Source organism: Bos grunniens, chromosome 12, assembly GCF_055505025.1.
Source record: "Bos grunniens cultivar Pamir isolate PY7600 chromosome 12, Bosgru_T2T1.0, whole genome shotgun sequence".
In the NCBI taxonomy this organism is placed as follows: Eukaryota; Metazoa; Chordata; class Mammalia; order Artiodactyla; family Bovidae; genus Bos; species Bos grunniens.
In genome coordinates this window covers 30,888,294-30,960,149 of record NC_141176.1, presented here as the reverse complement: position 1 = coordinate 30,960,149, position 71,856 = coordinate 30,888,294, and the positions used below count along the sequence as shown (strand labels likewise).

The following is a 71,856-nucleotide window of genomic DNA, read 5'->3' as shown; positions in this document are numbered from 1 at the left end:
CCCTCCTCACCAGCCCCCTCTCAGAAACCCCAGTGCCATGAGGGCAAAGATGCTGGATCCAGGGCCTAGGATGAAGCCCAAGCACAGAAGAGCTCTGCCGATATTAGCTGGAAGAATGACTAAGTCAGGCATTCTTCTCTTAGTTTCTTTCACTTTCATGGGCCCTCGAGGCCTCCCAGTCTACTCCAGCTCCTCCCCTGCTCACCGTGGTTCTCTCTTCTTAGCATTATTGCTCCTTTTCTGTCCAGATTTTAATTAATTATTGGTCTCCAGCCAACAGGATTAGCCCTTTCCTACCGTGCTCAAGGCAAACCCACTAACAAGGTCAAACTTTGCTCAAATGAAATAGAGAAGTGTAGCTTTTCTTCTCTTTTCTCTGCCCTCCCCACCATTTAAAAACTATTATCTGGGAAATTTTCAAACAAACAGGAAACTAGAAAGACTAGAGTAATGACACCCGCCTGCCCAACCCCCACCATCCTTAACTCAACCTTCATCAACATTTTGCCAATCTTGTTTCACCTCTTCTCTGCCCTTTTGGTTTGGGGAAATATTTAATCCTCTTTTTTTTGTTTAATGTCTTCTTCCTGGAAACTGTTTTATTTTATTTTTATCTGCATTTCTTTTTTTTGGCCACACCACGAAGCTTGTGGGATCTTAGTTCCTGGACCAAGGGTCGAATGTGTTGCCCCCTGCAATGGAAGTGCAGAATCTTAACCATTGCACCACCAGGAAAGCCTCATGCCTCTAACTCTCTGCGAGCATTTGGAGAGGTTCCCTTACCTTCATGCCACTGTTAACAAGTCAGCTCCGTCACAGTGGGGCACATACTTGCTCCATTATGTTCGTGTCACGTATCACTCAGTCCTATTTCTGTGTTGAGAGCTGTTTGAATTATGCAGCATTTACAGCATTAAGTGCTGTTATTTAGAATCCAATTTGGCTCACTTTAGATGAGCAGTAGGGTCTATATTTTTTCTCCTTTCCCGTTTTCCTTCTTAAGCTGAAAATTGGATCTGCCCAGCACCACCCCCTACCCTCATCCCATAGGGCGTTGCTTTTTCTTCCATTCCTTTTGTCTAACTGTATCCTGAAGCATTTTACCAGCACGCTTTATTATTTAACCACATGTCACCTGCCCAGGAGACATTCTGAATATTGACAGCGGTAATGAAAAAGCCCAGGTCCCGACCAGCCCTTTTCTGTGGGATGTTCATGTGCTGAGACAGACCTACTAGGCTCTGCCAGCACCGTTCTCTGTCTCCTTCATGGCCAGAGGGGCAGAGGCAGATGGAAAGACAGCTGGGGATAAAGGACACCCTGGCAACATCTAGGTCTGACTACACTGGGACTTGACAATTATTCCTGTTACACACACACATACACACACACACACACACATACACACACACACATATATATACACACATGTATATATACACACATGTATATACATAGATACAGTATATACACATACACAGATGCAGTCTGTTTATCTATGAATTTGTTGGTGTTGCTGCTAAGTCGCTTCAGTCATGTCTGACTTTGTGACCCCGTGGACTGTAGCCCACCAGACTCCTTTGTCCGTGGAATGTTCCAGGTAAGAATGCTGGAGTGGGTTGCCATTCCCTCCCCCAGGGAATCTTCCCGACCCAGGGATCAAACCTGTGGCTCCTGCATTGCAGGCAGATTCTTTACCGCTGAGCCACCGGGGAAGCCCATGATTCTAGCTACATTTTATTTCTAACATTGTATATAAGCTCAGTCCTGGGATTTTTTTTTTTTCCAAATGTACTGTTATTTATTTTATTATTATTATTATTTTTGGAGTATAGCTGATTGACAGTGTTGTGTCTGGGAAGCCTTTGTTGGCCTTTTGCTCGCAGGCAGAGAGCAAGGTTGATCCCCTCCTCACCAGCGCACAGCAAGTGCATGCGGCATTACCTGTGGGTTCCATGTGCACCTTTCCCTACAGCTCACCAGATCCAAGAGCAGACGGGGTGCGGGGTGGCGCCCAGGGGGTCCTCCTCCTTCTTAATCAGAACCACATCACCTTGTCAGTCCTCAGCCCGGATGCCCTGTGTTCCATGAATTCGGATCAGCACAAAAACCACATCAGCGGGCGGGTTCCAGCATCCATTTTTCCTCTAATTAGCCAGCCCAGCGCAGCCAGGGAATGTTTCCCGACTTCCTCCTGGCTATGCCCAGACCTTCGCCACCGTCCCGAATCCCTGTAAATGTGGATAACACTAGGATCAGTAGCTAGTTGCCAGGGCCAGTGGACACAAAGGCACCAAGGGGCTGAGCCGGGCCTGTCCTCCCTGGGTCCTGTCTTCGGTGGCCCTACTTCCTTGAGTTTCCCTTCCCTCTAGCTGGTGGGGGTTTATGGAGACACCCTAGTTGGGCCCAAACCTCAGCCCGCCCCCCCTCCCTGTGTCTCAGCTCCTCCCCAGGGCCTCCTCACCTGTGCTAGGTGTTTAGATCCCCAAGTCATAAACACAGGGCTGTGCTGATGCAGTGGTTTCCATGACAACACAAGCTGACATTCATCAGTCAGCTCTCCCCAGGTATCCTGCTTTTCCTCATCATAATAGCTGACATTTTTTTTCTGCATGCTTGTGTGCGTGCATGCTCAGCCGCTCAGTGCTTTGATTGAACTCGAGTCTCCTGCATCTCTTGCTTTGGCAGGCAGATTCTTTACCACTGCGCCACCTGGGAATCCCCGTGTCAGGTACTTTATCTGTATTAACTCACAACTCTATGAGGTAGGTATTACTGTTGTCCCCATTTTACAGATGAGGAAACTGAGGCATAAAGAGGTTCAGCCATTCGCCCAAAGGCATACAGCTAATAATTGACAGAAGTGAAGTCGTTCAGTCGTGTCCAACTCTTTGCAACTCCATGGACTGTAGCCTACCAGGCTCCTCCATCCCTGGGATTTTCCAGGCAAAAGTACTGGAGTGGGTTTCCATTTCCTTCTCCAGGAGATCTTCCCAACCCAGGGATCAAAGCTAGGTCTCCCGCATTGCAGGCAGATACTTTACCGTCTGAGCCACCAGGGAAGCCTCTTATAATTGGCTTAATAATTGACAGAGAGGGGATTCAAATCTGAGATTCAAGTCTGACTCAAGAACACAAATTTGCTTAAGAGTAAACCTGAGACTAAGTAGAATTATATATGACATGGAAATAATTGAATAAGGTTCTTGGCTCAGGAGATGGCATGTTGATGTTTTCCTTCTCTCCCTTTTCTTTTTCTGTTTCTTTTTTTTTTTATTATTACAGGATTGTTCACACCGTGACCATGTCGAGAGTAAATAGATGCTGAATCTTCAGATAACATGGAAATGGAGGTGACAGCTTAGTTAGGCTTGTTTGCTGTGACCTACTTATGTCAGGGATGCAGGCATAGGTTGATAATCTTGCTGTAAATAAAGACCAGAACTGCTGAAATCATCCAGCGTTTTTGTAACTGTTGTAGAAATACTATGTGCAAGTTTCCAGAAAGAGAGGACCTATCTTTAGGGATTTGACGATCAATTAAAATCATCAGGGAAAGTAACTAAGAGGGAAATAGATCTGTGACTATGAGTTGAGTGGACAAAAAAAAAAAAAAGAAAATATCTACAAACTCCCCACAACAGAGGAGGCATTGTGAGTGGAAAGGGGCCTCCTTCCTACCTTTTCAGTAGCTGAGAGGATGTTGCATTGCAGGAGAAATTCATTAAAGACGAAATTGCAGAGGGATGTCTGATACAGAGCCTTGTGCTCTGGGAGTTTTCAGGGAGTGTCCAGTAAATCAGTGACGGATGAGGCAGAGATGAAGGCGGGGGCTTTGAGGGAGGATCAGGATGGGAGAGCTAGGTCACTGGGTGAGACTTCACCCAGACACACATGGCCACTGCCTCCACTGTTCTTCCAAGATGCTCTGGGCATAAAATGAGGCCAGAGACCATGTCCACCCCCTTTGGTACTGTCTAGCTATAGTACCTAGCGCATAGGTGATGCTCAATGAATAAATAATGAAGGTGGTGACTGAATTCTCTGGTTAAGTCAGTCGGGTGTAGGAAACTTGAAGAGCCACCTACCCCTCTCCCATCTAATTCCCCTAAATGTCTGGCCAACATCTCCATCTTCCTTCATTGCATTACTCAGGTCTCCTGGCATGGCCTTCTTCATGGTGTCACCAACAGAGACACCCTTCAGGCATCACCCGTGGGGTTATTCAGTGTGTGGCCAGATGCCTCGGCAGGAGAGAAGACGTGGCCTCCAAAGAGTGGTTACCCTCACTTGTAAGCATTGCAGTGTCTCTGTTGCATCCTCTTGAGGCCTGTGGGCTCCGTCTGGATCCTCCTGAAAAAACCTTTGGTGGGGCTGGGGGAGGTGGGACAGTTTGGATCACGGCATTGAGCCCAGGAGGTACTGGCAAGAAGATGGGCACAGGGGCTTCCCTGACAGTCCAGTGGTTCAGACTCCAAGCTTCCAGTGCAGGGGGCACAGGTTCAATCCCTGGTCAGGGAACGAAGATCCCACTTGGTGGGGGGTGGGGGGCACAGCATGGCCAAAAATCTAAAAATAAATAAATAAATAAAATAAAAGGAATAAGAGTTGAGGGTGCCAGACAGTGAGCCCCCAAGAATAGTAAAAAGAAGATGGGCACAGGGTCATTTCTGGTTCTGCTGTTACCTCACTCTGGGCTCTGGGACAAGCTCCCTGGGTCCTGCCCCCTGCACCATAGGACAGGGGTGGCCACACCAGGCCACTTGCCAGGGTCCCCATGGGAGAGACAGAAGGAGAAGCTCTTTGACAGGTTTAGTGTTCTCCTTAAAAGTGCTCTCTAGCCAGTGAAATTTTCCTAGAGACAAGTCTCTTAGTGTTCCTGTAACTCTGTCCTTCTTAAAGCATTTATTATTACTTTTTTTAATGTGAGGGGAAAAAAAAACAAAACTGTGTACTATTTCCACCTCCACCATTTCCTAGTTAGGTTTTTTTTTTTTTAAGCAGCATCTTCCTCTGAATTTGTCAGCAACTGTACTTTATACCCTGTAGGTCGTTCTCAATTCAGAGGTAAAATTCATAAGCAAATCGATTTTTCTGAACCTCATGGCTGCTCACACATTCAAAAAAGCTCCGTGTGTCTGTCTTTGTGTCACTGTTAACTCTCTGCTTCCTTTGTTTGCTCATCAATCTCTGAACAAATCTCTCAGCAACTCCTCCCCACAATGAGCACTTCCAAATCAATGTGAAACTCTTAATTTAATTAACACCATCACAGTTTCCCAACAAGGGTAAATGAGATCAACTACACTTACTCCAGGAAGGAAGGAAATTAATTTTCCTCCATTTGAGAAAAAAAAAGAGAGAGAGAGAAGGCCTTGCAAACTCAGCAAATTCACTGTTGTTTTAGTGGGGATCACAGAAGATCCTGAATCCAGGGGTCAGGAGGTCACACATCCTGGGTGGGTTTCAAAATAACTCCAGAAATACTGACAGCAACAATTGAAAAGAGACCCCAGGGGTAAGATATTCCTTAAGTAAGGAAAAAGGATGGGGTTGTGAAAAAAGGGAATTAACATCGTTATCAGAAATGAGGTTTGATGCTGTAACTTGCATATAAGTAAAGCATACATACTCAGAGCTCCTCTCTCACCAGTTCAAAGACTTCTGGTCAATGTGTTGTTTAAATCATGATCAGGAGGAGATACCCATCATTTTCTATATTTTTTCTATTTTCTAGAACCAGATTTTTAGGGGGTAGAAGGGAAGGGATCCAGCACTTAGGAGAGGTTTAATGTAAACTATAAAATAAGATGATTAAAACAAAATGGATCATGTCTAGTAACCCTCAGGATGCTCTAGGACCAAAATGGGCCAATTCATGTGAAGGCTGGCTGGAGACGAGCAGGTAAAAAATCTGGGTGAAAGAGGCGTAGGATCCATACCTGACCCAAGCTGGGAAATACGCCAACTGCATCGTGTTTCCGTGGGAGAAACACCCTGCTGTGATGCTAGAATGTGGTAGGAAACAGCTGTGTTTGAGAGGAGAAACAGTCATCTTGTTATGCTTCCCTGTTAGACTCTCAGGCAGCCACATGCCATCTCGTTTATCTTTTCAAAAGATATGGAAAAGCTTGAGACAACCCAGGAAGAGTGACCCAGGGGAAAACACCCTGTGATGGAAAAGAGGTCCTAGAAGGGAAGGTGAAAGGATCAGGACCATCAACCTAAAGAGGAAAGAGGAAGTCGTGAGGAACCAATGTTTTCAAACATGACAGATGTTTGGCAGAAGGATACTGATCCTATGTTACCTGAGTATGTGGAGGCCAGGACCAAAAAATGCAGATGGAAATCAGAGCAGCAGATAAATCGTCCGATGGCTTTCTGGCTTCTGCAGACCAAGGCCAAGCTCCCTCACAGTGATGCAGCGTCCCTTCTGCTGTCCCTGCTGCCAGTCACTGCGAACCCACGCCGGACGTGGCGTCTGGCCCTGCTTTGAATGTCTTTCACACGTTTTCACTAGTAGCGGCAACTGGGAATCTCTTCTAGGTGGTACCCTCTCCTCTATCTGGCTCCCAGGAGCTCTCAGCACAGCACTGGACCAGAGTTTGAACACAATTAAAGGTTGTTAGATCATGAAGAATTGAAGGAGGGAATTCTTAATGTCAAGGACAAAAACTAGGAGAGAGATGTCTAATAAGGAATTTTTTTTTTTAATGCGGACCATTTCTTTAAGTCTCTATCAAAGTCGTTACTCTATTGTTTTATGTTTGGTTTCTTTTTTTTTTTTTTTGGCCACAACGTATGTGGGATCTTAGTTCCCTAACCAGGAATTGAACCCATACTCCCCTGCATTAGAAGGTGACACCCTAACCACTGTGCAATCAGGGAAGGCCCTAAGAAGGAATTCTAAAGTGAGATGCTGTGTGTTGTGTTCTAGAAATTCCCCTTCATCCCCCCGAACACAGTCTTCAGTAAAATCTACAGTGCTCACTACTACTTTGTCAAGTGGGTTTTCATTTTGGGGACACAGTTCAGGGCCTAATCCTGCTTTAGGGTGGATCGAGAGTCAGAACTTCTAGAAATTCAGTGTCTGGGTAACACTGGAAAACCCAGAGTCAGAACTTCTAGAAATTCAGTGTCTGGGTAACACTGGAAAACCCATTACGCCTTCTCTGAGGAAATCTTGCTGTTTATGTCTAGATTCTAACCCCTCAACAGGAAATTTTGAATCTCATGTTCCTGCTGATACAAAAAAGTGTTGAGCAGAAAATTAAATTCTACCTAGTATAGCTCTTTTGCTGTAGTAGGTTAACAATATATTCTTGAGATCTTATGGTAATTAAACAGCATGCCTGTTCTAGAGCAGTAGGAACTTAATCGGCTTCCCAAGTGGCTCAGTGGTGAAGAATCTGCCTGTCAATGAGGAGACAGACGACTTGGGCTCGATCCCTGGGTGGGAAGATCCCCTGGAAGAGGAAATGGCAACCCACTCCAGTATTTTTTCCCAGGAAATTCTATGGACAGAGGAGCCTGGTGGGCTATATCACAAAGACTTAGACATGACTAAGTGACTGAGTATTCACGCAAGAACTCAGTTACAGTGAACCTTCTGTATCTTTGGGTTCCACATGCATAAATTCAAGCACCAGCAGATAGAAAATATTTTTTAAAATTCCAGAAAGCTCCAAGAAACAAAGTTTGAATTTGCTGTGCGCTGGCAACTATTTACACAGCATCTACAATGCATGAGGTATTGCAAGTCACCTAGGGATAATTAAAGTCTGTGGAAGGACACAGATACTATGTCATTTTACGTAAAGATCTTGAGCATCTGTGGATTTGGGTATCCCCAGGGGTCCTGGAACCAATCCCCTGAGGAAGCAGAGGGACAACTGCATTCTGTTACACTGACCACCCATGTGTTGGCCCACCTCCGGTCACCTGTCTGGACTTTTCATTTAGGATATATTGTCCTGGGGGGCATACAGCTTCCTTGGAAGGGGAGGAAGGAGCATCTCCTAGAGCTATTCAGCACCTCCACTTGAACTTCACAAAGACCTGTAGGGAAGACAGTGCCAGCAACTGGCCCCTCTGCCACTGGCCAACTCTTTCGGGTCAACTCCATTATTTTCTGGAACTATGATGTATTCTGTGAGGCTGGGAAGGATTGTGTGGGAAATTACCCAGTTCGTGCTTCTCCGTCTGGGCAGAATGGAACTCAGCCTTTGCAAACAGCTGGGTGGTTCTCTCTAAATCTCCACGTGCTCCTTCTACATCTTGCCTTTTTGTTTCCAAACCATGTTCCTCCCCAAAGCAAGCTTTCACTGTTTACTTGAAGACACATTAGAGCACATGGTTTCCCAGTGCCTCTTACCGCTTTATGAAAATTATGCAAATTAAGAATAACCCCAATCTGGGTGGAGTTGCTTGGGATTGAGAAGTAATTAGATTGTAATGTGCTAATCTGTATGCTAATATTTGTCCCCAAAGATAAAGAGACCTGAAAATGCTAATGTGAGATCCTTTCAGGAAAAGAAGATTACGGGCTGGGAGGTCAGAGGTCAGGGGAGGAGAAGTGGGGAGGGGAGCCCAAAGGGCCAGGGAAACCATTTGAGGGTTTGGGTTTGTTTGCTTCTTTTTTAAAAAAAATTTTTTTTGTTTAAATTGAAGTCTAGTTAATTTACAATATTATGTTAGTTTCAAGTGTACAGCAAAATGATTTGGGTTATATATATTCTATATATATATATATATATATATGTCTTCAGATTCTTTTTCATTAGTTTATTACAAGATATTGAGTAGAATTCCCTGTGCTATACAGTAAGTCCTTGTTGCTTACCTATTTTATATATATGGTAGTGTGCATGTTAATCCCAGACTCCCAATTTATATTTGTTTGCTTCTTTATGTTTTATTTTCCAAATCATGACTACGTGTTATAGTTATGAGCAGAAAAAATGAAAAGGATGACGGAAAGAAACGTGATGAGGGACTGAGAGAGCAGATATGGGAAAGGTGAAGAGGGCCCCAGGTGGTGCTAGTGGTAAAGAACCTGCCTGCCAATTTAGGAGACGCAAGAGATTCTTGTTCAAGCCCTGGGTTGGGAAGATGCCCTGGAGGAGGAAATGCCAACCCACTCCAGTATTCTTGCCCGGAAAATTCCACGGACACAGGAGCCTGGCGGGCTACAGTCCATGGGATCACAGAGTCGGACATGACTGAAGTGACTTAGTGCTCTCACACACACACACACACACACACACACATGTTAGTGTTAGTCACCCAGTCGTGTCTGACTCTTTGTGACTCCATGGACTGTAGCCCACCAGGCTCCTCTGTCCATGGGATTCTCCAGGCAAGAATACTGGAGTGAGTTGTCATGCCCTTCTCCAGGAGATCTTCCCAACCCAGGGATCGAACCCAGGTCTCCCACGTTGCAGGCAGATTCTTCACCATTTGAGCTAATGGGGAAGCCCAGAAGTACTTTAAGTCTGGTGCATTTAATTGCACTGATGTATTGAAAAGGAGGCAGAAATGTTGGAAAAGCTCTGAAGTCCTGCTAATTGGATTGCAACTAGCACCCTGCTTCCTCCTCTGAAATTGGGTCTAAAACCAGTAAAGTAAAATTGCCAGCAATCACAGATAATGTGCCACGTGGGTGCCGGTGATCAATGCTCAGCGTCCTCCCCTGGGGCGAGGTTTCCAGATGCCTTTCAACAAAGGGAACCGGCTGTTCCCAGGTTGTTGGTCACACGTCTTTTTAATCAGCTGTGGACACAGATGTTTCCCCAATTTTGTTCTGACATGGACTTACTTCTCTAATCAGAGGTGCTCAGTATATGAATTCAGGGGACAGATTTCCTTACCCAGTAGTGTTTTCCCCCTACTTTCTGTATCATCGGTTCAGTGTCAATCACCCTGAAAAAGACCACCTCCAAAGCTCTGAATGTTCTCCTTAAATCATTTCAACCTGACAGTTTTTCTTGGTTGCAAACAAACACGATCCCCAGGGAGGTTAACTGCAAGTGTTAAGCCAGCCCTGCGTTAGTGCACATCCATCCGGTTCAAACCAGCGTTAGCGTAGCTCCATGCTACTTTCCGTCAACAGTAAACCATCTGTCCTCAAGAAACCCGTTGCCCTTCCCTGGCTTCAGCTGGCTTGTCATGAAAGGATGGCTGAGCTCAGTGTGTTCTGAGGTCCCCTCTGGTTTGAGCTCCCAGGTTAAAGATGTGTACTTGGCATCTGGGAAGTAACAGAAAGGCCGCCCCTTTCCTGCCTGAAAACCCCTCAGGGTTCTCTTGGCTTCAGAGTTTGTTGTTTCTCTCTCCTCTCCTCTCTTCTTTTCCTTTCTTTTGGCTTCGCCAGGTCTTCATTGCAGCTCGTGGGCTCCACTAGCTGCAGTGCATGGGCTTAGTTGCCCTCTGGCATGTGGGATCTTAATTCCCCAACCAGGGATCCAACCTGCGTCCCCTGCATTAGAAGGCAGGTTCTTAACCACTGGACCACCAGGGAAGTCCCTCTTCTCTCTTTTCTGCCTGGTAAAACCCCACTCCTGCTTCAAGGTCCAGCAAGTCACAGGAAGCTGCTGAGGGAAAGTGACCTTCCTGTTCTTACCTTTCAGTTCTCCATCAGGAGGCCAGCTCAGAGGGGTGCTACACACACAGGCAGGAGACAGAAACACAGAGGTGGTGATGCACAGAAATTCCCAACGCCTCCAGGGACTGGATTGGGAGCTAAGGAAAGTCTGGAGGCTGGGAGAAAATGACGGCGGCTATTTCCCGCTGCTGGGTTAAGTATCTAGTGTTCTCTGCTCGGTTGTTACCCTGAGCTCTGTAGTTACAGCCTTTCTCTCACGATGCTGTCTCTGCCCACCTGACCATGTGCGGGAGCCCTTGACTTTGAATACCCCAAATAGTCCTGTGGATTTCTCCATGTGACGATACACGTAGGACTGGCCATTGGCATGTGTCCATCCCACCTGGCCCTACAAGCCTCAGGATTGGTGGTTTATGACCAAGGAGATGGGGGTGTTTATAATGCAAGATGAACCTATTTCAATGGATCCTAGATATAGAGAAATAGGCTCTAACTATTAGATAAAGGGAGATGCTGGATCCCACACCCCAGCTCTCCCCCTGTTCCTGTAATTGGCTTTGATCTTATGTCCTAAAGGGAGCAGATCTGGGTTCCTCGGAGGGAAAACCTTCTGTGTCTCTGTCTTTCTTTCTTTCTTTCTCCCTCTCTTATACTCTGTATGGATGCACCTCGCCACTCCTCCCTACATAATCCAGTCTCATGCATAATATTTTTATTCTCAGTTCCTCTTAAAGATGTACTCAGTGACTGAAAATAAGCACCTACAATTTGCTGCAAGTTTTCAGACTTCTTTAGCTCCCAAGCAGACACGAGAGCTTTCGGGAATCTGCACGTGGCTGCCCTGCTGGTTCTCACAGCCTCACTCTCTCCACCTGCCGCCCCCAGAGGTGAACACTCTGTGGTGTGTTGAATATTTGGGTCTCTCCTTCCCGTGTTACACACTGCTGCCCTGCAGTGTGTCATCTAGCTGGACGGCTTAGTATCTATCTGCCCAGAAAGTGGACAAGATCAAGGAGAAAAGGGAGCCCTCAAGGCCAGGGCCTTCCTACCCCAACTCATAAAAACGCGTCCCTGCTGGAGGATTTTGAAAGTAATAACACAAATATGATATTGTGGGCTCATTTTTTAATTTCAATAACCCGTATAAAAGTGTTTCATGGTAGTCCAGAAAAAGAGCATCTGTTCATATGTTCTATTTCCTAAAGAAAAGAGCCTTGTGAATAAAGAAAACCAGGGGAACTCTGTTGATATGTGAATGCCTCCTCCCTTTGTATATGGCATGATCCTCAGTGCAGGGTTGAGCACAGAGCAGCAGTTCACTAAACACCTCCTATGTTTTTGGGAAGAGCGTCTGTCTCATCAAAAGTATATTTTTATCTCATCACTTATATGTGGAATCTTAAATATGACACAAATGAACGTATTTACAAAACAGAAACAGACGCACAGACGTAGAAAACAAACTTATGGTTATCAAAGGGGAAAGTGGATGTCGTGCCCGACTCATTGCAATCCTGTGGCTCCTCTGTCCATGGGATTCTCCAGGCAAGGATACTGGAATGGGTTGCCATTTTCTTCTCCAGAGAGGGGATGGAGGAGGGATAAATTAGGAACCTGGGATTAGCAGATACAAACTACTATATATAAAATAGATAAACAACACTATCCTATTGTATTGCACAGGGAAATACATTCAACATCCTATAATAAACCATAATGGAAAAAGAAAAAAAAAAAGGGATATGGCATATAAAGTGCATAGAATTTCGCATATAATAATATGTGAACTATAATGAGAAGAATATTCTTGGCCCCAGTTTTTCTTATTAAATGGAAAAATGAAAATAAAATAATAATTAACGTTTTGAAAAATGTATTTTATCTCAGCTCCTACTCTGACAATGACAGCTCTTTTCTTCTCTTTTTTAAAAAGCACTTTAAACGTGCTTTTTAACACACCTGTGTGTCAAACTCTGTAGTAAGCACAGAACAGGCAAGAATTGGTTTATTTTTCACAGCAGACTTGGGAGACATCACCATTTTACAGGAAGAAAAACCAAGGCCCAGAGGGCGTAAGTGGGTGATCACCACGTCATAGCTAGTAAGTGGCTCGGCTGGGATTTGAACTCAAGTCTTATTGACTGGAAGTGTGTACCTTTAACCACTAAACACTGTCTTGCCAGAGCATGAGATGCCTGGGGTTCACAGAGTGGGCGATGAGCTGTTTTGAAACACACGGGAGTCCAAACACCCTTCCTTGGCTTGCCTTCCTGGCATCTTTGGTCAGCATGCCTTAATCATTCCCACGGCATCTCAGGGGCACTGAAGGGGAGGAGGCTGTGTTACATTTTTACTAAACTCATTGCTTTCTTATTAGTAAGAGATATTGAGCCACACCCAGAGTGAGCCTTGCTCCAAGTTCATGATTCACTGTTTCCTGATCTCACAACTGTCTTCTGGACTCTCAGGTTCAGGAAAATTTCATAGAAGAGGAAATTAAGCTCACTTCGTCCATCCCAAGTGGTCAAGATGTCGAGAATTCCCATTCGAGGGTTTGGAAGCGCCTGGACAGCTACAGTAAGATGAAAACTCATTTCCTGTTTGCCATTTTGGTTCCTTCTGAGAGCTAAACATATCCATTTTCTTACTCTCTGGAAGTTTCCTCTCCTGTTTATTTAGGAGACTACCCCATTGCCTTTTCACCACCAAGTGAGGCAGAGCCCTTGCAGATTTCTAAAGACAAGTGGCCTCACTGTCGTGACCATCGTGTTAGTTTTCGACATCTAAGGGAAATAACTTGGTCAGCCCAGTACGACCCCCCAGCCAAGGGACCAAATTAGCACAAAAATCACCCCACCCACTAATTACCAGCTCTTCCCTGAATATTTTTTGGGTTCAGAGTCACCAGAGGCTGGAGTAGACTCCAGGACTCGCTAAAATATCAGTACTACCAGCTCACTCAACGGTGTGGACCTTGGGGTGGGGGTTGGTGTTAGAAATTGCATGGCCATCAAAAAAGAAGTGCTTTAACAATTACGGATATAGCGATGGACAATAAAATCTGTTCACCTTCCTGCTCTCAGAGCAAATATTTGCTGGTTTATATAACTTGCAAGTATTTTTCCCAAAGCCTGGTTTGTCTTAGGCAAGATAGACACATCCCTGGAAATGACTCTGTCCATCACCCATTCCCATTGCTGGTGCCACAGGCTACCATTAAGTTCAGTGGGCTTCTCTCTACATCTGCTTTTTGGGTCAACATATTGGAATGATAATATTCTCACCCTGGGGCTTAGAGAGTAGTGCTATGTACCAGATTACAATGATAAGCATGGTCGCCTGTCCCTTTCTTTGAAGAGAAGGGGTTGGGGGTTGGGGGGAATGGATACATGTATGTGTATTGCTGAGTCTCTTCGCTGTTCATCTGAAACGACCACAACATTGTTAATCAGCTATACCCCAGTGCAAAATGTTTTTGGTGTTAAAAAATAATAATTGTTTAAAAGTAGAAAAGTCCTCAGAGTCCTCTGGAAAGTGTAGGAGTTTTCCATGGCTGGAACGAATTCACGGTCACCTAAAGAAATAGGAAATAAAACGTCCGAGGAGTTTACTCATCAAATGACAAGCTTGACCTGTCCTGGGAAGAAATTCACAAAATTGTTCTGCCATTCAACAGACAGGAACTCGACCTCTCCCACAGTCTGTGTTTGGTACTTGGTAGAATTTTAAAAAGCAAAGATGTCTCAGCCCAGGTGGGACCACTGAGGCTTGAGACCTCACATTTCAGGGGACAAGTAGGTAGGGGGAGAGTGGAGGGGCTGATGTTAGAGGAAGAAACCAGAAGGAACTTGGGACACATTTGAAGAAAACAACTCCTTTACGTGGATGTAGCTGGTGCTGTGGTCCAGAAAGAAACACCACATTAGCATAATGAGGAGACCCGGTTTAATTGCAATTCTTTAAAAAAAAATAACTGGGAATTTTCCTTTGTTTAAAAGCTTAATGGGATACAGTGGAGTGATGTGGTGGCTTTAAAAAGCTAAAATAGTTGTAGGCTCCATTAAATAGAAAAACAGTGTCCAGATAATAAGTAATAGTAACAATATATGTGGGGCAAATGACAATTGGAAGGTACTTTCCACTCAAGGCGTGGCAAATTAACATAAATCATCGGGTATAATTGTGCATCTAGAGAAGAAAGGTATAGATGCTGGGCTCTGGAAATGGCAGGCATAAAGTCAGGGGAGGCTCTGAGTGTTTAGTTAGGAAGGGAGAAAATCAAGAAACAACTTCGTTCAGCCGCTGAGCTATGTCCAGCTCTTTGTGATCCCATGGACTACAGCACGCCAGACTCCACTGTCCTCCGCTATCTCCCGGAGCTTGCTCAAATTCACGTCCATTGAGTCGGTGATGCTATCCAACCATCTCATCCTATAACTGTCTCCAAATATTGGAGGGGTTGCTGTGAGGAAGAAGCAATGGGTTTTATTTTGGTAAAAGACAGAATTGGAGCAAAGAGTGAGTCAATGTCAAGGGAAGGGCTGAGGAAGTCATTAAGGAAGGAAGTGGCCAGGAGGTGATTTTAGCTCAGTATAAGAAATCTACTTTCTAAAAAAGAAAAATTTCTCCCAAACCAAAGTTTTGGGTGGGGAAACATCATTTTCCAGAGGTAGAGAGCTTTTTGTTGTTCACCAGAACATAAACTAGATGGCTGTCAGGATTCGATGAGAAGAGTTCCAGGATCAGGTAAGCTGTCAGCTGTCTAAGGTCTTATTCATCTCCAGGATGCTAGGTTTCCACGATGGGCCAGACCTGAAGTGGTTCTGCTAAGAGCCACTGGAAACCAGGGGCATGGGGAGTTCAAGTCCATGAGCTCATGGACCAACGTGCTTTTAAGCACATGGATCACTCTAGATGCATTAAATATCCAGCCTGTTTCTCAGAGAAGGTTCTAGAGAAGGGACCTTTCTCTAAAGTAACAACAGGAGAGTAAGACTAGCAAGTTCTTCAAGAGATGCCTGCTCCTTCTGTGACAAATATGAATGAGAAGCGTTGCTAGGTTACCGGTGACAGCTCCCATCAACAATTCTAGGTGAGCTGAGGAGAAATGATGCTGATCTATGCAAAGGATGAAGAGAGAACAAAGAGAAGAAGGAAATATGGACTCCATCCAAATAGAGGGTTTCCTCGGGGTGCTGTCTATGAAAATAAGCTGTCGTTCCTGTGCTAATCCAGTGCAAAGATTGAGAAGACAGACACACACAGGATGGTAATTCAAACAGACTAGTTCATCAGATTTTTTTGGATAAATATAAAACGTTGATTCATTTCAGTACAAAATTTAATATGTGGGAATATAACATTTTAAAAACCTGATTCATTGTCTTGTTACACCAAGAACACTTTGAGGCTAGGAACCATGTCCTATTTATTTCGGTGCACTTGGAGTTTAGCACAACGTCTGGCACAGAGTAGAAGATACTATAAATGTTTATGTACTACACAGAAATGTGTTTTTTTTTTTTCCTTTTCTGGATAGTAGATAAGTTTGTGTGTCTGGACAAGATCACCATGATTTCTGCTTTCTCTGGTCTTCTCCTGTTGCCCTAACCAAACCTTCTTCTGCTCTAAGTGGAGAATTGGGCTCTAAAGCACTTGATTCCAGCCTCTTCCATGGCAACCTCAGTTGACGTGTTCACTAATTCACTCATCAAATGTTTATCACACTCTTACTTTGTGTGAGTCATTATGCCGGGGCTGGGGTACAGACAAGGCCAGGAAGACCCTTTTAAAAGAGCTTTGTTCAAAAACCCCTGTGATTTGTTTTTCCTGTGATTCAAAATTATGTTAACAAGTTTGGGTTGACCCTTGAACAACATGGGGGTAATCCATGTATAATTTACAGTCAGCCCTATCTACGGTTCCTTCTGCAGCCGAAGATTCAACCAACCATGGACCGTGTAACCAGCCATGGACCGTGTAACCAACTATGGACTATGCAACCAACCATGGACCATGGATTGCCGTAGCATTTACTATTGAAAACAATCCATGTAGAAGTGGACCCTTGCAGTTCAAACCTGTGTTGTTCAAGAGTCATCTGTATAAACATAAAAAACACCCTGCCAAGGAAAATTACCCACCCTGAGTAAATCTGAGAAGATTCGATCCAAGCTTTAGCCACTTTTTCATGTCAAAAAAGTAAAAATGATTACAATCAAATACTATTCATACTCGACTTCACCGAATCCATTGTTATATAAAGAGAAATGGTTCTGACTATCAGACATCCAGAGGCGGACTCATACTCTCTGTACCTGCCACCTGCTCGCTCGTCAGCAGTTTTGAACAGATCAGCAAATAAGGAGAGATTTGAAAGGATTGCTGCAGCCATGCTGTCAAAAATCTGAATGTAAATTGGGTCGTCTTCTTGAAGAATTCTGTTCTTCGCTCATATCCTTGGACAAGAATGGCAACGAGATGATTAGAGAGACAGAAAGGAGTTGAGAAGAAAGCGAAGAAAAGAGAAAATCCAGCAGAACTTGAAGGTCAATTAAAATAAGAAAAGGCTGGAAGAAAGGGCACCATGGATAAGAAAGGAGGGGAGAAAGTGAGAAACTAAAAAAAGAAAAAAAAAAGGAACTAGAATTTTTCAGAATCACTAGACTCTGGCTTAAATCTGATGGAATATAGGCATTTCCTTGTTGCTGACCTGCAGGGACCTCTGATGTTGGCGGCCAGTGATGGAGTGAATGGCACTAGCTGGATGCTGCCTGGCGTCAATGCTGGAGTCTGAGTGCAAAGGAGACCTAAATACAGGAGCCGACAGCTGAAATGCATTTGGTATCTATGACATAGTCAATCCCTCTGAGATGCAATCCCGGGAAATTTTATTTCCTCTTTCTGGGGTAAAGCAAGGCATTTTAATATTACCTAATTATCCTCACCCTCACAATGTACTTTTTATAAAGGCAGCAACTGGGCAAGGGTTAGCCCAAGGGCCGCAGAGGCAGGAGGGTTCTTCAGCAGCCCACCACCCCTATGCAGCGGAGCTGGAGGAGTTCACAGAGAGGAGAGGTGCCAGAGCCCCCTGCCTGCCGTCCATAAACATTATAAAGATGGATAGGATCATGTTGGCAAACCATCCTGTGCTCCTGAGGGGGAGTTACAAGGGGAGTTACAAGGCTGTGATTTTATTATGCACAACACGCCATGTGCTTACTGCTGGAGAACTGAGATGCAAACTGTCTGCGGGTTATAATTGCACTCTGCTCCTTCTGGGTTGGGGACCAGCAGCTTAAGTTTCCATGTTGGAAAAGTCAGTTTCTTCATTGCTAACCACTCCAGTATATCACAGGAGAATGACGGAGTGGAGAAAGTTCGAGAACAGTGGATCTATTGTCCTGGTGAGATTTGCCCAAAAGGGGTGTTTCAGCCAGTGAGAAGCAAACCAGACAGACAAAGAACCTAGTCTTCACTGAGTTGGGATTCTCTCTGAGCAAGACACTGCTGAGCAAAAAAAGAAAAAAAAATCAATAGCAGGAAAAGCAAGATCAAACCAGGCTCAGGTTTCAGCACCGTGGGGAAATAACTGGAGAAGGAAATTTTATTAAGACTATTCCTCCAACCATGCCCATTCCTTTGAAGCATCTCTGCCTCAGCCATTCCAGTCCATTGTGGTGAGCGGAGGCCATCACCGGGCAGATTGATCTTGCACTAAACAGACATTTAGTTAGATATTAGATGTGTAACAACAGATGCATCTTCTTGGAGAAGCATGTGAGAGGGTTACCCTCCACCCTCCAGACAGGTCCAAGAAGTACCGGGCTGCTTCCAAGAATTGAGTCTAGACTATTAGCCACGGCAGAAGAAGGACCCTCCAGAAGAAAGGAAGCACAGTCACAAGAGACTTGGAGCAATGATGCAACATGGGGATTTTTTCCCAATAGATGGTGCTTAAGTCAACCACAAACCAATGACTGCAGCTACTCAAGGCTAATCCCAGAGCAAGAAAAAAAAAATGTTTTCTTGTCTTTCTCCTCTGTCCTACTCTTGGCAAGCCAAGGTGGTTATGAGTCCCTACCTCTTGCTCTGACACTTGACTGCAAAGCTCTACAAAGGATAAAAGAGGTATCGTATTCAAGGTGATGCAATCCAGCAAATTATTATTTTCTACTTATTTTATTGAGTGGTTGTTATAGGCCCAATGCTTTTCTGAGCACTGTAAGGTTAGAAAAGAAAAATGCTCTTTGCCGCTGTCCTGATGGAGCTTCAGACTCGCCGGCACGCCTGGAGGTAGTAGACACCACATCACAAGGTAGGTGTGACCCAGCGCCGAAAGGCATGGGACATAAAATAGTCCTCATAAAATAGTTTCTCAGTCTTGAGAGATGACCCTGAGACTGACAAGGCTCCCCTGGTGCCTCCCCCACCCTTATCACGTCCCAGGAACCCCACTGGGTGCATTGCTCACCCAGTTGAAGGGACGGTCCCACCTCCGTCCTTAACACCAGGACTTGAGGCAGGGAGTATGTACACAGCCTGCTTTTGAGTGGAGCCTGACGGAGAGTGAAAAAGGTCACTTGGTAACCACAAAAGCCCCAAACCTGTTAAAAGTTTATTACCTTTGCAGGTCATTTTTAACTTTTTTATGTAAAAAGGCAAAAGCCCTTAAATGCTCTGCCTGTCTACCAGCTGTCCATGTCACCTGTAAAGAAACTGGGATCAGGGTACTTCCCTGGTGGTCCAGTGGTTAAGACTTTGGCTTCCGATGCAGTGGGTACAGGTTCGATCCCTGGTCAGGAGCTAAGATCCACATGCCTCCTGGCAGAAAAAAACAAACAGGAGCAATACTGTAACAGATTTAATAAAGACTTTAAAAATGGTCCACATTAAAAAAAAAGTCTTAAAAAGAAGAAACTGCAAACAAGGCTTAGCACTCACCTCCAGCAAAGTTGCACACATGTGAGGAAGACTGAGATGAACTGACCATTAAACCCTCACACTGGGCTGGGTTAAACCCACATCTAGAACTTTGGAGCAGTTACCGAGGACAGGGTACCCTACTCCACCTCCTGCCATTCAGACCCTTTTATTCTAGCTTTGCTGAGTCCCCGCTGTGCCCCTCCGCCTCTAGGAACCTATCTGCTCCAGGTTACAGAGCAGGATTATTCAGCCCTATAAAAATACGGCCTCTGAGCCCACGGAAGCACAAAAATCAAATCACAGAAACACGGCATTGAGAAGGTGAGAAGGACACAGTGCCAGAGATCTGGCAGTTCTGAGTGGACCACACACAGCACGGGCATCGGCTCAGCTGTGCCATGATTTTAAGAGGAGTTAATGAGCTCCAGGTGAGCTGCCTCTAAGGGCTTCTGTGGCCGCAAGGAAGACTCTGGTTAGGCATTCCCAGACCCTGCCCTTCTCACCTCACAGAGGCATGACCCTGCTCTCCAGGGACAGGTGATGGAAAGTGACAGACAGATGGGAGGAGGCTGCATTTCTGATCATTGAAAGTGGCGAGAGGGACCCTTCACTGTCAACTAAAGCGTGCAGTTGGAGCTCGGTTCCCCCGGGTCTTCTTCTCAAGTCGCCACCTGAGCTCTGCCCCCAGCTCAAGATATGAAGTCCAGGAGAACAAAAGCCTGTCCCTTCAAGCCCTGTCCCCTCCCGTCCCCCAGCCTGCAGGCCCCACCCCAGCAGCCTTCCAAGTGATAAGTAATCACCGAGCCCCCCGGTGACCTCTGATAAGGGCTCTCTAGCAAACGGGTCACTTCTGGTGAAAGCAGCCCAAACAGCTGAGTCATTGAAAGTGACAGCAGGCACCAAGGATTTGTCAAGCCTGCAGGAAGTGGGAAGGAGATAAATATTCAGCAGCTGCACTGCCCACTGTCCATGCACCCCCATCTCTAAAGAGGATGCTTGCTGCTAAACAAGTCCTTCTGTTGACCGGCACCCAGCAGCCCTGAGCTGAGATGCTGGGCAGCTCCGGTTAAGAAAGGTTCAAAGCAGCACTGAGCCCCAGAGCCTGGAAAGCGAGGGGTGGGCGCCTGGGAGCCTGGCGTCCTGCAGACTCACTGGGACTATGAAAACTCCAGATCAATGAAACCAGAACATCTTGGGCGGGGGCAGTGAAGCCGGGGATTTAGAATCAAGATTCTTTTAAACTTTTATTTGGAAATAATTTCAAACTTACTGAAAAGTTTCAAGACTAACACATACTAAAAGGAATCCCATGTGTCCTTTATACTTGTGAACATTTTAACCTTTTTGCTTCGCTATTTCTCTCCTCCCCCCACCCCGACTCTCTCCCCCCACCCACATACACATATAATATTAAGTTTTTTTTTTTTTCTGAACCATTTGAAAATGAGCTACATCCTGTCCCTTTTTCCCTAAACACCTCAGTGCGTAGTTCCTACAAATAGGGCCATTCTTCCATGTAACCACAGTACTGTTTCAACAGCAATAAATAGAACATTGACAGAATACTTTTGGAATCAGTCTGCTTTTTACTCTCAGGTGAGTTCCCTGTGCAGCCAAGTGAGACTCCCGAAGGCTATTACAACTCACCCCAGGATCCTGGTTCCCGGAACAGGAAGCAGACGAGAGGTTGATGACCCAGATTAGGGGTTTCCACTCGATTGAATTTATTAATTTTTTACTTTTTGAAGGGCATTTAGTTAGCAGGGAAAGACTACAACGTAAATATTCCTCATTAGTTGGAGGGCTAAATAATTTACTTTTTTTTCTTTTCCTAGCCCCATATCTTTATTCTCCCTCCAGAATCCCAGATTTATTAACAAAGCAAAGTTGTTCTTCAGTCGCTAAGTCGTGTCTGACTCTTTGTGACCCCATGGACTGCAGCACGCCAGGCTTGCCTGTCCTTCACCATCTCCGGGAGCTTGCTCAAACTCACATCCATTGAGTCAGTGAAGCCATCCAACCACCCCGTCTCTGTTGCCCACGTCTCCTCCTGCCCTCAGTCTTTCCTAGCATCAGGGTCTGCACAGCTGGGATTCAGAGGACACCTGGGTCTGGGGATTGCTCTGGAAATCTCCAACGATCCCTTTTTTTCTTTTGTGTTACCCGTCCCTCCATTTCCTCCTGGGAGACTTCTCTAGTGACCTGACTTGTTTCCTAACTAGCAGGGGATTTATTAACAGTCTGATATGGCACAGTGACCTCTTGAGAATGTACCCTGAACTTTGTGCAGACCGCTTTAGACTTGTACAGCTAAAGCGATCTCTCTCTTTTCTGGTAATTCATACACGCAGCCTTTGAAGAGGCCTGTGGTGGTTGATGTTCTGTGTCTACTTGACTGGGTCCTGGGGTACCTAGGTGTTTGGTTAAATATTATTTTGGGTGTGTCTATGAGGGAGTGTCTGGATGAAGTAAGTAAGTAAGTGAAAGTTGCTCAGTCACGTCCAACTCGTTGTGACCCCATGGAGTGTAGCTCTCCAGGCTTGTCTGTCCATGAGATTCTCCAGGCAAGAATACTGGAGTGGGTTTCCATTCCCTTCTCCAGAGTATCTTCCCAGAGATTCAACTCGGGTCTCCAGCATTGCAGGCGGATTCTTTACCATCTGAGCCACCAGGGAAGCCCAGGACATTTAAATCAATAGTAAGAGTAAGGCGGGGTCATCCACCCAAATCTGGCCTGAGCAAAATCAAAGGCTGGGTAAGGGAGAATTCATTCTCTCTGCTGCACTGCCCTTCAGCTAGGACAGTGGTCTTCTCCTGCCTTTGGACTTGGACTGCAACTACACACGGGCTCTCCTGGGCCTCCAGCTGGCAGACCTTGGGGCTCAGCCTCTCCTGCCGCTGGAACCAGTTCCTTATAATAAATCAGATACATCGATTTCTCTGCAGAAGGGAAGGGAATGGGACAGAGGAAGTTGAAGAGGGAATTTCCAACCTGGAAGGAGACAATTGGATATTCAGGGATGGGGGAAGGGGATGGTGGGCTTCAGGTTCTCCAGGGACCCGACCCTTCAAGGTATCCCTCTGAGGGGGGCACATCCTTAGGTGGGTCAGCTGTAAAAGATCCAGGTGAGGCTCCCCTAGGTCTGAGTCTGTTTCAGTGTGGGTGGAGCTGCCAGGCAGGCAGACAGCCTTTGAAGAATCTCTCTAACCAGACTGGATGCTGGGCAGGTGAGTACCAACCCTCCCCACCTGAGGACCAGCTTCCAGGGCAGCCTAGGTGCCATCCAAGAGACATGGCAGGACTAAGAACACCATGGAAACCCCGGGAATCCTATATGCCCTTGGGAAGGCCAGAGAATAACTGATGATAGGTTTCCAGCTGTGCTAGTCCTAGGAAACCCTCCTTCCTGTAAGTGTCTCAGGGCAATTAACACTTCTCATGGGTGCACGCGTGTGTGCATGCTCAGTCGTGTCCAACTCTTTGTGACCCCATGGACTGCAGCCCACGAGGCTCCTCTGTCAATGGGATTCTCCAGGCAAGAATACTGGCATGGGTTTTCCATTTCCTTCTCCAGGGATCTTTCTGACCCAGGGATTGAGTTCCTGTCTCCTGCATTGCAGGCAGATTCTTTACCACTGTACCTCCTGGGAAGCCCAACTGATACCTGGAACATGCATATAAAGCCAAAATCCATCTCCTGTCCCAGTATTTCCCTTGGGGGAATCATATAGAAAGGTCTGTCTTCCTTACAACACGCCTTTAGCTATCTGATGATTAATAGGAGGGTTTCATGGATTGTTCCCTGGGGGAGGTGGGAGGGAGGCTCTAAATCCTCTAAAATTGTTTGCATTTGCAAATCTGCATTTTTCTGGGGAGGGGAACCCATACCCTTAATCAGATTCTCAAAAGAGGGTGGACCTAAAAAAAAAAATGCACACCACTGTTGTAGACTGAAAAGATCCTTTTGGTCAAATTGCCTGCTTCCTGGTCCACCTGCCCTAAACTGGTCGTTCGGTCATTCATAGTGAATGAGTATTTTTGGAAGCCCTCCCGTTCCTCAGGTTCTATGGCTCCAAGTGGAATAGTCTGCACAGAGCGGCTGGCTCTCATCTCCTGTCTTGGCTCCTCTGGTTGTGGGTTGGGCTGTACTTTTTAATCACAGTTCATTTCATTGCTCTCTTTCCACCTTAAAGCCTCAAATGGTTCTCATTGCCAACCCATCATCAGAGCAGTCAAGCAACACAGGCTCCGGGAAATTGAAATTTTCTGCTTTCTCTCATCCTGGCTCCACCTCCACCCTAAGAACGCCCTGAGGCCTCTTCTGGAAAAGTTGTGGTCAGGTATTAGCAGAGTTCCCTCCTACAAGGACTGTTTGCAGTTTTACTGGATTCTCGGGAAGAATGGAAAATCTTTACCAAAGGACAAATGCGTCTCTATCGGTGACACAGAAACCAGGTGAAATGGGATTGATCTCGGGTGGGAATCAGGCCTCCCCAGGGGGCTTCCCAGGTGGCTCAGTGGTGAAGAATCTGTCTGCCAACGCAAGAGACATAGGTTGGATCCCTGGGCCAGGAAGATCCCCTGGAGGAGGAAATGGCAACCCGCTCCAGTAATCTTGCCTGGAGAGTCCCATGGACAGAGGAACCTAGCGGGCTACAGACCACAGGGTCAGACACGACTGAGCGACTGAACACCACCACCAACAGGCCTCCCCAGAGCCAGGTGCCCCCAGAAGGGCAAGTTCCTTCTCAGTTGGTTGGCCCTGCCCACGCGGCCCCTGCATCTCATTTGCCAGCTCAAGCAGCTGTTTCACAGCCCCATACCATCCACCCACCACTCTTCTTTCTGGGCCTGTGTCCATGCCGTTAACCCTGCTGGGGTGCCTTCCTTCCATTCTGAGCCCACAACAAGCTTCTCATCCTTTGTTCAAATCCTCACTGAAGTTTCACCTCCTTTGGGGGTCCTTATGAAGCTGCAAGGCCTCTGGCCACTTCCACAGCATCCTGTACCTCTCGCTTTCATAGCATCTATTTTGTGCTCAGTTACTCCTTTTTTTCTTGAATTCTCTAATTGCTTTAAGCAGGAAGGTCTTCCCTCCCCTAAAGAAACAATTCACTCTGGGAGCTACCTTTTTTCTTTCTTAATTGCAATTTCACTGTTTCCTGGTTTGATGATCACTATAGGAAAGAAAAGCAGAGACATTACTTTGCCAACAAAGGTTCGTCTAGTCAAGGCTATGGTTTTTCCTGTGGTCATGTATGGATGTGAGAGTTGGACTGTGAAGAAGGCTGAGCACTGAAGAATTGATGCTTTTGAACTGTGGTGTTGGAGAAGACTCTTGAGAGTCCCTTGGACTGCAAGGAGATCCAACCAGTCCATTCTGAAGAAGATCAGCCCTGGGATTTCTTTGGAGGGAATGATGCTAAAGCTGAAAGTCCAGTACTTTGGCCACCTCATGCGAAGAGTTGACTCATTGGAAAAGACTCTGATGCTGGGAGGGATTGAGGGCAGGAGAAGAAGGGGACAACAGAGGATGAGATGGCTGGATGGCATCACTGACTCGATGGACGTGAGTCTGAGTGAACTCCGGGAGTTGGTGATGGACAGGGAGGCCTGGCGTGCTGCAATTCATGAGGTAGCAAAGAGTCAGACATGACTGAGCTGAAGTGAACTGATAGAGATATTGTGAAGAAAATACACATATTAATATGTGAACAGCTGACTCCCTGGAAAAGTTCCTGATGCTGGGAAGGACTGAAGGCAGAAGGAAAAGAGGGCATCAGAGGATGAGATGGCTGGATGGCATCACCAATGCAATGGACATGAATTTGGTCAAACTTCAGGAGATGGTGAGGGACAGGGAGGACTGGTGTGCTGCAGTCCATGGGGTTGCAAAGAGTTGGACATGACTGGGTGACTGAACAGCAACAGTAGAGATATTGTGAACAAAACACGTGTATTAATAATTCATACTGCAAGTAATAAACCAAGAAGCCACATAGTTATAATATTTTTCCAAGTAATTGTCCCACTTTCTAGTTTAACTTTGAAGAACATTTTTCCTTAAAAAGAGCTATTAACCACCAGCATTTTCAAATGTTGACAAGTTGTTTGCCCTAAAGTCCCACTAATTCATGACTTAATGTCATGCATATCACATACTGACAAGTCCCCAATTTGTCACAGAAACTAATACAGTTATTAGAGAGAAAATTAGGCTACCTCTACAAAAAGAGATTGCAGATGGCACCCCATTCTGAACGGGGGCAGTTTTCTTCAAAAAGCAATTGTACTAAAAAATAGCTTGGATGTAGACAATAAATAATTTAAAATGCTTGAGATGTAGTACATGCAAGAGTGGGATTCCAAATTATCATTCAGTTATGCCTCATATTATAGGCTTTACAAACGGCCATCACCCTGATGGTTTATGGAATGTTGGGTTGATACATGGGACTGTCAAAACCTCCTGCAATTCAATAGCCTGCTACATTTCAGTTAATCAGAGAAACAACCACCCAGGATTCGACTTCACCTCTTAAAAAGCTTTCACACTTAGCTAAATAGGGGAAAAAAAGAGATGAAGTATGTGACAGTTAGCTTTTTGTGTCAATTGGCTAGGCTGTGTGACAGGGACTCGCAAATACAGAGAGAAGGAATGTCAGAAAGAACCTTGGGGTGCTGGATGAAAATTCAAGGTGTTGGTATGAATGCATTTAAAATAGACATCCGTGGATGTGTGTGTATGTGTGAACACTTGTGTGTGTGTGTGTGTTTTAATTTCGAACACTACGAGAGCCTGGGAGGAATGAGACTTTAGTCATGGTGAGTACAGTGAGCACCCAGAGGTCAGTTTCTTAATACTTCTCTCTGCTTTTGAAAAGAACCCGAGATGCCTGGAGAAATGATTGATCCCAAGGTTGGAATTATTTCATGGTGAATTTAAAAACATCAGTGCCCAGGCCCTGTCTCAGACCAGTTCATTCAAGATCTGCCAGGGCTTGGCATTCTTTAATTTTTTAAGAAAAATAGTCATTTATTTATTTGGCCATGTCGCGTTTTAGTTGTCGTATGTATGTGGCATCTCTGTTGTGGCACACGGATTCTCTAGTTTGGCAGACTTAGTAGCTCTGTGGCATGTGGGATCTTAGTTCCCTGACCAGGGATCGAACTCATGTCCCCTGCGTTGCAAGACGAATCCCTAACCACCGGACCCCTGGGGTTGAGGGGGCCTTTCCCAGGTGGTTGTGAAACAGAACCTCACCATCTCGGCCACCATCTGCACAGAGGTGATTTTGCTCTCTATCCTCAGTCTCAGGCAGGCCCAGGCTCTACAGCCAATTCAGTCTGTGCCAGGAATGGTTTCAGGAGCCCCAGGCTCAGTGTGAAAGCAGCCCCACTCCTATCAGCCATGCTTGGCCATTGTCCTTTGATTCTGGGCTCTGGCTTGGCCTTACCATGTCCTCCTGCCATGTATCCCAGTAACCAGAGCTTTACTCTGGTTATCTCAGCCCCATTTCCTGATTCTCCAAGAGTCCCCTCTCCTGCTCTCACTGGAGGGAGCGGGGCTGTGTCACCAGCTGTCAAGACCCTTGGATGCCAGCTCTTTTCCGGCCTGTCCACTCCTGTGTGCAGCTGCTGGTCTCCCCGAGCGGTCCTCCACCCTGTTTGGGGCACCACATTACTCTCCCCTGCAGACCCTCTGCATGCCACCTTTCTGTCTGGAACCCCCACCACCACCTGTCACAGCTTTCCCGGACAGGCTCTCTGCCCGCCCTGGCACTGAGATCCCCCCAGAACATCTGCCTTCCCTCCCACCCCCGAAGCATCTCGATGTTCATTGCCAGAACACACCTCACATGTTAGCCTTCAGTGGTCTGCTTTGTGTGCTAGATTAGATTCCACAAGGGTAAGAGCCATGTCCTGTTCATTGCTGGATGCCCAGTACCTATTAGCAGAGTCCCAAGGCTGTAGTTGGTACCTGGCATGCAACTGTGGAATGAATGAATGAATGTCCATATGCATGCAGATCCTGCTTGGCCGTCCTTAACAAGGTCAATTCCATCACCAAGTAAATAGCATTATTTGCACAGGCCTGGACACAAAGCATGATGGAACTATAGCAAGGCCATCCCTTTGGGGAGCCCAGTGTTCTGTCCCCAAAAGACAAACAGCATATTGACTTCTCAGACAGTCATGGTGGGCCTGTCTTTCAGGAAGAGCAGGGCAGGAGACTTTCAAAACTCTCTTCTTGAAACTGAGAAGAATAAACATCCAGAATAAATGTCTCTTGGGACTTCCCTGGTGATCCAGTGGCTTAGACTCAGTGCTCCCAATACAAAGGGCCCAGGTTTGATCCCTGGTCAGTGAACTAGGGCCCTCCTAGGTGGTGCTAGTTGTAAAAGAATCCTTCTGCCAATGCTAGAGACCCAGGAGACTTGGGTTTGATCCCTGGATTGGGAAGATTCCCTGGAGTAGGAAATGGCAACCCACTCCAGTATTCTTGCCTCTGTCCCATGGGACAGAGGAGCCTGGTGGGCTACAGTCCATGGGGTTGCAAAGAGTCAGACACGACTGAGCGACTAACACACACACAGAGTCAATTTCTAGGCTCATTAGTAAACCCTAGGTATTTTCTCTACCTTCAAATATGTGCTTGTGTATTCAGAACAGTCTCACAAAATAAAAGTTTTATGAGGTCAGAAGTGAGGCTACCCCAGCCCAGGCTCAGAGCTGGCTTCGTGGGGACTACAACTCCGTATCCAGCAGGGGTCCGGCATGGTCAAGCAATGAGGTCCAGGGAGCCCTGCCTGAAACTTCCAGCCTGGCATACCTCAACTCTCACCCCACACTCTAAATCCCTTAAGCTGAAGACTGCTGCTTCAGGAGAACAACCCTGATCCTCTGCAAGGACAATAACCAAATATCCTTGCGTGGGAAGGAGAGGGGTTCAATTCAAAGGGAGAAAAAGAAAAATATGAAATACAAATGTAAAGATTTTTAAAATGTTCAGCATAAGAGCCAAGCTAACCTATCTTTGATTTACCTAACTTAAAAACACATGCTCTGAAAAGCACTCAAACAGGCTTCTGGCCAAGATGGAACAATGGAGACCAGATTTATTTTACCACCTGAAATAATGAAAACCATATGACAAAGGCATGGCACTCAATTTGCCCAAGAGAAATGAAATCACATCCATGCACATTCTGGAGCATGGATGTTTAGATTAGCTTTATGAGTAATAGCCAAAAAGCGGAATACTCACTGGAAGGACTGATGCTGAAGCTGAAGCTCCAATAATTTGGCCACCTGATGCAAAGAACTGATTCATTGGAAAAAACCCTGATGTTGGGAGGAGAAGGGGATGACAGAGGAGGAGATGATTGGATGGCATCACCGACTCCACAGACTTGAGTTTGAGCAAACTCTGGAGGATAGTGAAGGACAGGGAAGCCTGGTGTGTTGCAGTCTATGGGGTTGCACAGTTGGACACTTAACAACTGAACAACAATAAGAACAACACAATGAAAACAGATTTAATGTCCATCAGGAGATGAGTGGATAAATAAACTGTGGTTCATCCATATGGTGGAAACCTCTGGAGGAAAAAAATGCTATTAAAATTTAATTAATGGGAAAGATAGGACATAAATAAAAAAAGATTCTGGAGAGAATTCAATGCATGGGAATGATAGCCCCGTTCATTGTCACTTAATTTGATGGGCAAGATGGAGAATCGAGAAGAGTTCCCGGCTCTCTCAGCTCCGTGGCAGGAGCCTTTGCAAATGAATGGGCTTTCTGTGCTATCATCCTCCTGTCTGGATGCAGCCAGGGGACCAGGAGATGAATGTGTTTCTGTGTGTGTGGGGTTGGGGGGGAGTGCTTGGAAGGGAGTATTATATAAGACCAGGATTCAGGACATCTCTCTGCTTTCTGTCTGGGGGGAGGCAGAGTGGGTCTTGGGGACCAGCCCATAGACAGAGCACAGAACCTATTTGAGGGTTAGCAACAGTAGCATCAGCATCCTGGGTCAGCAAGCAGAGGCTAGAACAATTACAGAGGAGAACTGATAATTACGGAAGGAGATAAGAGGACCTAGCTCTTTCTGTCTGAACTTCCATTAGAACCTTGTTATCAGACAGTGAATCAAAAGCAGAGCTGTGGTCTGACTGCTAAAAAATAAAATAATATAAAATTAGAACAAAATACACAAATAAAATATAATAAAATACAAAAGAGCATAAAATAGCAACCTTTTCAAAAACTAGAATTTCTGCCCATGGCAAAATAGTAGCAAAGATGTGGGTCCATGGTATTTTCAGTTTTGCTGGTAAGAGTGTAAATTGTTAAAACATTTGGGGAGCAATCTGGCCTTCTCCTGTATTGTTGATCATCTGCCTTCCTTATATTTCAAGCTATCTACCCCAAGAATATACCCCTGAGAAACTCTTGCATGTGTGCCCGAGAAATAATGTTTGATGTTCATAATAACACTGTTAGTAAGAGCAAAATAAAACTATAAACAAATAACCCAAATGCCACAAACTAATGGATAGATAAATAAAATATGGAATATTTTTTGGCAATAAAATGAAACCCTGATACACACTACAAATGTGGATAAATCTTGAAAAGATTTTGCCAAATGAAGGAAGCTAGTCACAAATTATGACTCCATTTATTTGAAATGTTCAGACAGGCCAGTGTATAGAGACAAAGTAAGTCAGTGGTTGCCAGGGACTAGAAGAATTAGAGAAACTGGTGAGTGACTGCTAATGGATATACAAGGCTTCTCCTTAGGGTGATGCAAATGTTCTAAAATTGGCCGTTGTGATGGTTATACAACTCTGTGAATAAACTAAAAAGCCATTAAATTGTGCCTTCTAGATAGGTGACTTGAATGGTATGTGAATTATATTTCAATTAAGCCATTTAATTTTTTTTTTTAAGCCCAGAATGCCCAAGAATAGGAAAATGAGTATATGTGCTGCTGCTGCTGAGTGGCTTCCACTGTGTTCGACTTTTTGGATCCTATGGACCATAGCCCACCAGGCTCCTCTGTCCATGGGATTCTCTGGTGGGTTGCCATGCCCTCTTCATGAATATATATACACTGCTATATTTACATGACAGAGTACCATACAACAACGGAAAATGAATGAACCACAGTTACATGCGTCAACCTAGGTGCATGTTGGTAACATTGGTATAACATTGGTGGGTAATACTGGTGAGAAGAGCAAGTCCCAGAAACCACCTAGAGGATGCTCTTCTCACAAACTTCAAAAACAAAATCAAACTGAGCAATCTGTTGTTTAGGGGTGAAAGTATATGTGATAAAATAGCAACAATAGAAAAAACGGGAAAGGATAGATACGGTAGATAAACATGGGAGCTCTGAGTTGGGGAGGAAGGGGCAAGGGATAGAGAAGCACCGACGGTGACAGGATCTCATGAATTACAAATTTTGACTAATCCAGTTCTGTGCTCCTGAAAACCAAGCTGCTTCTTCCTCTCCTCCTCTCCCGCTTCTTCTTCTTCCTTTTCTTCTTCTTTCTCCTTTTCATCTTTTCCTTCTTCCTCTCCTCTTTATTCTTATTTTCATTAATAGTATTGTTCAGTTGCTATATCGTGTCTGACTCTTTGTGACCCCATGGAATGCAGCACGCCAGGCTTCCCTGTCCATCACCATCTCCCTGAGTTTACTCAAACTCATGTCCATTGAGTCAGTGATGCCATCCAACCATCTCATCCTCTGTTGTCCCCTTCTCCTCCTGCCTTCAATCTTTCCCAGCATCAGGGTCTTTTCAAATGAGTTGGTTCTTCTTATCAGGTGGCCAAAGTATTGGAGCTTCAGCATCAGTCCTTCCAGTGAATATTCAAGGTTGATTTCCTTAAGGATTGACTGGTTTGATCTTCTTGCAGTCCAAAGGACTCTCAAGAGTCTTCTCCAATACCACAGTTCAAAAGCCTCAATTCTTTGGTGCTCAGCTTTCTTTATAAGTCCAACTCTCACATTCATATTAGCATTACAGTAAAGCCAGAAGCAGGTTAATCACTATCTACATGGTTGGTAGTGTCTTTGATCTTCACCATGAAATAAGAAATATTGCATTTCCCACTTTATAGACAGGAAGCAGAGATTTAGAGGGGTCACATACTAGCAGGTACTGGAGCCTAGATCTGACTTCATAACCCTCAGACCCCTGAGTCCTTGTGGTTGCTCTCCCCTACCCTGACCACTCATCCCCCTCCCCAATCCTCCCACAGGACAGCAGCTCAGACTGGTGGGCTCCATCAGGACCATGAGCAGATACCATCAGTGCGATCAGAGTTGGCTGTGGGCACAGGGCGATAAGGAATTCCCTGGAAGAGTGCTGCTTAGCATCCAAAGAATGGCTGCCATTAGGGGAAAGGAAATGACAATGAATTATCAGCTAACTCAGGGACATTACAGAACAAGCTGATGCTGGGACAGAGCAACCTTCTAGGAAACAGGAAAGGAGGTGAGCTGATGGCAACACCTCTCTACCCAGTGTGCAGGCGTGGGGCCAGGACTGACCACCGTGGGCCAGCTTTCAAAGGCATTTCCACTGGCTCCTGTTTTATTCCGCTAGAACGTGCCTTATTCTATTCTAAATGAAGAGTTAAGCAGCAGCTTCTTCTGCATTGCATCCCCTACCCCAGGGCATCCTCTCCTCGTTGGTCTTCATTGCCCGAGAAGGTCCGCGTTTCTCAACCACAACAGCAAGTCTTCTTTGAAGAAGCTTTAGTGAGCATTCCAGTCTTTCTGAGCCACAGTTTGGGGCTTCATCAAAGAAAACACTCGGACCAGATTAGAACATCAATTAGGGAAGGGTAGGGGGTGCTGGGTTAAGTAGTCTTTCCAAGCACTTACACTAATTCTCAACCCACAAACCTCTTAATCTACTGTAATTTCTGTTTTTGGATGGAGAGCAGGAGGAATTCTTGTACAGCACTTCAAAAAAATCAGGCATTAATAGACCGGGAGGGCACAGTCCCTGGGTGGCCACTTAGCAGTTTCCTGCTATGTCCCGGAAGCAGTCCACACCCCTTGAGAGCAGAGGATGCTCTGTGGGTGGAGATGGTGAGTCCTCAAGAACACTGGAACACCAGGATCGCAGTCCCAGAAGGGAAGAAGCAGACCCTGAGTCGGAACCATAGGTCACCAATCTGTTTCCTGTATGAAATGGTCGTTATGAGCAAAATAAAGGACCCAGTTCTTATGCTCCAGAAACCTGTACTGCAGCTGGTGACCTGATACCCTGATTTGGGGCTTGCTCCACATCGCCACTCAGGATCACTCAAGGACTCCGCCACTTCTCTGAAAGCAGACACTCCAGCTTCAGAGTTCAGGAAACATTTCTTCCTTGATACCATTCCACTCTGTTCCATTTTCCCTACTGCTTCTGTCTTTGGCATCCGAGTTTCAGAAGACACAGTTCACTTGACAACATCATACTAAGTGACACGAGGAGGACACAAAAGGACAAATATTGCATGATTGTACTTATATGAGGGACCTAGAAGAGTCAAATTCATTGAGGCAGGAAGTAGAATAATGGTTTTCAGTGGCTGGGAAGGGGGCAAATGGGGAGTTAGTGTTTAATGTTACGTTGAGGATTCCCTGGTGGTTCAGATGGTAAAGAATCTGCCTGAAATGCAGGAGACCTAGGTTCGATCCCTGGGTCAGGAAGATCCCCTGGAGGAGGGCATGGCAACCCACTCCAGTATTCTTGCCTGGAGAATCCCATGGACAGAGGAGCCTGGCGGGCTACAGTCCACGGGGTCGCAAAGAGTCGGATACAACTGAGTGGCTGACACTTTCACGACAATGATGAATAAATTCTGGAGATGATGATGGTGATGGTTGCACAGCGATACGAGTGTGCTTAGGGCCACTGAACTGTACACTTAAAAATGGTTAAAATGCTAAATTTTATACTATGTATATTTTACTACAATAAAAAGTCTCGGTTCTTAATGATAAAAAAAAAAGAAGACGGAGTTCAGGTGGAGCTTGATATAGGTCTTCACGGTTTAAAGAAGATTCACTCAACTGGACGTGCAATCGTGAGCACCGTGGGTGCCCCCGGTGAAGTAGCAGTGGTGCCCATGGTGTTGTTAACTGGGCTGCGGTCAGCAGCAGCCACGGGCACTGGACGAAGGCCTGGGAGCTCCTCCCGCTGGTCTGGAATCTGGAGCGGGAACAGAGAGGCAGTGCGCCGAAGGCCAAGTCCTGCCCGCCAAAGCCAGATGGGTGTTGGGTGGCTCACATATGTGAAGACTTTGAAATAAAGAGGGTCTGATCTCAGGGAGACAGATGCTGCTTGCTTGCCTAATTAGCCATTTTGGAAGAGAAGGTCGCATCTTTGGCCCTGGAAGCATTTCCAGGTTGAGGGAATTCTCCCCACCTCCCACCCCCACCCCCCAGCTCGAGCAGGCGCTGCTCAGAACTGGGGCCCAGCAGTCTACCTGGCTGAATGGAGGACACTGAGGTGCTCTTAAGCCATAAATCAGTGTCACAGTCACAGGTCTCCATGGCAACCTTTCACACTAAAAGAAGGACATTTGTAAATATGCATGTTGCAAGCCTTCCCTTTTGATTCAAAATATCAGCCTTTTGAGAACAATTTGCTTTGCCAGCTGTGCCCTGCTGCGGGAAGAGTGAGGGCCTTCTGGCTTGCCCACTCTGCTTCCTGGCGGTCCTTTACTCCTGGGCTCACTGGAATCAAGTGGTAGATGTGCACTGCCCTTCTTTCCGGGCCCGGCACCCTACGAGGAGCTGGAGATGCAGAAGGAGGCGGGGGGTGCACCCCGCCCAGGGGTCCCTCAGCACACTGCATCTCCTTCGCCTGGTCCCAGGCCCTCAGGGGACCTAAGCACTGGGTGTGAGTCGTGGAGCAAACTGTCTTGCCTGTTTCCCTACAGGAGTTTCACTAAGGTGTGCATGAGACTCACCTGTGGAGCTTTAAAATGTATGGACAGCTGATCCAATGCAGAAGTCTCTTGGTATTTACACTGGTTTGATCCCTGGGTCGGAAAGATCCCCTGGAGGAAGAAACAGCAACCCACTGCAGTATTCTTGCCTGGAGAATCCCATGGACAGAGGAGCCTGGTGGGCTACAGTCCAAATGGTTGCAAAAGAGTCTGCCACGACTGAGTGACTAAGCACACAGGCACACTGAATCTGGCACGCCAGTCTTTTGGTATTTACCCAGAGGAGTTAAAAACTCATGTGCACACAAGTGCCTGCCCGTGTACATTTATAGCAGCTTTATTAATAATTACCAAAACTTGGAAGCAACCCAGACATCCTTCAGTAGGGGAATGGATAAATAAACTGTGGGACATTCAGACAATGGGATATTATTCAGTAATAAAAAGAAATGAGCTATCAAACCACAGAAAGACATGGAGGAAACTTAAACGCATGTTGTTAAGTGGAAGAAGCCAGTTTGGAAAGGTTGCATCCTGTATGGTTCCAACTGTTTGATATTCAGGAAAGGGCTAACTACAGAGACTGTAAAAAGGTCAGTGGTTGCTGGAGTCTGTCAGGGCCTGGGGATGGAGGTGGCAAGGGATGAAAAGTCAGAGCACAGAGAAGTTTTTGGGCAGTGGCAATACTCTGTATGATACCACAATGGTAGACGCATGTCATTATTATATATAACCGCAGAGTATATAACACCAAGGGTGAATCCCAAGTATAAACTATGGTCTATGGTTGATTGTGATGTGTCAGTACAAGTTCATCACTTGTAACAAATGCACCCCGCTGGTGGGGTTGCAAAGAATCAGACACGACTGAGCGATTAACACACTTCTATATAATCAACAAGGACCTACTATAGAGCACAGGGAACTCTGTTCAGTGTTATGTGGCAGCCTGGATGGGAGGGGTGTTTGGGGGAGAATGAATACATGTATATGTATGGCTGAATCCCTTTGCTGTCCACCTGAAACCATCACAACATTGCTAATCAGCTATATTCCAATATGTGTGTTAATCATGCAGTCGTGTCCAATTCTTTGCTACCCTATGGACTATAGCCTTCCAGGCTCCTCTGTCCATGGGATTCTCCAGGCAAGAATACTGGAATGGGTTGCCATGCCCTCCTCCAGGGGATCTTCCTGACCCAGGGATCAAACTCGAGTGTCTTATGTCTCCTGCATTGGCAGGCGCGTTCTTTACCACTAGCGCCACCTGGGACGCCCAGACCTCCATCATAGGGGGTATTATTAATAAAGTCAGAGTGGATCTTTAGTGGTCACAGTGAGCATGCCCCTGCCCTAGGATCTAGCGGAGCATCTAGGACCTGGTGGACACTCAGCAAAAATGAATATAATATAGAGCTATTTTTGGAATCTCTCTCTCCCACTGTCTCTGACCCTTTCTGTCTTTCTCTGCCTCTCTCTCTCCTCTGGCATCCTTCGTGTCTGGAGTCAAAGAGGTGTCCTTTGTGCTTCTGGTCTGGGAGGCAGCGTCAGGGGACAGAGGACACTCTGATGACCACAGCCGGGCCCCAGGGCAAAGCTCCGGTCCACGTGGCCGCGCCAACCCTTTCTGGGCACTGCCTCTGGATATAGTCACTTCTTTGTTGCTACTGTCTGAAACTTCACAAAATTACTCCCTTGGATTCACCCAAAATACTATTTCTCATCCCAAAATAGCTTCTTAACAGCCACGCCAGCAATTTTGACCCCCTGGGCTGTAAATTTCTCCCAAAGTCACAGCATCATGAGAATGAGGGCATTCTTAGATCTCGTGGAGGCCGGTCCCGTGTGCCAAGATGCCTCGGGAGCCAGAGACGAGAGCCACATCCTCAGGTCACACCGAGGTGACTCACGATCAAAGCCAAGCTCAGGGTGTTGGGGGAGAGGCCCAGCCCGAGGGAGGGGCGCCCATCCTCACGGCTGTGGGTCTCCTTCCTCCCTGTTGCCACCTCTGTCCCACCTGAGACATCAGTCCTCCTGATGCTTTCCCAGCCTCAGAGTAAAGCATGGCTCTTCCTCAGAAGTGGAGGTCAGGGAAGGGAAAGGAGATAAGGTCAGGTTTCAGTTGAGAGGCTCAGGGAGGAAGGGTGAATCACACGGGGGCTTTTAACAGGGTTTCCAATGTCTTATCCACGTGCCTGCAGTGAGCAGTGTGGAGTGGGGTTGGCAACCACACCCAAGCACCAAGAGTCCAGCCACCGCCTCCCGCAGCTATTTTTACTGTGGGAGCTTTCCTGCCAACACAGTCAGATCCCTTTGAACACGGTTGTGTGTCCTGTGCTGCCTCAGCGCTGGGGGTCGAAGGGCGGGGTCGGGGGGTAGGGGTGGAGGGCAGGGGGTGAGGTGGGGGTGGAGAAAAGCCAGGGAAGCTGGGGTGGGCCTGGGACCCAGGGACAGCTGGGATTTGCTCAGGGAGAAGCTCCCTCGGTGGGTGTGAAGTGCTGCCTCCTATGCTTTATTTCAGCATCTCCCCTCCCAAGGTCCTTGCTCTGGGGGTTCAGAAGCGCAAGATCAGATAGAATGCAGGTGAGAAAACTGGGGACCAGAGGGGTTCTCTGTACTTAGTGAAAGTGTTAGTTGCTCAGTCGTATTCTACTCTTTTGCAACTCCATGGACTGTAGCCCACCAGGCTCCTCTGTCCATGGGATTTTCTCAGCAAGAATACTGGAGCAGGTTGCCATTTACTCTTCCAGGGGAATCTTCCCAACCCAGGGGTCGAACCTACGTCCCCCTGCGGCTCCTGTGTTGGCAGGGGGATTCTTTACCACCGAGCAACCTGGGAAGCCCAGAGGGGTTATGTCCAAACCAAAGTCAAATCCAAGCCTTCCGAGCAGTGCGGTCCCACATGGACGGATCCAGCATCATCTCATCACCCCCGTCCCCCCACCCCGGGATGCAGTCTAGTCTGACTCTGGCCCCGAGAAAGGCTCTGGGAGAGTTTAATGTATCAGGAGCCAGGCTTAGTTGAAAGTCACAGACTTAAAGTTCTCCACGGGCCCTTTTGTTGTGTCTCCAACATGGACTGCTGTTGTGTCTCAACAGACACACCATACATACTCGGCTTTGACAGGAAAAGGACTGTTTAAAATAGAACATAAAAGCATAAGAAACGACATTCTGTTCTGGGGGGAGAGAGAGGCCTCTGTGTGGTGGGGACGGGGTCCTGTCCCTACCTGGTAGTTCGATAAGCTCCTCGCTCCAAGGCGGAGAGAAGCTCGCGCTGGTCCAGAAAGTGTCAGTCCCTTGCGCAGGCTCCAGATAAATCCGAGTTACATTGAGACAGTTACTAGCCCAGCGTCCACTGCCCCTCTCTCCTCCTGTTTTGATCAGAGGGTTTCAGATCCATCCCTGTTTGTGGGAGAATATTTTTAGTTCTTTCTCTGTCTCAACCGTGCCTCCAAGTGATGCCATCAGTTTAATGAAGGAGAAAAACACCAGTAATGATGCACAGCAAAACCCTCAGAACAAGCCTGCCCCCCGGGGAAAAGAGTGGATTTGGATTTTTATTTTAAACAGTTTATCCAGGGGTTGCTTTAGAATCACCTGGGAAATTTAAAATAATCTCTGTACTCTGGACATTGGGCTCAGGGTTTTATTTTGTTTTTAACTCTTCAGATGATCCCAAAGAGCCACTGAGTAGAGGACCAGTGACGTGAACCAGTGTTTTTGCAGGTTTCTGTGCATGTGAGTCATCCTGGAGCGCTTCCCTGGTGGCCCAGACTGTAAAGAATCCACCTGTAGTGCAGAAGACCTGGGTTCAGTCTCTGGGTTGGAAAGATCTCCTGGAGAAGGGAATGCAACCCACTCCAGTATTCTTGCCTGGAGAATTCCTTGGACAGGGGAGCCTGGTGGGCTATAGCCCTTGAGGCCCCAAAGAGCTGTAGACGGCTGAGCCGCTAACACGCCTTCACTTTTTTCTGGGCTTCCAAAACCCAGGATGTTCTAGAACAAGAGCACCTGGTGGAACGCAGGGTCCGGTGATTCCCGATCCTGGCTGATCATCAGAATCGCCCAGGAGCTTTCTAAAAATTCATGTATTCCAGGGCTTCACCTCAATAGCCTGTCATTCAGCATATTTTAAAATAGCTGATTTGAGTTCTGGTGGACTCGGTAACCTAGTCCACCCTTAGCCTCACCTCCTGCCCCCTCACACAGACGTTTTATGGAAGAAGAACCCTAGGCATGGGATACTCTCTGATGAATTGACATTTTCCTGCTGTGAGAATTGACTGAGCCAGAAAAATAAAAGCTTGAGTGAGCGATAGGCAGACCTCCTTCCAGGTCACGGCGTTTGGGGAGCCGGGTTCTGGCTGATAAATTCAGGTGCGGTGTCTGCCTTGGCTTTGTTGGCTGACAGGCTAATTTTATGAGACAGTAGGACAATGGTCAGGTACACAGATAGCTAATAAATAAGGAGGCTTGGCCCAGCTGGAAGAGGAGATTTTGTGCTTGTCCAGGGCACCATGCCCATGCACGGGAAAGGGCAGTGACGCCTCTCCTGGCCGCCCACCCCTCCAAGGGAGCTGGATGCAGCCCCATCACGGTATTCTCTCCTCTTCTGATTCTCCAGGAATCCTCACATCCTTTCAAAGACAGACGGTGACAGTCTTTAAACAAATCCCAGCCAAGTCCTCACCAATGAGTAGAAACACTTCTGCTTATTCCCCAGTGACTTCCGGCAGCCCCCGCACCCCCCTCCACCAGCCCCTCATCTGGTCAGGAGGCTCCTGTTCCATCTGCCTGTGTAGATCCAGCTCTGCTCACAATGTGCGAGGGAGGCGGGCTACTCCCAGGCCTGCCCGATGCTTCACACCCAGACCTGGGGCCTGTGCGCCCCCAGCCCTGCCCGAGATCCACTGAAAACACCCCTGAGTAGATCTTGGACATATGGTCATAGTTTGGTTGGTTTTTTTTTTTTTTTCTGTAAAATTTATTTATTTACTTAGTTTTGGTTGCTCTGGGTCTTCATGGAGCAGGCTTTCTCCAGTTGCAGTGAGCTGGGACTACTCTCTATTTGCACTGCACAGACTTCTCATTGCAGTGGCCTCTCTTGTTGCTGAGCACCAACTCTAGGCGCATAGACTCAGTAACTGCAGCTCCTGGGCTCTAGATCACAGGCTTAACAGTTGTAACGCATGGGCCTACTTGCCTGTGGCATGTGGAATCTTCCCGGATCAGGGATGGAACCCGTGTCCCCTGCGTTGGCAGGATTCTTATCCAATGTACTACCAGAGGGATCTACTCATAATTATTAAAGTGATTTTTTTAAACCACTAGACCCTTCCCTGTAAGGATGCTTGATTTTTTTGTATTGTTGTTAAATTAAGCACATATATTCCATTTTAAGTATTAACCCATATTTAATCATCCATCAATATATTTCCTGAGCACATACAATGCATCAGTAAACACCATATTTGTATAGTTTAATGCCACAGTCCTGCTGGGTAGATATAATGGCTGCATTTTACATAGAAAGAATCTGACGTTCAGAGATCAGATTCGTTGAGATCACACAGCCAGAAAGCCATTTAACTATGGCTTGCAGCCAAATCTCTCTGGCTCCAAAACACCTTCTCCTTCCCCCGAAATATGCCTTCACAATGACAGCCCTTTCTCCTTTCAGAGATGGAGGAAGGCTGCTAATTGTAATTTTTTAAATGAAAGATGTTTTCATTTAAAGAAAAACGAGAAAAGACAGGAGAAAGTCAAGAGAAAAGCATCAACAGAAAGTGGTTTCAACACGTAACAACTTAATATTCATAATTGACCAGCAGACCATAAGTCAGTAAGTTAAAAATTCATCCATCTTAATTCCTCTAAGATGTCTTGTGTGACTCTCCAGTCTAACGAGGGAGCGTGTCCTAACCTTTCACAGACACCGAGCGTCTCCTCTTCTGCATGCCCGGCTGAGTGCCAGGGGCTCCTCCTGTTCTCGCCACCCATTTCTGGGTGGACAGTCGAGCAGGACAACGGAATGATCTGTGTCACATTCATTTCAGAAGGACTTGTACTTCCAGGTGGGCGTCCCAGGTGGCGCTAGTGGTAAAGAGCCCACCTGCCAAAGCAGGAAACAACAGACGTGGGTTTGATTCCTGAGTTGGGAAGATGCCCTGGGGAAGGACATGGCAACCCAGTCCAGTATTCTTGCCTGGAGAATCCCATGGACGGAGGAGCCTGGCGGCTTCAGTCCATGGGGTCACAAAGAGGTGGACACGACTGAGGGGCTTGGCACGCTTGCACACATCCTTCCAGGTGGCGGCTTATTTCTTTAAAATAAGCCTTGTATTTTACAGAGAAGCCGCAAAGACGGTGCAGCATTCTCATCGGGTCTCCCTTCATGTCAGCATCTGCGTTATGGCTAATTATAACGTGCAGTCATTTTTATTGATTGACTTTTGGCTGTGCTGGTTCTCCACTGCTGCACGGGGTTTTCTCGAGTTGCGGCAAGTGAGGGTTACTCTTTGTTGCTACGCACATTTCTCATTCTCGTGGCTTTTCTTGTTGCAGAGCACGGGCTTCAGGAGTTGTGACTCTGGGCTCTAGAGCACAGGCTCAGTAGTTGTAGCGCACGGGCTTCACTGTTCTGCTGCACCTGAGATCTTCCCAGATCAGGGATTGAAGGCACGTCCCCTGCATTGGCAGGAAGCCCTCTCTGGTAATTTTTAAAGTGATTCTTTTCTCTTTCCCTGTGGAGTGTTGTCATGCAGTCACAAGGCGTCTTGGGAGCACTGGCCTTGGTTGCCTTGATTCCTCTGGATCTGAATTTTCAGGGCACAAGGTAGCATAATAGGGTGGGTTGGTGGGGGTTTTCTGGGAGGGTTAAATGGGGCCATCCCAGTGAAAATCGCCAAGATGAAGCCTGGCATGCTTGTTGAGTATGAGCCTTATACTCTGCCTTGGAGCAGCAGTTTGCATCATCCCCCTGCACAGCTGAGCCACACCCTAACGTGTGTTTGTTTAATATACTCTGAGTATTTGTCTTCTTCCTGCTGCCTTCCCTCGTCCTTTCCCCATAAATCCTGTTTGACAAATTCAGGCCAAGGGCAGTTGTTCTCAACAGAGATGGCTTCCTCTTTTGGATTGCATCTTTCAGAGTCGTCGGACAAGCCAGGTGGGCCTGGCCAAGCTGAGGAGCGGCCCCCATGCACAGCTCATGCCTCCTGAATTCGCAAGCAGCAGCGGCGAAGCTTGGAACTTGAAGAGATTGCCAAGGTGGTACAGAATTGAAAACGTTTCCGCGTGTGTTACTTGCGGCAGTGGGAGGAAGTGGTGGTGGTGGGGGGGGGGCTGCCACAGGGGGTGGGGAGAGGCTAGAAGGAGAGAAAACAGACATAATTAGAAAGTGTGTGCTCCAGACATTTCCCTCCCCTTCTTGATTTATTTTATGTCCCCTGAGCTGGATGCCAAGCTGGCACACGGGTTTTCAGAAATGAATGGGGTGCTTGAGGCCTCCAGAATGAAAATGACAGTCTTCAAGTGCACACTCGGTGATGGGGGCAGGGGGCGTCTCCTCACACACAGATGCCCTGTGAACAAGAAGCCTCTTCTGTGCTCTCCTCACCTCGCCCACGATGTCCTGGAAGCCAGCAGCTGCCTGAGGGGAACCCGCTTAGGGCTGTGTCTGAGTAATGAGCCTTCTTTTTAAGACCTTCTCTCTTGTTTATCCCAGTCCATTCGGAGGATTCCACTCAATGTGAGTAGCTGCTCAAGCCTTGTTAAAAACAACTGTCCTTATTCCTTAATTAGCACAAGAGAACTTGAGATAAAAAATATTTACATGTGTTGTTTTTTCCTTTCTCTTATTTTTTTTTTTTTTTTGGTAAATAGCAAACAGGGTTGTCCTTTGATGCTCGTCTTTCCCTGCATGCCCAATGTTTTAATTGGACCACTCCCTGCATTTCGGATCTTTGGCAGCAGGACTGTGTGGGTGGAAGAGGTCTGGGCTGTCTCCTCCTCAGCCAGGCAGAGCAGACGGCCAAGGGAAGCCGGAGAGAGGTCTTTCTGAAGTGGGAGAAACAAGACACAGAAGAACTGTCACACTCCCACTGGCAACTGACTTTCGAGTCGGATATGAAAGGGATCAGGGCTTCCCCAGTGGCTCAGTGGTAAAGAATCCACCTGCAACGCAGGGGCTACAGGAAATGGGAATTTGATCCCTGGGTCAGGAAGATCCCCTGGAAGAAGGCATGGCAACCCACTCCAGTATTCTTGCCTGGAGAATCCCATGGACAGAGGAGCCTGGTGGGCTACAGTCCATGGGGTCACAAAGAGTCAGACACGACGGAAGCAACTTAGCATACACAGGGAACCAAGGTTGTTGCTGTTGCTCAGTTGCTAAGTTGTGTCCCTTTCCGACCCCATGGACTGCAGTACACCAGGCTCCCCTGTCCTTCACTATCTCCTGAAATTTGCTCAGATTCATGTCCATTGAGTCGGTGATGCCATCCAGCCATCTCATCCTCTGTCTCCCTCTTCTCCTCCTGCCTTCAATCTTTCCCAGCATCCAGGTCTTTTCCAATGAATCAAGGGTTACACATCAAGATTTTGAAGGGAATTATGGCTATCTTGAAAATGATCTTGGATAGAAGGTTCTAGAAATCTAGGTCTCCCCCTCTCCTAACACACTTTGAATATAGCTTGAAAAAAGTCATTGTTTATCATGACCAAAATGTTTCTATCTGCAATCTGTTGAAATGAGAGTTGACCAAAAATGCATAGTGAGATATAGAAGACAGACATATTTCTTGGCACGTACAACCATGGGTGTGTGGGAAAGGGCCCTGAGTTTCACCTGTAAGCTGCAAAACACTGATTTGGGTGCCTGCTTCTTCATTCCTTCCCAGCAAATGCGAACTCTGGCAGACTCTTTTGCCCTTTCTTCTCTGAGAGGTGCAGAGTTCCAAAGAGGAGGGTGGAAAAGGAGGACGGTCAAGGATCAAGGTTCAAAGGAAGGACACAGGTGAGAAAAAGAGAGAGTTGGTAAGAACAGCTTCAGCCCAGGAGTCAAGAAATCTGAGTCTGAGTCTGTCATCTGACACTAAACAGCAATAGTAATTTAAATAATACCAGCACTTACTGATGCCGAGCAGGGCCCTGGGGGCTCCCAGGCACAGAGGCCTTGTTGTCCCCCACTTCTTACAGGCAAGACTCCAGCCTCCAAGACCTTCTCTTAGACCCAACAGTCCAGTCAGTTGCTGCTCGTTCCTCCTTCTCACACTTTCAGTAACGTTACTGCATATCAAGTGCCTAATACTCTCAGTATTACCTGGACTTGGAACTTCACCAGCCTGACGGAATGAGGGGGGGGCGCACTCTTGGGCCCACAAGGGTGGGGATGGGGAGGCAGTTCTGGGTCTCTGAGAGACCGCCCACGGCCACGCTGATCCCAGAGGCCGATCTGGCATCTGTGGTCGTGACGCGGCCTCGCCCCCTGGCACATGGGACCATTAACGCTCGTTCCCTCAGCCTCTGCAGACGAGCTGGCCTCAGCAGGTGTTTTCAAAGCTCCTCCCAGGCCTTCCTTCAATCAGTGTCCACCCTACCTTCTCCTCCTACTCGCCCCTTCCTTAAGACGTAATACGAGAAGGTAGCATCCTTGGTTCCTTGAGGCTGCTGGAGAGAAAGGGGAGGTGAGCGTGTAACACCCGACACTGTCTCTTCACACCACTTCCTGGGTCCTTTGAGAGGAGCCTTCACATTTCAAGTGAAATATTTGGGTTCATCAGGCCCCGAGCAGAAGACCTCATTGGACATCGCTGTAGGTGAGCACTGAGGTTTAGCAGTGTGGGAGCAACACTGAGATGCCTGGAGAATAAAGCAGCCATGGATGAACCTTGAAGATGTTAAGATAAGTGAAATAAACCAGACACAACAGGGCAGATACTGCATGATTCCACTCATAAGAGGTGCCCGCTGCTGCTGCTGCTGCTAAGTCGCTTCAGTCGTGTCCGACTCTGTGCGACCCCATAGACGGCAGCCTACCAGGCTCCCCCATCCCTGGGATTCTCCAGGCAAGAACACTGGAGTGGCTTGCCATTTCCTTCTCCAACACATGAAAGTGAAAAGTGAAAGTGAAGTCGCTCAGTCGTATCCGACTCTTAGCGACCCCATGGACTGCAGCCTACCAGGCTCCTCCATCCATGGGATTTTCCAGGCAAGAGTACTAGAGTGGGGTGCCATTGCCTTCTCCCAAGAGGTGCCTAGAGAAGCCGAATTCACAGAGATACAGAGGAGGATGGTGGTTACCAAGCCCTGGGGGAGGAGGAAGCAGAGACTCACGTTTAAAGAGCACAGAGTTCTGGTTTGGGAGGATGAGAAAGTTCTGGAGTGGTGATGGTTGAACCCTGTGAATGTACTTAATACCACTGAACTCCCAGCTTAAAAATGGTTAATGTCATGCTGTGTGCATTTTCCCACAATAAGAAAGAAAATAAATGAACACATCAAAAAGTATCTTATTATTTGTTTGTGATTATATAATATGCGTTTGTTAAAGGAGAAGTATAAAAATCAAGACAAAGCAATTTGCACCATCTAGATTTAACTCTCATTGTGACTTCTATCCAGTCTTTGCTTTGCATCTCTCTATCCATCTAATACGTATACAGAAACTCACATATGTGAGTTCATAATGTATAAGCAGTTATTTTCCCTTAACGCTATATTCTGAGCATTTGTCAAGCAATTAAGATTTACTTGTAAATGTGATGGTGATGGCTGCATCCTAGTTCAGGCATGCTGTAACTTCTGGAGCCCTCTCTCTGTTTTGGACATTAGGTTTTCTGATTCTTTTACTTTGTAAATAGTGTTAATGCAGTCATCCTGGTACACTGGTCTTTGCCTGCCTCTGGTTATTTCCTCCTAGAAATAGAGTTACTGGGTCAAAGCACAGGTTATGTACTTGAAAAATGGTTTCACTGTTTCTGTGCTCGTGCTTGTGAGCTACTTTCAGAAGCCCTTTCCCTGTCCTTTGTTCGTCTGGGGACTGTTTGAAGACCCTGGAGTCTCATCCTCTTTTGGTCCATGCTGGCTGAGTGGTCCTCACGTTTCTGCCTCCCGAAAGGCGCCTTTTAGGGGAGATGTGTTTGAATGTTGATCAGACCCTAGACCAAACTTTGAGATCTGAGCAAAGGAGGCCATCTGGGCAAAATCGAAAGAGACAGGGTCTGAGGTTTTGTTTGCGCAAACGTGGCTCATTTCTCACGGGAAGGTGTGAAGTTAGGGTGAAGCACAGCTGCCCCAGCCCCGTCCTGTCCTGGCTGTTCACTAATGCATTCGGTGCACTTCCTGCTCTGAAGGAGCAAGGAAAGTGAAATCTTGCTGAAACTCTTCTGGCTGCTGGTCCACAGAGGGTTAAAAATAGCCTGCACCATATCGCCCTTTGGGCTCCCCCTGCGTTCTGTCACTTTCTCACTCTCAAGTGGCACACACAGACCCACCCCAGTAGAGGACACAGCACATCTCTGGTCCCCAGGTGATTTTTGACTTCAGAAGCCCTTCTTGCACCCTTTGCTCACAGTCGGCTGACTCTTTTTCTCTCACTGTTTCCCGACTTTTCTGTACCTCCCTCCCACTCTTCGCAGCTCAGCTCAAATGTGATTTTCACATAGAAGCTTTTGCGACCCTTTCAGACTAGATCAACACTCCTAACGCTTTTTTCATAGAGCTTTTCACAATTTGTAATTATCCTAATTTGGGTAATCGTCTGGCTGATGCATCGCTTACTGTTTTCATTCAACAAATATTTTTTAAGTGCCTCTGTGGTGTGCCAGGAACTGCACTGTTTGCTGGGGTTACAGGGATGAGCAAAATAGATTTGGTTTCTTTTCTTGTGGAGCTGACAGTCCAGTGGGAAATGTACAAATAAAAATCTGACTGCAATTTTCAACAAGGGCTATAAAGAGAATTGAAGCCAGTACAATGACAGAGATTGACGGAGGGACCCCAGCCGTGGAGTGTCCTGAAGGCCATCCTGAAGACGGAAGAGTGGGAGGAGATAGCTGGGAAGAGTCAGGAAGGAGATGCAAGCAGAAAAGTGTCCGCTGGAATTGGTAACCTGTAGGATGCTGGTGACCCTGACCGTGTTTCTCAGAGGGCAGTTGGTTGAGGAGTGAATGGATGGTGAGGGTTTAAGAAGTTCGTACACAGGAAGAGCAGTTTGGACCGCACAGGGGAGATAGAAAAATTGGGTAGGTGGAAAGAGATAAGAAGGGCCAAGGGAGAAATTAAAGTTGATTTTCCATATTTTCTTTCTTTCTTTTTTAAAAAATGGTAGGTAGTAGAAGGTGTTTGTAAGCTGTGGGGTGGCTCGGGGGAGGGAGAGACTTAACTATGCTCAGAGAGGCAATAAACAGAGAGCTAAGTCCTTGAGAAGACAAGATGGGATAGTATCCAGAACAGAGATGGATAGATAGGACTTTTATAGGAGAGCCACCTCATCAATTTTTAACACTTTATTATAGAAAATTTCGAATGTATAAAAGCAGAGAGAAGAGTATAATGAAACCCCATATAGCCATCACCCCAGCTTCAACACCTAGCCAATCACAAGTCATCTGGATTCACCCAATTTAGCACCTCTTTCCCAAATTATTTTGAAACAAGTCCAAGACACTAACTTTTCATCGGTAGGGACCTTAGTGGTATCCCTGAAAATAAGAACTTAAAAATTACAACAGTACTATTATCACACTTTAAAAAATTAATGATTTGGGGCTTTCCCAGTGGTCTAGTGGTTGGGAGTCTATCGGCCAAAACGGGGGACACAGGTTTGATCCCTGGTCTGGGAGGATCCCACGTGTCACAAAGCAATTAAGCCCGTGAGCCACAGCTACCGAGCCCACGTGCCCAGAGGCTGTGCTCCAAAGTGAGAGGGGCCACCACAGTGAGAGGGGCTCGCACCACAACTAGAGAGGGCCTGTGAGCAGCCAAGAATGAATAAATATATCTTTCCAAAAAGTTCATGATTTTTTTTAACATCGCCAAATACGCAGTGTTCAAATTTCCCTCTTATATGTTTTTTGGTATTTTATGGATGACTTGTTCAAATCCAGACCACACAAGATGCACGCACCGAGTTCAGCTGATACACTTTTTTAAGTCTCTTTGGACCTCTAGGTCCCCACTTCCTCTTTTTTTCCCCTCTAACATCTGTTAAGAAACCAGGGATTTTGTCCGACAGAATTTCTCACATTCTGGATCTTGCTGATCGCATACCTAAGGCGTGATTCTTCTCACTTGTAAATCCTCTGAATGGTTCGTTTACATTCCCATCAAAGACTTGATCAGATTAAGGTCCTACATTTTTGCTTTTGGAGGGGAGAGAGGCAAGGACACGGGGAAGGCGCTGCTGTGTGCTTCCTCTTCCATCACATGGAGAGGCAAGGCCTGTGTGTCTTGTATCTGGTGATGTTAAGATCGGCCGGCAGGTTTGTTATTATCGGCCTGCTCCACTCACTCTAAAGTTTCTCATCAGCTTTCCACTGAGTGGTTTTAGCAGTTACTGATGGCCTTTGCCTAGATTCACTATTTCGTGAGGCATTACAACATGATGCTATTCCATCACTCTGTTAGGGGGTGAACTATGCCTCCCCAGATTCATGTGTTGAAATCCTAACCCCCCTCCATATTTCAGAATGGGACGTTTTTGCAAATAGAGTCCACGGGGTCGAACAGAATCAGACACGACTGAGCGACTAACACTTTCACTACACTTGCCCCTCATTCTGGTCAACAGAATCAGGCTGACTGTGGCTCAGAAGAGAAGACGAGGACGAGGGGCAAGGCTGTGGGCAGGTCTGAACATTGCCAGTTTGGAGAGGGCCCTGCACCCAGCTGTGAGCGGACAAGACCGCTGATCAGCCTCTCAGCCGTGGCCTTCCAGCATCATGGGTGCGTGGTGAGCGGATATGGACCTGACTGCTCCAGGTGCACGAAAAGTGGGGCTGTCGTCCAAGAAAAGGAAAAGCAAAATCTATCTGATTGTACAACAAAAAAGGAAAGCTTCTTTGACTTTCAAGGGCTCTTCTCACTCTGGCCCCACCAGACACTCGGTCTCCTTAGTAACTTGAAAGGGCTGGAGCACGTGGTCGCCAAGCGAATCCAGCCCCAACATGCTGTGACACTGATTCTAAAACCATTGGAAAATACACATATACGTATGTACGTATGTACAGATATAGTTTTTCTTTGTAAAGTAGGCCAATTAGTGCCTTTCAAACTCGTAGAAAAAGTACAAAAACAAAAATGTTTTAAGTGGCCAGATGGCTCTTGTCTTAGCACACTGCAGGGATGCCCCATGGCCTGGTGGAAAGAGCCATAAGCAAAAACGCACATATCTGGGTTCTAGCACCATCTCTTAGACTAAGCAATTCCGGATTATTAAGCATGTGACTTGACATGCCTGACTCTCATATTCCTCACCTACAAATTTTTTAAAAGTTGGATTACAAGAGCTTTGAGGTGAGTCACTAGTGGTTTTATCCGTAAGTAGGACCTGCTGCAATCTTCTCCATCACCCCTCCTGCAAGGTTAGAGAGTGATGGGCGACCCACCATCCGAGCACCTGAGTTCTGCAGGTGCCAAGTGATGTGGGTGGGCATGAGCCAGGACCCACGGGTGGTGCACAGAAGGGGAGGTCCCTACCCACCTTCAGGAGCTTTTATGTTGACGTTATTGATTTTATTTTAATTCATGTAGGAGCCAGTTCCTGCCTCAAAGTCAAGTGTCACAGAAGAAGGAAACCATGCCACAGGGGCAAAGGACCGGAGAGACCCAGCGTCTCTCGACTCCCAGTGCCTCCTGCCCCAGCTGGACAAGTCCCTGAGAGTCTGCTTTCTCGGATGGAGCTGAAATTATTTTAAAAATGCCCTGCTCCAAGGGGGGAGTCGATGCCGCTGACAGTGAAACACACACAAGTCTAGAAACGGGAATTTAGAGAAAAGGTGTGGAATTTTCAAGTAAAACGTAGAAAAGAATAAACAGGGCAAAGAAGAGGGGAGAAGGAGGGAGCCGAGACCCCAGAAAGCAACAGGAGGAGGCAGGGAGAGAGGTTCTGAGAACGGGGAGCAGCTCCAGGTGGGCCGAGCCTAGAGCAGCCAGCCTGGCCTTGTCCGCCTGAGCCCAGTGAAAGGCCCTAAGCAACTGCACTGTCTTGAAACCCTACAAGCAGGTGATGGGAGAAGGGAGTGGGACTTGGGCTCACTCCCCAGACCCCACTGCTGACGGAAACCAGGGTGGAGGAGATGCTTGGAGCAGGGGCTGGGGGAAACCTCAGCCTTTCCCAGCTCAGTCACTCTTTTGTCCCACCCAGAGAAACAGCTCCCTTGTCATCAGCTCTGATGTGCATTATTAAAAAAAAAAAAAAAGACTTTAAAATACTATTTTTACCCGCAGCACATTTTTTTTCTTCCAAAGGAACAAAAGGATCACAACCCACACGCTCCTCAAACTGGCAGCCCTGAGCCAAGGCAGGGCTAGGATTTGCATAGGGAGGGAGCTCCAGCCTCCCATTCCCGCCCTTCCTCATGCCCACAGAAAGGAAACCTAGAGGAACGCCATGGGCTTGCTCTTGACGTCCTCCTGAAACACACGAGCAGGAATAGGAGGAAATGATAAATGAGAGGACTTCACAGCCAGTGTGATCGTCAGTAGTACTTTTGGCCATTAATAGTTAGTGTTATAGTCCTGAGAAAGGAAGGGGTCCCTCTCTGTCTCTCCTCTCTCTGTCTCTCTGTCTCCCTTATACACAATTGCACACACAGACACAGCCTGGCAGCCAGGTTTTTTTCTACCACAAAGAAATTTTATTCTTTCACATTTTGTATTTCCAATGTCCCTTAACATTTCAGCTAATTAAGTATTTCTGGGTCATTTGATAGTTCAGGAAAAGCTGAAACATACACTCACTGTTTGCATTTTTCTCTTCCTCCAAACAGCTAGCACTTAGGGGTCCTATTCAGTAACATCCATTTGGGGTTCTCCCTGTTTGCCCGTGTGACAGGACAGGTCAGAGCTGGGCCATGAAGGACTTACCTCTGATGTGTACATGTATAAGAGAGTTGTTTACATATATATAGATGGGGGGTGCGTTTAAGGAAAAAAAAATCTGGCAACAAGAACCCTCAGTCTATCTAAACTTTCTGAATTTCTCTTAAAATGGAAAATATGAAGAGTATTACTCATACGACTCTTTATAGAAGTGGAAGACAAAGGGGAAGTAGATGATTCATTGCAATACCAGAGACAAAGCTCAAACCAGAGCTAAAATGACTTCTCCGCTCAGGCCTTTGAGCTTTGGGTGAAGGACTTGGTGTCTGCATGTGGGACCTGCACGGACTACTCAGTGACCCCCTCACTGCTCTCCCGTTCCCACCCCACCCCGAGCCCTACTGACCTAGGATGCCTTGGAAGGTGCCTGCCTGCGACCTGGCACACGACCGATAGGGCATCTTGGCTCTGTGTGGGGTGGGTGTTCCTGACACATTGAGCACGTGTACTCAGTGGCTCAGTCGACTCTTTGTGACCCCATGGACCCTAGCCCACCAGGCTCCTCTGTCTATGGGATTTCCCAGGCAAGAATACTAGAGCAGGTTGCCATTTCCTCCTCCAGGGGAGTCTACCCACCCAGGGATCGAACCTGCATCTCTTACATCTCCTGCATTGACATGCGGGTTCTTTACCACTGCACCACCTGGGGAGTCCACTGGGAGGTCCTCTCAAAGGTCACAGGAACGGGGGGCTGTCACCTGCTCAAGGTCATGCTCTCCATTACCACTTTCCTCCAGGCATCACCATGGTCTTGCCCATCAGAGGCCTTGAGGCCATGTGGACAGGGCCTGGGTGAGTTCCTGAAACATCCTGGCCCTCAAATCCACACAGTACTTATGCACAGAGAAACAGGAGAGGCACTGAAAATTCATGACCAAAAGAAGTACGGATACGGCTTAAGGAAAACCCATTATTGGAGATTTGCTGCAGAGGAAACAATAAATCAAAGTAATGATCCTTAGAGCAGGCACCCGATAACATTTTTTTGTAAAGATAAGCCAGCCTATCTTAAAGAAGGATATTAAACAGATCCGTCAACCCTGGGCAAACTAGGTTTGCTAAATAAACTGACAATTAATAGATAGCCTGGAAGATAAACACCATTTAGGGAAGAGTTGCTAAAAGGCTGGTGTGTTTAAAGGTGGTGTTTACTTTAGGAAAGAGAAAATGAAGTTGAAAGATCAAGTACCAGATAGAAAACACATCTCCCACACTCCGGCCCCAAGTGTCAGATTCTGAACTCTGATGCCCTGCCTCTTAGAGCTGAAATCCTGCTTTGTCAATCACTTTACCAGAAAAATCACCTCTCTGTGAAAGTCTGGGTTTCAGACCCACTTGACAGTCTAGTGGTCAAGACTGTGGATCCAACACAAGGGGTGTGAGTTCAATCCCTGGTTGGAAGACTAATATCCCATGGCCCAGCCAAAAGAATAAATAAATAAAAATAAAAAGGCAATCTCTCTTAAAAAGAATATATTGCCCAGAGCACTGGCTGTGTATTCATATGTCTGGTGTTTAGAGGGTTAACCCATTTTTCAGTGTTTTTATTTTAAATGCAGCAAGGTCCTTTTTTTAAGTTGAGATAACTTTCCAAACACATAATAGACACCTGGAAAGATGGTATATTACTACAAAATAATGTAATTTAAAGCAGTCTCCTAGGAACACACCCGTACATCTGAAGACTTGCTTATTGCTATTTGTTCACAACCAAAGACAGGGCAGAAGCTTGAGGTCAAACTCAGATTCATCACCCCACTTACTAACTGTGGTTTTGGTTTGTAAATCTGTTCCCGATGCTAATTGTTGAAATAGGAGCTTCTTGTTTTGACGATTTCTGATCAGGAACTGCAAAGTTTCACAGCAATATTCTGATTTCTGTGTCTCTTCCTGGTGTTCTGGGGTGAAGCCGTGGGTGGGGGCGCCCCTCTCCCCCACAAGCAGGTGGAGTGCACCCTGACACAACAGGGTGATCGCCCCATCGCTCCACTGGCCGAACCTCCCCGTCACCACATCTCGGCCTCACGTTCCTAGAAGGGCTCTTGACATGAAATTACTTTTCGTCATCATGGTCTCCTTGCCAACTCAGGCTCCGCAGGCCCCCAAGGGCCACAAGAGTACTGCAGAGGGTAGGCGGACCACATCTTAATCCTCCTGGGTCTCCATCCATCTTCCCAAGCACTCAAGTGATGGCTGCTCTCCTCTGCCCCTCTAGCATCTTCTTTTCCGGCAGAATTAGACGGCAGGAGTGGGTAGAGGAAGGGAGTCTCTCCCCTTCTCAGCTTCAGTTTCTTTCCGAGTCTCCGAGACCTGCCTGTGAACACCTGAGGCCAGGTCGGGAAAGGGGTCGCTATTTCTTCCACTTTTGCACCATTGCCCAGGAGCGGCTCCCTGTGATATTCCAGACAAGCCTCCCTGTGATATTCCAGACAGGCGGTGTTCCCTTGCTACTCCCTGCTTTGGCCTTCACTCTCTTTGCGGTCTGGTGGCTGTCCTTGACTGTTGCCTCCATCCTGGGTGGCCACACTCTCTGCCTGACTCCCACCCAGAGGTGGTGCCTTCTGGGGTGGTTGTTTTTCTAACCCCTTCTCTGTGGGCACCTTTGCAAATTGTCCCCATCCTAACACACAGGTCTTGAACTTGCCTTGGGGTTCTTGCCGCTGTGCTCTCCCTTGGAGGGGACTCCGTGTCATTTTTCTGGAATTTATCCAGAAGTTAAATATGTCAGCACCACTCAGGGGATGTGACCTTTCCTGCCAGCTCTCTGGTACCAGCTGTTTCTCTGAAGCTGGGTGGGTTCCCTTGATTCAGCCTGACGGGTGGGTGGTCTCATTTGCCCCTTGTCTGCTCTGTGGAATGGCGAGTCACGGGGCTGGAGCCATGGCAACCCCTAGCCTTCAGGGAGGACATCCCATCTAAGGACACATCAGTGCAGCCTGGGACAGGGCAGTAAAGGCCCAGTCATCTGGCCCTTTGAGAGGTCGAGCTCCTGGCTGTATGCATGTGTGCATGCTAAGTCGCTTCAGTTGTGTTCTACTCTTTGCAACTCAGTGGATTGTAGCCTGCCAGGCTCCTCTGTCTGTGGGATTCTCTATGGTGGGTTGCCATGCCCTCCTACGGAGGATCTTCCCGACCCAGGGATCGAACCTAGGTCTCCTGCATTGCAGGCAGATTCTTTACCGTCTGAGCCACCAGGGAAGCCCCCCTGGCTGTATGAACCCCTCCCAATGTCTGAATAGCCACACATGGGGATGTTCTGAGACCCACCAACAAGGGGCTGCAGGTGTGGGCACCTGGCCAGCGCAGTCCACTTGCCAAGCTCCTCCAAAAGCACTTCCTCTCGCAGGTTAGCATTCAGGCTTGGTCCTTGGGGTGTTCTGATGCTGCCGAGCCTTTTCGTACCCTCTCCTCATTAGAACATGCTCTTTCTCTCTATTGTGAGAGAGAGAATATAGCAGTGTTCTGAATAATAGCGGGACAGTCACTGTTGTCCTTGGCAACAGAGCTGTGCTAGGATGCGCCATTTGGTAAACAAAGTGGGTCTGACTCCTGTGGGTGTGGGCGCCTGGCGCCGGGGGCAGGGGTGGCCGGGGTGAGGGTACGGCCTCTCGTGGAATCTTTGCTAGATTCCCCTCTCCCAGTGGACCTGAATCTCTGCATGGGAATTTGACCTGCATTCATAGAGGAAGAACCCGAGTAGATGCCGGGAGAGCACTCGCTACTGTGGAAGAGAAGGGAAGGAACTGGCTAAAGGCCCAGTTCAGGCCTTACGTGCATCCTCTGTGTTACCATGCAGTCCTCCCAATAGCCCTTGTGGCGGATGAACTTACCCCACCTCACAGAGGAGGAGCCCGAGGCTCAGGGAGAATCCAGCTGAGGGTCCAAGGGTTAGGGGGCCGGCTCTGCACCTCGCAGCTGTGTGACGTGGGACAGCCCCGTGGGGGGACAGCCCAGAGGGGATTAGAGGCAGGCCCGTTAACTCCAATGACATCCCACTGCGTCCTAAACTGAGATGCTTCCAGGGCCTCTTCTGTGCTTCCTCCTCCTGCAGGAACCAAGGCTCCAAACAGAGGAGGGGTCTCCAAGGGCACCTGGCTTCAGGTCCAGCTCTTCTCAAGGGGTGGGAAGATACTTGGCTCAGCATGTTGCTTGCTGACACTGAAACTTACAACGGGAGGTGGGGAGTATCTATGAGTGAGGATTTTGTAAAAACGAATTTGATTTTTAACAGGGACTTCTAACCCCAGGTGTGGCCAAGGGGAAGTTTAAAAGATAGGAAGGTGGACATGGCCGTGGACGCTGTGAACCTGGCGGAACATGCAGGCCACTGGAGTCACGTCACAGCCCTGAGTGTGACTGTGAAATGTGCAGAAATCCCAGGTCGAGTGGGAGACTGTCCTCCACCAGGGCCTGGGCACCCCGGCTCAGGACAAAAGCAGTCCAGCCAGAAACGGCAGGACCCATGCAGGAAAAGGCAGAGATTTCATCCTACCCCCAGAATTCTACTTTGTCTGTTTTCTGGCAGAGTGACCATATGCAGAGTTTACCCCAGGAAGGAAGGGAAGGGGCCCCTTGGGCAGACTCAGCAGCAGAGCCTCTGCCGGGGTTTCTCAACACCAAGAGCCCAGTGCAGACTCTCAGAGGAGTCCGAGTGGTGGGGGGCCCACAGTGGGCTTCTCTGCATGTTTGGAATCCCCTCTCAGTTCCTACCATACTAAGGCTCACGGGTAGGGGGCCTCCTGGAGCAGCCGCAAGCACATGGGCTTTGATGGTCACGGCGGTGGCTTGAGCCAAGCTTACAGCCACCAGTGGGGTTTGGTGGTGGTTTAGTCACTAAGTCATGTCTGACCCTTTGACCCCATGGATTTTTGCCTGCCAAGCTCTTCTGTCAATGGAATTCTCTAGGCTTTGGTTTCTCCAAGTGTAAAAAGGGGAACAATGGAACCAGGTGGCCCCACGTGAGTGGGATGGAAGAGAGTTTAATCAGATTCTTTTGCCAAGATGTGTGTAGGGTGGTGGGGCATTCAGTTCAGGGCTTGGAGATCCAAGGAGGCCAAGGTTAGCAGGGTGGGCACCTGGAGAGACAGTCGGGAGGGGACACGCCCCCTGCCCCTCCCAGCCCCAGAGGGAGGGGACCACACACGCTGGCCCCGCCTCCCACCCACCTGACCTTATCCACTCCTCCCAGAGGCCAAAGGAGTGGCTTGGGCTAGCATATCTGTGCCAGAAAGGACTTCCCTTGTGGCACAGTGTTAAAGAATCCTCCTGCAATGAAGGAGATGTGGGTTCAATCCCTGGGTTGGGAAGATCCCCTGGAGTAGAAAATGGCAACCCCCTGCAGTATTCTTGCCTGAAAAATCCCAAGGACAGAGGAGCCTGGTGGGCTAAAAGAGTTGGACACAACTGAGCGGTTAAGCAACGAAGTGCCAGGAACTGTACTCCGAAGGGAGGCTACCACCGAATGCACCCACAAGTGTGGGAGTGGGAGGGGCAGGTACAGAGGGAGGGCAGGGAAGAAAAAGGAGGGAGTGTTTTACCCATTGTCTTTGCTGGTCTATTGATTCAAACCTCAAAAAGGAAAGAGGAAAAACACCTGAGGCAATAATAGCCCAGAGCAATATCAGTATTGATGTCAGTTTTATTTTTAAATAGGCGTAAATAGAATCAAGGATGCTCGTTTCTGGAATTTTCTATGTGAGCCTGTCAGAGATAATAGCAACTAGGGCGCCAGTTGATACCCAGCAAGCCTTAGATGAGATTCAGTGCTGAAAACATTTTCTGCCTTTAGCACATGCTGATAATTGGGATACTTTGGTGTAGCTAGAATTCCTCTCCCCGCCCCATTTCTTTTATACTGATTTTCAAAATTCGACTTCAGAATTGGACAGAAAATGCATCTCAACCAATGTGATGCCTTTGAAAACAATTGCAAACCACTCGACAGGGAGATGTATAATTCAGGCCACTACTGAATTATATGCCTAGAAGCCAACAAAGTAAGTACTTTGTTGCTAAGGGAATTAATTAGTTAATTTTTATAAAGGGCTTTAAAGGTGAGAAATGCTCTATAAATGTAAAGTATTATTAATATCACCAGTAGTTCTACTGCTTTTATATTATGTAGGAAGACTTGTTCCCTAGCCGGGTTGTGGATTCTTATGGTGAAAATGAAAAGGAGGAAAAATAACAGCAAGAACGTACACAAGAAGGCGACCCGCTGGCTTTTGTTTATTTTACAGTAATTTCCACAATGAAGGAGGCTTTCCTGACACCTCTTCCAAACCACAATCATGTGTTTCACAATTCTGTTTAGTTTATATGTTGGCATCACATTCCCCTGCCCACTCCATCAGTCCCGCTTTCTTGGGCAAGTGGGTGGAGTTTGGGAAAACTGGGTCTTGCAGAAGGAGAGGCAGCTGTGGTCTCCCTCTGAGTGTCAGGCTGAGAGGAAAGGACGTACAAAGTGTCCAGCTTGGGGGGTAAGAGGTAGGGGGGTGCGTTGGTCCTCCTCACCCAAAAGTCTGGTTGGTGTGCCACTGAGGTCTTGGGGGCTGGCTGGTTGGGGTGGTTTGCTCACTGTGATACACAATGCATCAAGGGGTCTGGTGACGGCGTCACCAGGTGTGACCCAGATAATTCTAAAGTGCTTTAGGACATGAATCACTTTTATTGACATAGTAGCTAAGGTGGGTGCACTAGAGGCGGGTGGCCTTCCCTGGGAGCCTTTGGTTACATCATGTGCCAGTTTAAACACTAAAGTGTTGAGTCAAGGGGCCTGGGGACCTAGGGAGGCACCAATGGGAGAAGGCAGAGCCCTGGAAGGTTCTCAGGAAGATGTATGTTCAGCAGTAAGTGCTGACCACCTGTAATTCTGGACAATGCCCCTGGAGTGGAGGACAAAACAGGATCGGCCAGGCCAGAGGTGACTGCATCTCTTTGCCATGGGTCCAGGCACTTCTTCATCAAGCACGTATGATGGGCCTCTTCAGGTGTGGATCTCCAAGCTACATACTTTGTGAGACTCAGAGGGAAGTGGGAGAAAGGCATGCGTGAAAATAATAAGGTCAGGAATAAGCAAGGTGAGCCGCTGATGGGAAGCAGAGACAGGACAGAGGATGGGATGGGTCCAGTGTGGAGCTAACTTCTCCAGTCTCCAAGAGAGGTCTCAGCTGATACAGACCTGCACACGACTCACACACCAGGTTCTGGGCATCCATTTTGGCAGCTGGAAAACAGACCACATAAGAAGTCATGTGACCAAGCGTCAGCAATTTATTCCATGTTTTGTGAATTCAGCTGCACTTCTCTTTAGTCCTGCTCTTCTGGGTTTTACATGGACCCAGTGAAAGGTGCTTCCTGGTGGCTCAGATGATAAAGAAATCTGCCTGCAACACAGGAGACCCAGGTTCAATCCCTGGGTCGGGAAGATCCCCTGGAGAAGGGAAAGGTTACCCACTCCAGTATTCTTCCTGGAGAATCCCATGGACAGAGGAGCCTGGCGGGCTATGGACACGACTAAATGACTAACACTTGCACTTTTCACACAATGAAAGGTGCTGTTTCAGGAAACGTGGAGGATTCAGCATCTTCACCAATAAAGCCATTTTCAAATACTGGGATTATTCCCCTAGTCTAACCGCTGCAAGACAGCCGCACCAAGCACGGTGTCCCCACATAAGGCAGAGCCCTCCCGCTGTCTTCGGTTCTGGGCTGAGCACTGAAGCTGCTCCTGTGAATGCTTCCTGTCCGTTCATTCTCCAAGGCTCTGCATTTCTGGAACAGGTGGAAAGACCCACACGATCACACCTGCAATCCCCTTGTCTTAGGATATTTAGCTATCACGTGTGACGTGCAGTATCTGTGTCACTGTTAACATCAGCTTCATGGCAGGAATACTGGAATCTGGGAGAAGCCCAGGTACCAAGATGCTGACGTGAATGTCAGGAGGAGATGGGAAGGGATTTGCCAGAGGCGAATACCTCCCAGAAAAAACAAAGTGATGGCAAACCCACCGTTCCCTCCCGTGTTGATGAGACTCTGCACTCTTCCATCGTGGGAAGATGGTCCTGAGGGTGCCACGAAGGCAGAAACCAGGAGGAGATCATTAAACGGGAAGCGTATCAGCCACCTTCAGGTCATCCGTTTTGGAGCTAGGCTGGAATCATCTATGCTCTAGTCCCCTGATTTCTAAGGTGTCAGCTGCACATCATACCATCAGGAAAGCTATCATGAATCCAGCAAGGCAGACAGACCTTCATTTTCTTCTGGGATAACCCAGAACCCAAAAGGGACATGGCTGCTGAAAAAGGAGCCCCGGCAACAATGTCCATCTGTCAGTCTTCCTCACCTCTGCCTCTCTCCCTTCTGTTTCCTGGTGTGCATTTCAGCAAAGCAAACAAAGAAGACTGTCAGGAGAGACCATGTAGCAGTGGAAACAGGTTTTGCATTGTGCATGCCTGTGTGTTTGTGTATCTGCATGCATGCCTGTGCAGTGCATGTGCCTCTGAGTGTGCACACGCATGGTCACCCCCGCACCAAGGGCTGCAGGCGCCCGGGTGCCCGCCCCACCTGCCGGCCCGGCAGCGTTTGCCACTAGCAACCTGCTTGCCGCTGGGTTTTTTGGCGGCTTTTTATTTCCACTGCCTTTGTTGTCATTGTTTCATATTTTTCTACCTAGGTTTGCTCCCCATAGTGAACTTATACATGGCTCGAAAACAAAGGCCATGTCGTATTTCGTACGTGATTTTGAAGCAGAGCCTCGGGATCTTTGTTCAGACTCCCCCCACTGCCCGGTGACTGCAGCTCCGCCACCTCTTCGTGGCTCCCGGAGTGATAACTGGGCCTGTCCGTGGACCATCTCGGAGGGTCCAGACCCCAGCAGCCAGCCATCTGTAGGGGGGCAATTTTGGGCAGTAATGCCCCCCAGATGGAATGCACCAAGCCCCTCTCCTGACAGGGTCTGGGACTTCAGTCTGAGCATGTTGGATGCTCCCCGCCTCCGTTCCCCCAGGCGACACGCAGGGGCCACTGTGCTGCCCCTTCTCCCTGCCCCAGCTCCATTTTTCACCTCTCTCTGCTGCTCTGTGCCTGGATGCCATCCCTAAAGTCTGTACCCTGTGGGCACTGTGGTCCTCTGGCTGCCAAGTGAGTTCGGGCCTGGGAGACAGAGTGGGAGGAGAGAGGAGGTCAAGGCATTTGCCAAAAGCACCCCCCTCACTCCCCACTAATATTCTGCCCCACCTGAGGAGAGCCTGGCAGAGGCTGGACTCTTTTCAGGGTCCACCTCCTGTAGGGTGACCCTCCCAGCAGAACGGTCCTGTGGGCTGCAGTCCTCCCTTGCCCCTTGGGCTGGGGTGGTCATGGCTCCTCCTGTTACTACTGCCCTGGGGGTCTAAACATCCCTGTCTGGTCCCCTTAACCCCGCCCACCCTTAGTGAAGAGTCCTCCCCTTAAACTTTGCTCAGATGAATCTTTTTAAAGCACCCTCTCTTCTCCCCTGGACGGCAAGGATATCAAATCAGTCCATCCTAAAGACAATCAACCCTGAATATCCATGGGAAGGACTGATGCTGAAGCTGAAACTCTAATCCTTTGGCCACCTGATGCAAAGAGCCAACTCATTGGAAGAGATCCTGATGCTAGGGAAGATTGAAGGCTGGACAAGAAGGGGACAATAGAGGATGGTTGGATGTTATCACCGACTCAATGGACATGAGTCTGAGCAAACTCCAGGTGACTGTGAAGAACAGGGAAGCCTGGCATGCTGCAGTCCATGGAGTTGCAAAGAGTCGGACCCCAACTGAGCGACTGAAAGACAACAGCTCTTCTCCGCACCCATCTCCAAGTTAATAATCAAGCCACACAAACTGTGAGCCCCCCGGGGGCAGGGCTCTACCTGATTCCTTGCTGGGTTTAGCAGGTAGGTCACCAAGGGTAACCTGGTGCTAAACAAACAATGGATGCGGAGTGGGTAAATCGTATGTATGAAGGTTTGGTAACCATGAGGAGTCCGTGATGTCTGAGAGCGAAATATTAATAATAGAAGCCCAGAGGTGACGAGAAGGGCCGTCGAGAGGAAGGGCAGTGGACACTTGTCCATGGCGGAGTGCCACTCGGCCAAACCACGTGATGGGACGCTGCAGTTAGCCTGCAGCTGGAGTTCCCCACCCCAGCCTCGGGAATGGCCACACGGCTGTTAGAAGCATCCTCAGGCTTCCTGTCTAGTAGGGGCCACACGCTGTTTCTCTGGAATGCTGACCATGGCCTTAAAATGCACCTGGCAAGGGGATCACTTCCCTCCTAAAGCTGGATCTGGATCAGTTCAGTTCAGTCTCTCAGTCGTGTCCTACTCTTTGTGATCCCATGGACTGCAGCAAGCCAGGCTTCCCTGTCCATCACCAACTCCTGGAGCTTGTTCAAACTCATGTCCATTGCATTGGTGAAGGCATCCAACCATCTCATCCTCTGTCGTCCCCTTCTCCTCCTGCCTCCAATCTTTCCCAGCATCAAGGTCTTTTCCAATGAGTTAGTTCTTCGCATCATGGATCTGGATAGGAAGAGGAAAAGGGACAGCAGCCAGTGGACCATGAAGGCAGAGGGGGGAAGAGGCTGTCTGAGCTGGATGGACATTCCTCTGGCCTCCCCGGGAGCTATGTAGCCCACTGAAGAGAGGGCAGATTTTGAGAAGGAATGAACTCCATTTGTGATGGAAACTTTTCGTGAGCCTACTTCAAGCTTCCTGTCGAAGAGTAGAAATGCTTTTACAGCATGGATCCCTTTGGGTAATTCCTTTTGCATTGCCTCCTAGGAAAGAATTGCACACGAAGAGGCAGTGATTAAACACATTCTATCATTGAAGGTTTCAGGGCAGGTGGAGGTAGGGATGCTATCTGACAGTCATCTTGAGGTAAGGTACCAGACTCTCACTTGCTACCAAGGGAAGTGAACGCACAGGGTAAATTGGGTCAGTTCCTTCCAATGCCCCAGATGCTCATGAAGCCACACTGCTGCAACCAGACAGTGTCCCCATCACAGAGGGGGGTGTGTGTCACATGTTAAGAGAGCCCCATGAATAGCAAAGACAATGAATGTCAATCACAATGGACGAGGCTCTGTCACGGATCTCTTTTGTCTGGATGATTTAAAAGCTTTATCCTAGTCAGAGGGCATCCTCAGCTCCACTCAAGTCTCAGGGGCTCATGGACTCACAATAGTGGTGCATGTGGCCATATTTATGACCCATGCATTTATCCTTTAGGGAACCCTTTTGCAGCCTCTGTGGATGTTACGATGTTGTCTCCTCTCAATTCAGTTCAGTCACTCAACCATGTCCGACTCTTTGCGACCCCATGAACTGCAGCACGCCAGGCTTCCCTGCTCATCACCAACTCCCGGAGCTTGCTCAAACTCAAGTCCATTGAGTCAGTGATGCCATCCAACCATCTCATCCTCTGTTGTCCCCTTCTCCTCCTGCCTTCAATCTTTCCCAGCATCAGGGTCTTTTCAAATGAGTCAGTTCTTCGCATCAGGTGGCCAAAAGATTGGAGTTTCAGCATCAGTCCTTCCAATGAATATTCAGGACTGATTTCCTTTAGGATGGACTGGTTGGATCTCCTTGCAGTCCAAGGGACTCTCAAGAATCTTCTCCGAAACCACAGTTCAAAAGCCTCAATTCTTTGGTGCTCAGCTTTCTTTATAGTCCAACTGTCACATCCATACATAACTACTGGAAAAACCATAGCTTTGACTAGATGGACCTTTGTTGACAAAGTAATGTCTCTGCTTTTTAATATGATTTCTAGGTTGGTCATAACTTTTCTTCCAAGGAGCAAGCATCTTTTAATTTCATGGCTACAGTCACCATCTGCAGTGATTTTGGAGCTCCCCAAAATAAAGTCTCTCACTATTTCCATTGTTTCCCAATCTATTTGCCATGAAGTGATGAGACCAGATGCCATGATCTTAGTTTTCTGAATGTTGAGTTTTAAGCCAACTCTCCTCTTTCACTTTCATCAAGAGGCTCTTTAGTTTCTTCGCTTTCTGCCATAAGGGTGGTATCATCTGCATATCTGAAGTTATTGATATTTCTCCCAACAATCTTGATTCCAGCTTGTGCTTCATCCAGCCCGGCATCTCTCATGATGTATTCTGCGTATAAGTTAAATAAGCAGGATGACAATATACAGCCTTGATGTACTCCTTTCCTGATTTGGAACCAGTCTGTTTTTCCATGTCCAGTTCTAACTGTTGCTTCTTGACTTGCATACAGATTTCTCAGGAGGCAAATAAGGTGGTCTGATATTCCCATCTCTTTAAGAATTTTCTAGTTTGTATACAAAGGCTTTGGTATAGTTAATAAAGCCTTTAAATAAAGATAATAAAGTTGTCTCCTCTAGAAGAATCTCATCTCTGTTGAGCTGGACATCTATAATACGAACCAATCCTATTATAGATATATTTAAGGAAGATAATCTCCTTGTCTCTCTGAATAACACACATCATGTGAAAGATCTTTCTCTGTTATAGCATCTGTCTCATCCTTAACCTCCTGATCAATCTAGATCAGTTCACCAGGCACTGTTTTAACTCGTTAAATCCTTTACAGGCATGATTTGGTTACAGTGGTCATCTACATCTTCAAACTAAACTGTCTGACGCTCAGATTAGCTGAGTAACTCGCCCCAGGTCACACAGCCAGTAAGTATCAGAGATGGTGCTCATTCTCAGGTTTCACAGACGATAATCATCTACAACATTCCCTGAGTTCTTGAAAACAGAACTTTTATGTGTGTGTGCTCAGTCGTATCTGACTCTTTGCAGCCGCATGGACTGTAGCCCGCCAGGTTCCTCTGTCCATGGGTTTCTCCAGGCAAGAATACTGGAGTGGGTTGCCATTTTCTTCTCCAGGGGACGTTCCCGAACCCGGGGATCAAACCTGCATCAACCCTCCTGCATTCCAGGTGGGTTCTTTACCCTCTGAGCCATCGGGGAAGACATAAAACCTCCCCAGTCTCCAGTACTTTTGAGTGTATATAGTTTCCATGGCTTTTAAACAAACGAAGAGAAACACAAATTGTTAATGATTTACCTATGCATTGCTCACAAGGGCTCCCTCTCGGTTAGTGTAAAGATAAGCCATCTCCACTATTTATGAAGATCCTATGCTGAAGCTTTGGGGTATTTTTTTTTCTTTTATTATCTGTGGGACTAGAAATCTTATATGGGCAATAAAAGTTCTAAACAGTTTCCTTGCCATGTAGTGAGCTGTATATATCAAATTGAGTTTAAAATGTACCCAAGTGAGATAAATTGGGTTAGGATGAATCTGTTTAGAAGCTTTATTTCATTTGAATTCAGACTCACTATGAAGTCAGAACATCATTGGTTTGCTCTATTTTGGCTTCTAAGACCACATCCCCAAGTCCCTCAAGATCTCAGCACCATGGCTCGGGGCTCTGTAAGGACCATCTCCCCTCCCTCACTCCCATTGTCCTCTGCAGTCTGTGGCAAATGACATCGACTGTTCTTTCAACTCAGTTTTCAACATTTATGGAGCATCAGGCTGTGTGCTTGGTGGGTTTGGGGACATTTTCAATGGTATATAGTGAGAGACCTGTCTTATAGAACTTGGAGTTAATAAACTCCATATGCTTTATTGATTGTCTAATGTTATGAATAATTGATTGTTTACAAAGCAGTTCACTTGTCATTGTCCCATCAAACCTGCCTTTCCAGGTGTATTGCCCTAATCTCATTATACAGAGTGGAAACGGAAGCTGGAGAGGTCGAGGAACTCACCTTGAGACGTCATGCAGGTACCAACGTCTACAGCGGAGTCTACAGTGACACGAACCCATCTTCCTCTGCAGTGTCCTCCCCATGTCACCCTCTGCAGTTCCTGCTCGTCCCCCATCTGGCTTTCTTCCAGGGCCTCAGACTCTCACCCATTTTCCATCACCCGCAGACACTTGTCTTTGCTCTTCATTCTGCCTGGAACTGCCCTCCTTCCCTGCCCTCACTTCACAGAGCAGGTCCCTGCCTCTTCGCTGGGCTGTGTCTCTCCCACTTCCCACGCCCTCACCCCCCTCATCTCCCCCATCCCCCCACCCCCCACCCCCCCACCTCCCCACCTCTCACCCCCGCCCCTCCACCGCGGCTCCTATCCCTCCCCAACTCAGGCGTGCACCCTGCCACCACCAATGATTTGTTGACACTAAACTTCCTCCAGGGCCAGGAGCATGCCTGGTTCTCCTGCACTCTCTCTCTCTGATGCCGCAGCTGGCACAATACATGCTTGGGAAGTATTTGTTGACTAAATCCATGAAGAGGTGGATGAGTGGGAGGTGGGCTGAGAGGAGGAGTTTTACATTGTTTCCCTGTCCATTGAAGGGAGGAAAAGGAATCTCCTCTCTTCAGTGCCGTCCACCCCCACGTAGTGCCCAGAATGAGTGCAGGCACCATGGATTCAATGACAATGCAGGATGCTATCTGTGCGTCATGATCAAGGAAGTAGAGTACAAGGTGAGTTATAAAAAAGAAATCAAAAGGGATGAAAGTGGCTCCAATGGCCTTGCAAATAGGACTCAATCTGTGTTACAGAACCAACGAGACAAAAAAACCATGGCTCATGAAAATGATGGAGGAACAATCTCTCCTGTCCAGGATAGCATACACCGCCCTGCCCCCGTCACCCCTGAAGCTTAGTCTTCTTTCTGCCCGGTTGCTAGCTTCAGCTGACCCTGTTTTTCTCAGGATACCTATGGCCATGTGAAGTCACTAGATATAAAGTTGGAAACCAGAGGCAACGCCAAACCCTGAGAGGCGTCTCACAAGTGATGGGTCTAGAAGACCTCTGTTTTCAATACTGTCACGCGATCACGTATGAATGGAACCTTCTTGGAAAATGCCAGTGAATGCCTTGTTCCCAGACTTATCAAAGGACTGAACGGACAATATAGCATTCAGGATCAAGACGAGAAGTTTTCCATGTTGGAACTCTCTTTCTGGTCTGGGTGACAAGCCATGGTACCTTTGACCTTGTGGACAAAATGTTATATGCCCCTAAAAGTTTTTTTTTTTTGTTCTTTTTGGTTTTACATCATCATCAGAGTTACTTTCCTAAAGGTTAGCTCATGGTTAGCTCATTCCCTCCTTTCAAAACCTCACTGTCATCTGTGGGGTAAAGAGCAAACTCTTGGGTGTGGCCTTCAAGTCTGTGAATTCCAACTCTTTACTCTCCCAGAGCTGTACTTTGCTTCCAGAAAGCCCAGAAAAACCCATACAGCCACACAATTGTGTCTCTGCTAATACTCTTTCTTCCACCTTGGATCCTTTCCCCCTTTTCCAGTTATCAAAATCCCACTCCTCTTTAAAAAGTGATCCCAGTTACTGCCTTCTCCAGAAGCATTTATCCACTGCTGAGCCATTCTAAATTATTTCTTCTTCCAAATTCCCTCCACCCTTTGCTGCAACTTCTAATTTCTTTCCTATTTCACTTGGCCTTAGATTCACATGAACACCCTCTGTCTTCCATTAGATGTCAGTTCTTTGAATTTGGAGTCCCTACCCCCATTTTCAGCCTTTCCTGCTCTAAATCTTCGCAGGGCTTTGCATATAGAGGCTGCCCAGTGCATATTCTTTGGATGAACTCTGTTGAATTTTCACACCCTCAGCCTAGAATGAGAAAGGCAGTTCCCACTGGGCTAGGTCACTAGGGATGTCTTCAGACTCCAGCATGCTTAGGGCTTCTATGGTGGCTCAGACGGTAAAGAATCTACCTGCAATGCGGGAGACCCAGGTTTGATCCCTGGGTCAGGAAGATCTTCTAGAGAAGGGAATGGCTACCCACTCCAGTATTTTTGCCTGGGAATTCCCATGGACAGAGGAGCCTGGTTGGCTACAGTACATGGAGTCGCAAAGAGTTGGAGACGACTAGGTGACTGACACTTTCGCTTTCTTCAGTGCATATTTATTGGGTGGACTCTGCTGAGGTTTCACACACTCAGCCCAGAATGGAAAAGATAGTTCTCACTGAGCTAGGTCACTAGGGATGTCTTCAGACCCACAGGATGGGACAGACTGCTGAGAGGTTACCTCATCTGCCTCTAGGCAAGCTCAGCAAAGCCCCACAAGAAAGATGAGCCCTGTTCTGCTTGCTAAGGAAGGAGAGAGAGTCCAAGGTGAATCCGTAATGCTCCTTGTCAAGAAATCCTCCTCACCATCCATCTTAAAGCCTGTTCGTTGGTCATTATTGTAACAGCAGCATTTTAGCTGCTGGGTTTTATTATTATGGGATTAACTGAGATTGCTGTGCATCCCCCAGAGGCTTTTTAAAGCCACTGTTTTAAACATTGAAAGCACCGTCAGAGAGTAGAACTAATAAAATGTGCTTAGTAGGGGCATTCTATTTAGCAAAATTTCATACCTCCAGCCCCCAGGACTGGTGAAGATTAAAGATTTCCCTATACTTCAGTATTAGGGGAAAAAAAGCAAAACCAGCTGTGACTTCATCCTCCATGCTGGTTTGGACTCAGACCGTCATTGTGAAAGGGGGGTGCGGAAGGAAGGCTATACGGCCCCCTCTTCTTTCCCATTTTCTTTTGCCTCGTTAATGGAGCCATTTCTTGTAAAATGGCTTTTTTTTTTCAGCACCATCTCCCAAGCACTGGATCTTTACTGAGATATCTGAGTGTTCGTGGCTGGATTCATTTAGTGAATCTTTACACCATTAATTTAAATCATTGCTAAGCTAAATCCACTGAGTTTGTGATACAGGGGATGTGGACCACCCAGAGGGGAATTCTGAAGGGTGGTCTGGCCCTGGGCTCCCAACTGGCAGGAAACATTCCCACCTCCATGTCCAGCTGCCATCCCACTACTCACCCCCTTTTCTTGAACCCCAAAGACCCTTCCTACCAAACAAGCTTCTTCTCTGCCCCCAGGGGATTTGACACGGACCTGCCAGGTAGAAAACACCTGACTCCTAACCCTAGCCCTAGCCCTGACCTTGTCTAATCCCATAAAACAGTCATGATATTCATGGTGCAAGCTGGCAAAATATCAGTCTAGACAGAACAGCGTGAAGAACGTTGGCTCTGGTATCAGAAAGTCCAGGGTTCAAATCCCACTCAGTAAACTTATTAACTTTGTGACCCTGGGTAGGTTACTGACCCCTGAGCTTCTGCTTCCTCATCTGTAAAATGGGGATAAAAATAATGACTTCAGTGGTCACCTCAAAGAGTGGGATGTGGGGAGGGAGGTCTAAGAGGGCGGGGATAGATGTCTAAGCATAGCTGATTCACTTCGTTGTACAGCAGAAACTCATGCATCATTGTAAAGCAACTATACCCCAATCCAAAAATAATAATGACCACGTGAGATTGCTGAGCTGATGGAAGGAGCTCTTTGTGTATACAAAGCGCGGAATGTGGTACCTGGGGCTCCGAGGGGCCCTGTGAACTACCCCCACCCTTCAGGTCCAAGTGCAGGTTTGCATGTGGATGCCACAGGCAATGCTGGGATCTCAAAGGGTGCGAGGTGATTGTTTCAGTTTCCTGGGAGGTTGCCAGTGATGTCCTCTGTCTCAGGGCCTCGAAACAGGGGTCCCTCTGCCCACATGCTCTGCCCCTGAAACATACAGCTTGTCCCTCCTCCTCTTGGATTCTGATACCCACTATTTCAAACAGCAATTTACTCCTCCTTTGCTTTATCTTGGAGTTTCCCTGGTGGCTCAGGCAGTAAAGAATCTGCCTGCGATTCAGGAGACCTGGGTTCGATCCCTGGGTTGGTAAGTCCCCTGGAGGAGGGCATGGCAACCCACTCCAGTATTCTTGCCTGGACAATCCTCCTGGACAGAGGAGCCTGGCAGGCTATAGTCCATGGGGCCTCAAAGAGTTGGACATGACCGAACGATGAAGCATACACTGCTTTATTTTTCTCCATCACCTGTCTCCCCATCTCCTGCTCAGGACATTCTAAGTTCACATTCCAACCATAGGGTCCCTCTGGTTTTTAATCCCTAACTTGGAAGAGTATGCACATCTCTCAAAACAGTATTTTCTTCAGCTGATGCCTGTATAGGAAAAACGTATACTTCCATCCCACTGGCTCAGCGTGACAACTTTAATAAGATGATGCACAGTAGAATCTCGAGTTGCAGTCCAGACACAATTGGTAGAGTGTTGGAAGCATGCGTAGGTGTCTTGAAAGGCTTTCCAGGCAACAGCAAAGTGCTGTGCCTTGACGTTTCTCCACCCCTCCAGCCTCAAAATTCTTCACTTGACGAAAAACCGTTCATTTCAGGAAACTGCTCTGTGTTTTTTACTGGAAAAGTAAAAATGAACTGTAAATGTTACCTGTGTCTTTATCTACAAATGGTTAATTGACTGATAGTTGCCTTCTTTAATTGCCATGACTCACCTTAAAGGTCATGCTTGTGACACGGCTGGCAAACCACATGTATTGCGCCATGCAAGTGACTGACAGCAATCTTATTAGTTGGTGAGGGACCAAGAGGTGATGATTTAAAGCATTCGAGGGTATGCAATCTGTGGGTGTTGGCTGAGTGGAATTAGATGTTAGAAAATTGACTGGAGGTTTAGTTTAGTCGTTTTTTTTTTTTTGCCAAACCACTGGGCATGTGGAACTTCCCAGCCCATAGTCTGTACCTGTGCCCCCTGCATTGGAAGCATGGAATCTTAACCACTGGACCACCAGGGAAGTCCTGGAGTTTTTAAAATATAATCTATTATCTCTTACTTTTGTGGGGTGTGGCAGATCTAGTGTCTCGATTTTAAGAAATAGAATACAGTAGAAGTGATGGGATGTCCCTTCCAAGATTAAGCTGTAAGAAACTGACTTCCTTCATTCTCTGATTCTGCTCCCTGACTTGCTCTGATGAAGCAAGCTCCTGAGTTGTGAGCTGCTCTATGGACAGACTCACATGGCAAGGAACTGAGAGAGGCCCCCACGCAACAGGATGTGAGGACTTGGGGCCTCCAGCCCACAACCTGCAGGGAACCAAAGCCCGCCAACAGCTTGCTCACTTCTGACTCCTTCTACCAAGCCTTGAGATGACTATAGCCCGGCTGACCTGGATCGTCCTCTTATGAGACCCTGAGTTAGAGGACCCAGCTGAGCAGATCTGCAGAACTGTGACATAACACATGTTATTGCTGTAGGTTAGTAAGTTTTGGTGGAGAAGGCAATGGCACCCCACTCCAGTACTCTTGCCTGGAAAATCCCATGGATGGAGGAGCCTGGTGGGCTGCAGTCCATGGGGTCGCTGAGTGACTTCACTTTCACTTTTCACTTTCATGCATTGGAGAAGGAAATGGCAACCCACTCCAGTGTTCTTGCCTGGAGAATCCCAGGGGCAGGAGAGCCTGGTGGGCTGCCGTCTATGGGGTCACACAGAGTCGGACACGACTGAAGTGACTTAGCAGCAGCAGCAGCAGTAAGTTTTGGGGTAATTTGTTACTCAGCGGCAATTGATCACTAATACACATTATTTCATTTACTCTTTACTACAGCTCACTGTGGGCTTCCCTGGTGTAAGAATGAATAGTAAAGAATGCCCTTCCAATGCAGGAAACACAGGTTCAATCCCTGGGTCGGGAAGATCCCCTGGAGAAGGAAAAGGCTACTCGAGCCAGTATTCTTGCCTGCAAAATTCCATGGACAGAGGTGGTGGACTACTTTCGTGGTGGACTATAGCCCATGGGGTTACAAAGATTTGGACAAGACAGTGATGAAACAGTAACGACAGCTCATTTTACAACTCAAGACACAGAGGCTCAGAGAAATAAGCAAATTGACAAAGGCCATCACTACCATCTCCACACTGGAAACCAGACCACAGATTGTCTGGGTCCTGCCCTCTTGTGCCTTCTTACAACCAGGTTCTTCCTCTGGAGGTTCTTCCACCACGGATCTGCCCAGAATCCAGTCTCTGGGGCAACTGTGCTTTCCCAGCAGTCATTGTCACAGATTTCTGATCATCTGTCTCACCGCAGTATGCAACATAAAGCCACATGTGCGTCTCTAGAGAGGCTCCTTCAAACCCTGGATTCAGCTACTTCCCCTCAAACAGGCTGCGAAACTTCAGGGGATAAAATCTATTTTTACTTTCAGGAAGCCATCTGCCTCCCATCTAGTTTAGAAATGTGACCAGAGCTGGAAAATAATAAACAGATATTTGAGGATGGTGTGCAGTCAGGCTAAGTTCTCTCACATCTCAGTAATCTCTTATTTTGTCAAAGGGCCGGGACCAAGGATAAAGGAGGATTAGGGGATCAGTGTATTACTTATTATCAATACCTGCATTGTGGGCTAAATGAACAGACCTGAATGTGGGCTGCATGCCTTTCAGAAAACAATTAGACAAATTGAAGTAGAAGAGAGCTGACCGAACCTTCCTAAGTTCTCTGCCTTTTTACCCTCTCCTGTACTTTTCAGGGTGCCTATTCCTTAGGACGTTGCTAAGGAGACCCCCTTCCAGGGAATGTACCCTACTCAGCATCCTCTAATCAGAGAGCAGCAGTCATGTACAGATGCGGGAGTTGGACCATAAAGAAGGTTGAACACCAAAGAACTGATGCTTTCTAACTGTGGTGCTGGAGAAGACTCTTGAGAGTCCCTTGGACTGCAAAGAGATCAAACCAGTCAATCCTAAAGGAAATCTTCCCTGAATATGCATTGGAAAGACTGATGCTGAAGCTGAAGCTCCAATACTTTGGCCACCTAATGGGAAGAGCTGAATCACTGGAAAAGACCCTGATGCTGTGAAAGATTGAAGGCGGGAGGAGAAGGGGACAACAGAGGATGAGATGGTTGGATGGCATCACTGACTCAATGGACTTGAGTTTGCGCAAATCCGGGAAGTGATGAAGGACAGGGAAGCCTGATGTGCTGTAGTCCCTGGGGTCACAAAGAGTTGGACACGACTGAGTGACTGAACAAGTAATCAGAAGGCAAGCTCTTCAGGGATGACTTTGTGATGAAGTGGCTTCCATCTGTGCTCATTGGAGACTGTGTCCGCCGGCTGGTTCCTCATCCAAGAATAAAATATCGAGCCATGTGGCTTTTATTGTTTCTTCAGGGAAAATCTTCACTAACCAATGAAATTAAGTAATTCAATTCAACTGACTAGTATCAATCATAATATAGACTCAAGAAGGATTTCTTCCCATAATAGTTGAAGTGTGGACCAGAATCACCCAGAAAATACACCCCCTCTGTGTTTTGCTTGTGGGGTGGGGGT

The 71,856-nt window shown here is 47.3% G+C and overlaps 2 long non-coding RNA genes across 2 annotated transcripts; one reads left to right on the top strand and one right to left on the bottom strand.

Moving 5' to 3' along the window:
- Positions 1-39,887: 39,887 nt before the first annotated feature.
- Positions 39,888-44,231, bottom strand: LOC147361604 (uncharacterized). The gene is made up of 2 exons (XR_015137587.1): positions 43,627-44,231; positions 39,888-41,860 (listed from the first exon to the last, which is right to left on the bottom strand). It is a non-coding gene; the product is annotated as an uncharacterized LOC147361604 (long non-coding RNA).
- A 3,852-nt stretch (positions 44,232-48,083) lies between these two features.
- On the top strand, positions 48,084-49,927 carry LOC147361603 (uncharacterized). Its single transcript, XR_015137589.1, has 2 exons — positions 48,084-48,440; positions 49,248-49,927. It is a non-coding gene; the product is annotated as an uncharacterized LOC147361603 (long non-coding RNA).
- Positions 49,928-71,856: the final 21,929 nt, after the last annotated feature.